Source organism: Salvelinus namaycush, chromosome 13, assembly GCF_016432855.1.
Source record: "Salvelinus namaycush isolate Seneca chromosome 13, SaNama_1.0, whole genome shotgun sequence".
NCBI classification, from domain to species: Eukaryota; Metazoa; Chordata; class Actinopteri; order Salmoniformes; family Salmonidae; genus Salvelinus; species Salvelinus namaycush.
Window position 1 is genome coordinate 8,129,398 of NC_052319.1, and position 72,089 is coordinate 8,201,486.

The 72,089-nt window shown below is 43.0% G+C and overlaps 3 protein-coding genes across 3 annotated transcripts in view; all 3 read right to left on the reverse strand.

The window, feature by feature from the left end:
- Window positions 1-8,987: 8,987 nt before the first annotated feature.
- On the reverse strand, window positions 8,988-26,878 carry LOC120057744 (lactase-phlorizin hydrolase-like). Its single transcript, XM_039006224.1, has 17 exons — window positions 26,275-26,878; window positions 24,762-24,832; window positions 24,526-24,609; window positions 24,073-24,166; window positions 23,273-23,357; window positions 20,428-21,097; window positions 19,662-20,313; window positions 17,970-19,523; window positions 17,455-17,723; window positions 17,073-17,363; window positions 16,711-16,909; window positions 16,243-16,445; window positions 15,860-15,966; window positions 15,544-15,675; window positions 15,077-15,300; window positions 14,676-14,912; window positions 8,988-9,371 (listed from the first exon to the last, which is right to left on the reverse strand). Exons 1-17 carry the CDS (start codon window positions 26,876-26,878, stop codon window positions 9,160-9,162), a joined length of 5,688 nt encoding a protein of 1,895 aa, XP_038862152.1. The 3' UTR covers window positions 8,988-9,159.
- A 923-nt stretch (window positions 26,879-27,801) lies between these two features.
- LOC120058198 (gap junction gamma-1 protein-like) lies at window positions 27,802-50,128 on the reverse strand. Its single transcript, XM_039006687.1, has 3 exons — window positions 49,978-50,128; window positions 29,667-30,834; window positions 27,802-29,499 (listed from the first exon to the last, which is right to left on the reverse strand). The coding sequence occupies exons 2-3, from the start codon at window positions 30,796-30,798 to the stop codon at window positions 29,486-29,488; spliced, it is 1,146 nt and encodes a 381-aa protein (XP_038862615.1). The 5' UTR covers window positions 30,799-30,834; window positions 49,978-50,128; the 3' UTR covers window positions 27,802-29,485.
- An 11,930-nt stretch (window positions 50,129-62,058) lies between these two features.
- LOC120058199 (ATP-dependent RNA helicase DDX18-like) overlaps window positions 62,059-72,089 on the reverse strand; it is a 14,521-nt gene continuing 4,490 nt past the window's right edge. The window contains exons 2-14 of the mRNA XM_039006688.1: window positions 71,257-71,442; window positions 70,845-71,096; window positions 68,128-68,263; window positions 66,156-66,256; window positions 65,837-66,036; window positions 65,532-65,646; window positions 65,270-65,409; window positions 64,658-64,819; window positions 63,935-64,087; window positions 63,682-63,795; window positions 63,432-63,488; window positions 63,031-63,208; window positions 62,059-62,807 (exon numbers count right to left, since the gene is read on the reverse strand). Coding sequence (XP_038862616.1) covers window positions 62,662-62,807; window positions 63,031-63,208; window positions 63,432-63,488; window positions 63,682-63,795; window positions 63,935-64,087; window positions 64,658-64,819; window positions 65,270-65,409; window positions 65,532-65,646; window positions 65,837-66,036; window positions 66,156-66,256; window positions 68,128-68,263; window positions 70,845-71,096; window positions 71,257-71,442 — 1,940 coding nt within the window. The 3' untranslated portion in view covers window positions 62,059-62,661. The remainder of the gene's footprint in view (window positions 62,808-63,030; window positions 63,209-63,431; window positions 63,489-63,681; window positions 63,796-63,934; window positions 64,088-64,657; window positions 64,820-65,269; window positions 65,410-65,531; window positions 65,647-65,836; window positions 66,037-66,155; window positions 66,257-68,127; window positions 68,264-70,844; window positions 71,097-71,256; window positions 71,443-72,089) is intronic.

A 72,089-nucleotide genomic window follows, 5' to 3' on the forward strand; every position in this document is an offset into this window, starting at 1 on the left:
GTAGTGCAGTTCATCCAGGATGGCACATCAATGCGAGCTGTGGCAAAAAGGTTTGCTGTGTGCCAATTGTGCGTCGCCCCACGGACCTCCCGGTCGCGGCCGGCTGCGACAGAGCCTGGGCGCGAACCCAGAGACTCTGGTGGCGCAGTTAGCACTGCGATGCAGTGCCCTAGACCACTGCGCCACCCGGGAGGCCCTATACTTTAAGTATTTTTATTAAACTCAAGCGATAAATGGTAAATGCAATTTTCGTATATACGGGTTCACTGTACCACCCCGCAGGGTAGAACAGGGAACTGGCAGGATGTAAGTAAACAGCTGTTCTTATACTGTGACAGACTAGTTCCAACCCGTCTGTTGGCCTGTCACAGTAGAGGCTGAGCGTGGTTTAAACTTTGCTCAGCCTATTGCCGGCGCTCAGGCTAGTCCCAGCCTCTTGGCGCTCTTTGGTGTCCCGGCGCTGTTGCTGTGTAGATTACGCTCCCTCACCCCAGAGACTGAGGTCAGACAGCTCTGCAACATTGTCTGAGCTATTTGCACCTGCATACAAAGCACACTGTTCTCGCTCAAGGCTAACCACAGCTTCCCAGCACACTTATCTGGGGCTAACTGTTACTTCCAGCACACACAAACAGACGCCCAGGCTAACAGTTGCTAACACTCTCAAACAGAGAAATGCACATGAAACGTTAGCTAGCCGCCAATGCAAAATGTAAGTAGGTTCTAAATGATCATTATACTCAAAAACACATGCATTATGTCAATATCCTGACTGGTTTTACATTCCATTCACAAACATCACAGATAACATTAGCTAGCTACTGTAGCTGGCGCAACGTCTTGGTAATGTTACCTGTCGAGCAGAAAACAGGCCATCTCTGCATCAGACTTCAGCCCTTTTATTGCCATAACTTCTCTCCAGTGATTAAAATTGTTACCCATATTTACTCATTTTTTCCCACAAGCCTTATCATTTAGTCGCTTTGCTAAACTTCTTTTTTTGGCCCCTGTATCCGCAACAAGTGGGGCTGGACGCTTGCCTAAAATCTGACATTGTTGATTGCGCTCGGAAGAAGATGACCACGCCTCCGAGTGACGCTGCTCAAAGAGGGAGGCTGCAGCCCTCCAATTTCGAAAGCAAGAGACGCACCGACTTTTGTTGACCAATAGGAAAACTGAAAATCTGAATGCAATTTTGTAAGGGCCCAAAGCATAAAAAATATAATAATAGTGAAACACTATCATTCCACTATTAATGCAGATATATTATGGACATTATAATGCAAAAATTCTACATAATGCTCCTTTAAGGTCCATGAGTAGGACACAGCCCTAGCCAGAGCCATAAACTGAACAAAAATATAAACACATGCAACAATTTCATTGATTTTACGGAGTTACAGTTCCTATGAGGAAATCAGTCAATTGAAATAAATTAATTAGGCCCTAACCTATGGATTTCACATGACTGGAAATGCAGATACACATCTGTTGGTTACAGATACCTTAAAAAAGATGGGCCTCACTGCATTTTTGTGCATTCAAATTGCCATCGATAAAATGCAATTGTGTTTGTTGTCCGTAGCTTATGCCTGGACATACCATAACCCCACCGCCACCTGGGGCACTGTTCACAACGCCACCATGGGGCACTCTGTTCACAACGCTGACATCAGCAAGCCGCTCGCCCACACGACGCCGTACACGTGGTCTGCGGTTGTGAGGCCGGTTAGACTACTACCAAATTCTCTAAAACGACGTTGGTAGAGAAATGAAGATTAAATTCTCTGGCAACAGCTCTGGTGGGCATTCCTGCAGTCAGCATGCCAATTGCACGCTCCCGCAACTACTTGAGACACAGATGCACCTGTGTAATGATCATGCTGTTTAATCAGCGTCTTGATATGCCACACCTGTCAGATGGATGACTTATCTTGGCAAAGGATAAATGCTCACTAACAGGGATATAAACAAATTTGTGCACAAATGTTTTTTTTTTGTGGGTATAGAACATTTCTGGGATCTCTTATTGCAGCTCATGAAACATGGGACCAACACCTTGCATGTTGCGTTTATAGTTTTGTTCAGTGTACTTTGCACCTTGCAAATAAATAGCATTATAAATGTTCATATTATGCACTGTTAACATCCTGAGTATGACACATCAGTCATCTCTATTAATTCTAATATGTGATCAAAGAACATAGGCAATACATGTTGGCCCCATACACTCTTTAAATATTCAGCTCTTACCTTTGTAGCAGGACAATGCAGACTGACTGGGCTGGCTGGGGTCACATGTGGGCAAAAGTAGCCTAGGCCGCCGATAGTGGGCGCTAGATCTGCAATATTGTCTAGGATTGATGTGCCCAACCGGTAATACACTCATGTCCCCTGTGGACCGTCTCGTACATAAAGCATCCTCCATTCAGGCTGAAAAAGCATGGTGGTGGTGGAAAATTGGGTTTTAAGAAGACAGTACACATTTTTCCAGTTGTTTTTCAGACGGCCCGCCATTAAAGCTAGTTGAGGGAAGTTATGCCTTCGCAGCCTAATGGCAAATGCTTTATGTATGAGCCACTCCAAGGGGGACACAAGTGTATTACCAGCGGGGCACATCAATCCTAGACGATGGTGCAGATCTAGCACCCACCATCAGCTGCCTAGGCTAGGGCAAAAGGTGTTCCTAGGATAGGGACACTTTAACTTCTACTTCATCACAATCCCGGATCCGGGAGCACCCCCATCAGTAAAAAAGCTGACTAGCATAGCCTAGCATAGCGTCACAAGTAAATACTAGCATCTAAATATCATTAAATCACAAGTCCAAGACACCAGATGAAAGATACACATCTTGTGAATCCAGCCATCATTTCTGATTTTTAAAATGTTTTACAGGGAAGACACAATATGTATTTCTATTAGCTAACCACGATAGCAAAATACTTTTTTTTCCCACCATTTTTTTCCTGCATAGGTAGCTATCACAATTTCGACCAAATAAAGATATAAATAGTCACTAACCAAGAAACAACTTCCTCAGATGACAGTCTGATAACATATTTATTGTATAGCATATGTTTTGTTAGAAAAATTTGCATATTTCAGGTATAAATCATAGTTTTACATTGCAGCCACCATCACAACTCTCACCAAAGCAACTAGAATAACTACAGAGACCAACGTGAATTACCTAAATACTCATCATAAAACATTTATGAAAAATACACAGCGTACAGCAAATGAAAGACAAAGATCTTGTGAATCCAGCCAATATTTCAGATTTTTTAAGTGTTTTACAGCGAAAACACAATATAGCATTATATTAGCTTACTACAATAGCCAACCACACAACAGCATTGATTCAAGCCAACAATAGCGATAACGAATAAACCAGCAAAAGATATACATTTTTTCACTAACCTTCTCAAACTTCTTCAGATGACAGTCCTATAACATCATATTACACAATACATATAGAGTTTGTTCGAAAATGTGCATATTTAGCGGCACAAATTGTGGTTATACAATGAGAATAGTAGCCAAGCTGCCAACAAAATGTCGGGAGAAATCTTGGGAGAGGCACCTAATCTAATCAGTAACTAATCATAAACTTGACTAAAAAATACAGGTTGGACAGCAAATGAAAGATACATTAGTTCTTAATGCAACCGCTGTGTTAGATTTTTAAAATTAACGTTACTACGACATACAGCGTGCGTTAAAGCGAGACCGCACCGAAATTAATGGCGGAATAGTAGTTTGACATTTTTCAACAGAACAACGAATTAACATCATAAATACTTCTTACTTTTTGATGAGCTCCCATCAGAATCTTGGGCAAGTTGTCCTTTGTCCAGAGGAATCGTTGCTCGGTTGTAGATTGTCGCCTTCAACTTTGGAATTAGCAGTAAACATTAGCCATGTGGCGAAGACGTGCCCAACTCACTATAACGCAGCACAAAGAAATATCCGAAAATCGCAATATACTGATATAAACTGATATAACTCGGTTTAAAATAACAACATTATGATGTCTTTAACACCTATATCGAATAAAATCAGAGCCGGATATATCTAAGGCCTATAACGGGAGCTTTCCAGAACGCCATCCTGAGGTCTGTCTTGCGTCATGGCGAATGTTGAAAAGACTGCACCCCACGTTCCAAGACCCTTTATATGGCCTCAGATCTGCCTAGCAACTCCATTCCAATTCTCACTATTTGCTGACATCTAGGGGAAGGCGTATGCAGTGCATGTCGACCAATAGAAGACATGCAAATTAATAAACTGACCCTAGAACAGCCTGCCTTATTTCAGATTTCTCACTTCCTCACAGGAAGTTTGCTCCAACTTGAGTTCTGTTTTACTCACAGATATAATTCAAACGGTTTTAGAAACTAGAGAGTGTTTTCTATCCAATAGTAATAATAATATGCATATTGTACGAGCAAGAATTGAGTACGAGGCAGTTTAATTTGGGAACGAAATTTTTACAAAGTGAAAACAGCACCCCCTATTGAGAAAAGGTTTTAAAGTGAGTTACCCAGGTACTGGAAGTAGGCCCTGGAGCCCACAGGAAGGGGATGACTGCAGTCAAAGGCATCAATCCCTAGTTGAATGGCTAAAGGCTTGGTGCTCAGGTCCCTTACTAAGTGATTGGTCAGGGGTCCTGCAAGAAGCATGAAGTCTTGTTGGTCATCTTCCACTTGACATTGGCAGCCATAGAGACACAGCAGGTACAGAGACGGAATCCTCCCTAGGGATCTCATCTTGGTTATAGTGGAAGTCCACACAGTGCTAGCCTTTTATAATGGTGTTTTTTTACTAACTTGAACTCTGACACACACACGGATGGCTACATAATCATTACATGTAGCAGTTCTCCACTGACGCAATGGTTTATGGTGCTTGTAATGATAGTTGCAACCTTGAGTGGCTCTGAAGGGCCTCAGAAGTAAATATCTTTGTGTAGGGCAACCCAACCCCTGAAGTGACTCTTCTTATCAAATGTATGCAATCATTTCCTCTGTGTTGTCTTAGGAATTCAGCATTCTCTGTGTTGATTTTACCAACCTCCATTGTCTCACCTCTGAGAAGCAGAGGTTACATCATATAACTCTAATATCTGATTGGAGGTTAACTTTACAGTGATACTATTGGTCAACAACTCAGATTTTGAATCCAAACAACCCAGATGCTTATGCCCTAGGCCGTCATTGTAAATAAGAATTTCTTCTTAACTGACTTGCCTAGTTAAATAAAATAAAAATTGAAAAAGGGTATTGGATTCATTGTTGTTTCTTATTTTTCTTCCTGAACTGTTATGGTGAGAGACTCTTTCTCTCTCTCTTTCTCTCTTTCTTTCTTTCTTTCTTTCTCTACCCCTTTCTTTTGGTGCATGGCCTTTCAGGTTATGATTTCTCTCTTTCTCTCTCTGATCATGCCTTGCTTTGTTATTGTAATTATTGCCTTGTATCTTAAGCTTCATGTCTTTTTATGTGAATCCATTCATTTTACAAAGTAATTAAATACATGTATTTACAATTCCATTCTCAGATATTTATTGATTGCCTATTACTGTAGCTCAACTTTATGGCGTCAGATACAAATTTGAATAGGCCTTGTGTCTTATTACGAGCATATGAGGTATTTATAATATCATATATACTGATAATATCATATATACATGTCAAATATTACTGCGCACTACATTTGCAGAGGTCGAAATAATAGACTTGCAGCACTGCTACAGTGTAAACACACATTCTGTATGCATGTGCGCACGTACACAACTGGAACTCTGACCCCAATTAACAGGAGGGATAAACACAGTTTAGGTAGGAAATATCCCAAAACATGGGTATGCCAAGTACAGGTATCAGTGACAAAATTGATAATGAGCTTAATAGCACCAGTCACTTTGGTAACACTTTGGCAACAAACATTAATAAACTTTTAATAATAAGTATTTCATTATTTTTGAACATTTATACAATTAATTTGAACTTTTAGCATTGATAATAATGTCTTAAGCATTTAAACATTTATACGCATTTATAATGGTTTATTCATGAAATGTATTTTTAGTGTTACAGATTATTTTAAAAGACACATTATTCTAGATGCTTTCTTTAATGCGCCCAATTTCAAGACAGTACCCTCGGTTTTACAATCGTCATTATTTACATCATGTATAACTTCTATACCATTTTCAAGTATGGAAATGTTTAATACATCTTCTTAAGGCTAGGGGGCAGTATTTTGACATACGGATTAAAAGCGTGCCCAAAGTAAACTGCCTACTACTCGGGCCCAGAAGCTAGGATATGCATATTATTAGTAGATTTGGATAGAAAACACTCGGAAGTTTCTAAAACTGTTTGAATAATGTCTGTGAGTATAACAGAACTGATTTGGCAGGTGAAACCCCGAGCACAATCCATCCAGGGAAACATTTTTTTGAGGTCAATGTGTTTTCCATTTGTTTTCTATTGGAAGCTCTTTTTAATAGGAATTTGCTTGCAGTTCCTATGGCTTCCACTAGATGTCAACAGTCTTTAGAAATTGGTTGATGTTTTTCTTTTGAGAAATGAAGAAGTAGTCCTGTTATTTCCATGTGGGACTCAAGTCTTTTGTTGCGCGAGACCTGGAACGCGCTTCACTTTGTTTTCATCCCGGTATTGAACACAGTTTATCCCGTCTTAAATTTGATCGATTATTTACATTTTAAGGTACCTAAGGTTGGATTAGGAAAGTTATTTGACATGTTTGGACCAAGTTTACATGTAACTTATTAGATACTTTGTAGGCATGTTGGGCGAGTTGGAACCGGTGTATTTCTGAATCAAACGCGCCAAATAAATTGACATTTTAGGGATATAAAGAAGGAATTTATCGAACAAAAGGACCATTTGTGATGTTTCTGGGACATTTTGGAGTGCCAACAGAAGAAGATCTTCAAAGGTGAGGCATGAATTATATCGTTATTTCTGACTTGTGTAGCACCTGCCTGGTTGAAATATGATTTTCATGTGTTGGTATGCGGGGCGCTGTCCTCAAATAATCGCATGGTCTGCTTTCGCCGTAAAGCCTTTTTGAAATCTGTCACTGATTCTTAAAAAGTTAAGCTGTATTTTGATGTATAACACTTGTATGTTTTATGAATTCTTATTATGAGTATTTCTGTTTTTGAATTTGGCGCGCTGCAATTTCACTGGATGTTGTCAAATCAATCCCGTTAACGGGATTCAAGCGGGAATGGGGGTGAAGGGATCCCTTAATATCCTCCCTAGGGATCTCATAAATACAGATTTTTTTGTTCCTACGCATAGTACAGAACCAGAGCTTATCACTCTCTTTCCCCAAGATATTGTGGTTATTTAGTACATTTACAGACATATTCATACCCTTTACTCAGTACTTTGTTGAAGCACAATACTTTATTACAGCCTCGAGTCTTCTTGGGTATGATGCTACAAGCTTGGCAAACCTTTATTTGGGGAGTTTCTCCCATTCTTCTCTGCAGATCCTCTTAAGCTCTGTCAGGTTGGATGGGGAGCATCGCTGCACAGCTATTTTCAGGTCTCTCCAGAGATGTTTGATTGGGTTCAAGTCCGGGCTCTGGCTGGGCCACTCAAGGATATTCAGAGACTTGTTCCAAAGTCACTCCTGCGTTGTCTTGGCTGTATGCTTAGGGTTGTTGTCCTGTTGGAAGGTGAACCTTCGCCCCAGTCTGAGTTCTTGAGTGATCTGGAGCAAGTTTTTATCACGGATCTCTTTGTACTTTGCTCCGTTCATCATTACCTCTATCCTGACTAGTCTCCCAGTCCCTGCTGTTGAAAAACATCCCCACAGCATGATGCTGCCACCACCATGCTTCACAGGGGTGGTTGCAGGTTTCCTCCAGACGCGACGCTTGGCATTCAAGCGCAGTGGGTGGCGCAGTGGTCTAGGGCACTGCATCGCAGTGCTAGCTGCGCCACCAGAGTCTCTGGGTTCACGCCCAGGCTCTGTCGCAGCCGGCCGCAACCGGGAGGTCCGTGGGGCGACGCACAATTGGCATAGCGTCGTCCGGGTTAGGGAAGGTTTGGCCGGTAGGGATATCCTTGTCTCAGTATGTAATAAAATGTATGCACTCTACTGTAAGTCGCTCTGGATAAGAGCGTCTGCTAAATGACTAAAATGTAATGTAAATGTAATTCAGGCCAAAGAGTTCAATCTTGGTTTCATCAGACGAGAGAATCTTGTTTCTCATGGTCTGAGAGTCCTTTGGGTGCCTTTTGGCAAACTCCAAGCGGGCAGTCATGTGTCTTTTACTGAGGAGTGGCTTCCGTCTGGCCACTCTACCACCTGGTGGAGGGCTGCAGAGATTGTTGTCCTTCTGGAAGGCCCTCCCGTCTCCACAGAGGAACTCTGGAGCTCTGTCAGAGGTGACCATCGGGTTCTTGGTCACTTCCCTGATTGGCCCTTCTCCCCCGATTGCTCAGTTTGGCTGGGCGGCCAGCTCTAGGAAGAGTCTTGGTGGTTCCAAACTTCTTCTATTTAAGAATGATGGAGACCACTGTGTTCTTGGGAAACCTTCAATGCTGCAGAAATGTTTGGGTACCCTTCCCTAGATCTGTGCATCGACGACACAATCCTGTCTGACCTTTAAATTATGGTTTGGCTGTTTAGTTGCTTGACTAATAAAGATATTTTGTAGACATCAATGACTACATTATTTGCATTGCACCTTTATTGGTGCTGGGAGGGGGACCTGGGACTTTGTAGAATGTTACTGACTAAAATGCCTTCTGATTGCGTTGATGAAATCGAGTATACACTGTGACATTAAAGGAGGAACAACTATATTGTAAACACCCAATCTAATCTAAAGACCAGAGGATCTGATGCAACAGCGTCCTCTATTGGACAACTGATTATAATGACCATAGACTGGAAATACTTCAAAAGTTAGTCCTTTATTTCTTAAAATAAGAAGGTAATGTTTGGTGCAGACACAAATGATTCATCAGATATATAAGCAACAACTCATTTTCCTCTACCACAAATAGACAGGCACTTTTCAGGTTGAGTATTGACAGATTATTTTAGAAACAGAGACAATGAGACATTTATGTTGGATGGGGGCAGAGGCTTCTCGCACTCTTTATGTGTTCAGAGTTTCTCCATCCTCACAGATTCCACAGAGGATCTGTCTGACTTCCGGTACAGATAGGTTACAGCGATGACTGAGAGGACACCCGTAATGGAGAGAGCAAAGACGCTGTAGAGGGCTACCTCAGCACTGCCAGATGACAGCTCCATACCGAGGAAGCTCACGTTCTTGACTGGTAAGATAGGCGAGGAGGTGGAGGGTGCACTCGTTCCTGGGGTAAGAGAATAAATTCATTGAAATTAATCAGACAACGTGTTCAGATGTATCGGTAAGCTTGAAAATCAAGTGCATTTCCCCATTCTGAACTTCCTTGTAAACAACAAAAGGGTGTCATTACTTTTATGAAAACGCATCACAACACGACAAGGAAACATTTAAGGAGATAGTCCTTTTGTTGCAAAACAAATACATGATTTATTGTCGCATACACAGGATAGGTGCTGTCAAATGTGTTGTTTTACAGGGTCAGCCATAGTAGTACAGCACCCCTGGAGCAAATTTAGGGTTAAGAAAATAAAAATAAAATGAAATTGTATATGTCACATGCGCCAAATACAACAGACCTTATCGTGAAATGCTTACATAAGGTCTACTACACCTGTTGTATTCAGGGGTGCTGTACTACTATGGCTGACCCTGTAAAACAATGTGTTCAAGGGCATATTTGACAGATTTTTCACCTTGTCAGCCTGTGTATTTGAACAAGTGACCTTTCGGTTACTGGCCCAACACTGTTAGGCTACCTGCTGCCCCTGACATCAGTGCATACATTGCCTTGCAAAAGTATTCATCCCCCTTGTCGTTTTTCCTATTTTGTTGCATTTCAACCTGTAATTTAAATAGATTTTTATTTGGATTTCATGTAATGGACATTCACAAAATAGTCCAAATTGGTGAAGTGAAATGAAAGAAATAACTTGTTTCAAAAAAACAAACACAAAAAAATGGAAAAGTGGTGCGTGCTTATGTATTCACCCCCTTTGCTATGAAGCCCCATAATAAGATCTGGTGCAACCAATTACCTTCAAAAGTCACATAATTCGTTAAATACAGTCCACCTGTGTGCAATCTAAGTGTCACATGATCTGTCACATGAGCTCAGTATATTTGCACCTGTTCTGAAAGGCACCAAGCAAGCGGCACCATGAAGACCAAGGAGCTCTCCAAACAGGTCAGGGACAAAGTTGTGGAGAAGTACAGATCAGGGTTGGGTTACAAAAATATCCGAAACTTTGAACATCCCACGGAGCACCATTAAATCCATTATTAAGAAATGGAAAGAATATGGCACCACAACAAACCTGCCAAGAGAGGGCCGCCCACCAAAACTCATGGACCAGGCAAGGAGGGCATCAATCAGAGAGGCAACAAAGAGAGCAAAGATAACCCAGAAGGAGCTGCAAAGCTCCACAGCGGAGATTGAAGTATCTGTCCATAGGACCACTTTAAGCCGTACACTCCACAGCGCTGGGCTTTATGGAAGAGTGGCCAGAAAAAAAGCAATTGATTAAAGAAAAAAATAAGCAAACTCATTTGGTGTTCGCCAAAAGGCATGTGGGAGACTCCCCAAACATATGGAAGATGGTACTCTGGTCAGATGAGACTAAAATTGAGCTTTTTGGCCATCAAGGAAAAAGCTACAGTTGAAGTCAAAAGTTGACATACACTTAGGTTGGAGTCATTAAAACTAGTTTTTCAACCACTCCACAAATTTCTTGTTAACAAACTGTAGTTTTGGCAAGTCGGCCAGGACATCTACTTTGTGCATGACAAGTAATTTCTCCAACAATTGTTTGAAGACAGATTATTTCACTTAATTCACAGTATCACAATTCAAGTGGGTCAGAAGTTTACATACACTAAGTTGACTGTGACTTTAAACAGCTTGGAAAATTCCAGAAAATGTCATGGCTTTAGAAGCTTCTGATAGGCTAATTGACATCATTTGAGTCAATTAAGGTCACAGTTATGAATACTTAGGACACTAAAGAGGCCTTTCTACTGACTGAAAAAACACCAAAAGAAAGTTGTCCAGGGTCCCTGCTCATCTGCGTGAACGTGCCTTAGGCATGCTGCAAGGAGGCATGAGGACTGCAGATGCGGCCAGGGCCTAAGACAGTGCTACAGGGAGACAGGACGAACAGCTGATCGTCCTTGCAGTGACAGACCATGTGCAACAACACCTGCACAGGATCGGTACATCTGAACATCACACCTGCGGGACTGGTACAGGATGGCAACAACAACTGCCCGAGTTACACCAGCTACGCACAATCCCTCCATCAGTGCTCAGACTGTCCGAAATAGGCTGAGAGAGGCTGGACTGAGGGCTTGTAGGCCTGTTGTAAGGCAGGTCCTCACCAGACATCACCGGCAACAACTTCACCTATGGGCACAAACCCACCGTCATTGGACCAGACAAGACTAGCAAAAAGTGCGCTTCACTGACGAGTCGCGGTTTTGTCTCACCAGGGGTGATGGTCGGATTCACGTTTATCGACGAAGGAATGAGGGTTACACAGAGACCTGTACTCTGGAGCGGGATAGATTTGGAGGTGGAGGGTCCGTCATGGTCTGGGGCAGTGTGTGACAGCATCATCGGACTGAGCTTGTTGTCATTGCAGGCAATATCAACGCTGTGCGTTACAGGGAAGACATTCTCCTCCCTCATGTGGTACCCTTCCTGCAGGCTCATCCTGACATGACCCTCCAGCATGACAACGCCACCAGCCATACTGCTCGTTTTGTGCGTGATTTCCTGCAAGACAGGAATGTCAGTGTTCTGCCATGCCCAGCGAAGAGGTCGGATCTCAATCCTGTGGAGCACATCTGGGACCTGTTGGATCGGAGGATGAGGGCTGGGGCCATTCCGTCTAGAAATGTCTGGGAACTTGCAGGTGCCTTGGTGGAAGAGTGGGGTAACATCTCACAGCAAGAACTGGCAAATCTGGTGCAGTCCATGAGAAGGAGATGCACTGCAGTACTTAATGCAGCTGGTGGCCACACCAGATACTGACCGCTACTTTTAATTTTGTCCTCCCCTTTGTTCAGGGACACATTATTCCATTTCTGTTAGTCACATGTCTGTGGAACTTGTTCAGTTTATGTCTCAGTTGTTGAATCTTATGTTCATACAAATATTTACACATGAAAATACGCAGTTGACATTGAGAGGACGTTTCTTTTTTTGCTGAGCTTACAATTACTAATCACTGGGAATAGGGGCCAGGTGTGCATAATGAAAGTTCCGGAGGGATCCGTGACAGTACTGCACCAACAGTGAAGCACCACCGGCCTCAAGGGTGATCACAGGGGGCCTCCCGGGTGGCGTAGTGGTCTAGGGCACTGCATCGCACTCTGGGTTCGCGCCCAGGCTCTGTCGCAGCCGGCTGCGACCGGGAGGTCCGTGGGGCGACGCACAATTGGCCTAGCGTCGTCCGGGGTTAGGGAGGGTTTGGCCGGTAGGGATATCCTTGTCTCATCGTGCACTAGCGACTCCTGTGGCGGGCCGGGCGCAGTGCGCGCTAACCAGGTCGCCTGGTGCACGGTGTTTCCTCCGACACATTGGTGCGGCTGGCTTCCGGGTTGGATGCGCGCTGTGTTAAGAAGTAGTGCGGCTTGGTTGGAGGACGCATGGCTTTCGACCTTCGTCTCTCCCGAGCCCGTACGGGAGTTGTAGCGATGAGACAGTAACTACTAACAATTGGATACCACGAAATTGGGGAGAAAGGGGGGGGAAGGTGATCACAGGAACGCAGTGCGGGTCGATCAGGACCCAATGCAGCTGCCGAAGTTACGTCATCGTCGGATGGGCCAGTTGTCGCTGCTGAAGTTGCGTTGTCGGACCGACCCGTTGTGGCGAAGTCGGACGGGTCTTCTTGCAGCTACCGAAGTTGCAGCGGCGGTGGACGGACCAGTCGCAGCGTCGTCGGACGGGCCATTCCGCTGTCTCCCTTAATGGTTGATTATTCTGTCACGTTGGTATGAATAATTTGGGAGACAGGCGCAGGAATGCATAATAGGGTTTTTAAATTTACCCAAATTACGGCGTGCCGTGTAAAGACACGCATCGAAGACCAAACAAACACGATACAAAAACACAGGGTTGAAACACAAACAAAAGAGCGAGGAGTACCTTGAATAAATAACACACGCGCACAATGATTAACACACGGGACAAGACCCGGAATCATCTGCGCAATCCACAATGGTACGAAAGCCAAAACACACAGCACAGGTACTCACACGCACTAACGGACAAAGTAACTATAATCGACCGGACACTGGTAAACCAAGGGCACACTTATACAATTACTAATCACTGGGAATAGGGGCCATGTGTGCATAATGACAAGATTGCTGTACACCAGCGCAACCCATCCAACTTGAAAGAGCTGGAGCAGTTTTGCCTTGATGAATGGGCAGAGACTTGCAGCCGTAATTGCTGCAAAAGGTGGCTCTACCAAGTATTGACTTTGGGGGGTGAATAGTTATGCACGCACAAGTTTTCCATTTTTTTTGTCTTATTTCTTATTTGTTTCACAAGAAAAAATATTTTGCATCTTCAAAGTGGTAGGCATGTTGTGTAAATCAAATGATACAACCCCTCCAAAAATCTATTTTAATTCCAGGTCGTAAGGCAACAAAATAGGAAAAATGCCAAGGGGGTTGAATACTTTCGCAAGCCACTGTTTATCTATAAATCTCAGGACACCTACTTTCTCTATGGGAATAGAGTAGTAAATACTTTAGGTTTTCTGACACACAAAAAAAATAAGCCAGATATGAACATAAAATTGTGTTTGTGTCACGCCCTAATCTGTTTCACCTGTTCCTGTGATTGTCTCCGCTCCCTCCAGGCGTCACTTATTTTCCCCAGTGTATTTATCCCTCTGTTTCCTGTCTCTCTGTGCCAGTTCGTCTTGTATGTTAAGTCAAGTCAACCAGCGTGTTTTTCCCGTACTCCTTTTTGCTATTCTCCTTTTTCTTGTCCTCCCGGTTTTGACCCTTGCCTGTTTCTGGACTCTGTACCTGCCTGCCTGACCATTCTGCCTGCCTTGAACACGAGCCTGTCTGCCACTCTGTACCTCCTGGACTCTGATCTGTTTTTGACCTTTTGTCTGTCCACAACGATTCTCTTGCCAACCCCTTTGGATTATTAAACATTGTAAGACTCCAACCATCTGACTCCTGTGTCTGCATCTGGGTCCCACCTTGTGCCTTGATAACATAATGACATCCTTTTGTTTACAATGACCACTGCACTTAAGCAGTGCAAAGTTCAAAATGTGTAAACTCCTCTTTAAAAAATCTTGAAGGAGTTTATAAAAACCCTTCCAATAAATTTCTGTCTTTTTTAAGTTTGTGTGATAACTTTTATGGTTCGCAGGTGTGATATGGTGTGTGTGTAAAACATACAGAATTATCAATCACTTTAAACATGTTTTTTCCCATCTGAAATGCACTGTGTGCAACAGTGTTGCATCCACTGAGATTGACAATGTTGTCACTCTACCTTCGGGCTCAGGATTCAAACACTCGTGAGGCCCCAGAGTGGGGTCAGGGAATCCATTGCAGGTGATGATGGTGGCATAGCGGGCAACAGAGTTCTTGGCTACTCGTGGAAGTTTGGAGTCAGAACGGTTCACATAGAACAGGCCGAATCTCTCTGAGAAGCCAGTGGCCCACTCTAGATTGTCCATCAGAGACCAGGCTGTGTAGCCTCGAATATCCACCCCATCCAGCAAATATGCTGAAAAGAGAGGAGAAAACCAAATGTGTCTCTATAAAGGTTCACAGAACATTTCATTAGGTTGTGGGAATGTTTTCCAAAACATTAAAGATGGTGTTTCACTTGTAAATTATATTTCATACTGTCAAATATAGAAATACTTCCTTGTTATTGTGGCATATTACCTTTGAGGAGCTGATTGATGTAATTCTCATAGTAGTGAATCCTGTGGACATCGTTCAGATCCACTGGCCCTCGCGCCGAGATCCCATTCTCTGTGATGATGATGGGTGGGTTGCCGTACTCCTCCTTGATGAAGTTGAGGATCTTGCGGAATCCAAATGGGGAAACCTTCAGCCAGCCAGAGCCAGAGTCCAGCCAGGTGCGATCAGCAATCGTTCCAGCGCCCCTAATACACACAGTAAAATTACAGAATATTTAATTTAATTAAATATGGGTTTGGAAATGGAACAGGACATCAATTTGAAACAAGGACGTACAGAAGAACTATAATACATTCATAAACTATAAATAGCACTTACAGGTTGACTTCATGTAGTTATATACACATCTCCAGTTTTTGATCTAACTATGAGATAAATATTTTCAGTTATGTCCTGTATAGTGTAGGCTCTTATGGCTGATTTCTTACCTGTCTGCATCGTAGTGCTGTAGGTTCCCATACTCAACAGGGAATGCCAGGACAGTTGTGTAGTGGTTGAACCCAAAGTAATCATATGTACCTTTGACCCTCTGGATCTCTGCAGGGGAAAACTCAGGAAGCCTGTAAAAAAGTTCATAGCCAGTTGACCAAATGTGTATCATATAGCCAGTTCAGAGCGTTTTATCTGTGAATCACTAATTATTTATTTTATATTTAGGGTTTGAGTCATATCATTTCCTCAGAATGAATGCAAATTCTTCTATGGCTTTTTAAAATTAGCACTACGAATAAATATTTATCTTACCGTGATTTAGATAGGCCTGCTGCTAGGCTCCTCTCTCGAATGATTGTCTTCATTGTGTCACTGTAGTCTCCATTGAATATAGGGTGGGCAAACCAGCCGATATAGAACTGCAACAGGAGAAAGGAACCAATAGTGTCACTGAATAAGCTGGGAAACGACAGAAAAATAACGTAGTCACACTTCATGTAACTCTTTAGTACGATGTTTGTTTGGACCATCATTGAGGCCTTTTGTGTACTGTGCCAAATATGGGAAATGTGGTACATGCTATACAGGAACTCTACATACATGGTTATGTTTTACACAGGATACTACACTATAGTTTCACTGATGTAGTGGAGAGAATTTTGATGACTGATGCAATGCGAGGCATTAGACTGTACCTGAACAATGCGCCGTGCAGCTTCTACGTCCTCCTGCTTGTAGGGGTTCCGTGGCTCTGACCAGTCTGAGTTGATGGTGATGGAGATAATGCCACCCTGCTTGGTGCGGTAGTTATCGTTGTACAGGTGCCAGGCTTCGGCATGGGCTTTGATGAGGTTGTGGCCCACTATGTAGGGCAGTGTGCCAGGTCTGAAGCTAATGCCTGGCCATAGAAGGATTAATATTTTAACTGCATCTTGAAGACACTTAAATAAATACGATCTCTTTCTACAGTTCTTTTAAGGGGTCGAAATGATTTTTTTTGCTTTAGATTCTCTTTTTAAAGCTATTGTATTTAGAAGCTATTTAGCATATCAACGATACGATTGTTTCCTGTTACTACAGACACACACTGAAAACGGTCAACAATTGTTTGGCAAATACAAGCCAAATGCATATTTGTTTAGTCTGAATTAAAGAGGTAGTACCTGGGGCGGCAGCTCCATAGCCGTGGCCAATATTGGCTATATTGTAAGGCTCATTGATGGTGATCCAGAACTTCACTTTGTCTCCAAGGTGAGTGAAGATAAAATCAGCATATTCTCTGAATCGGTCAATGATGCTGTCGTTCTCCCAGCCCCCCACATCCTGCAGAGCCTGAGGGAGGTCCCAGTGGTAGAGGGTAATCTGGAGAGAGGAACATTCATGAAGAGAGGAAACAATTATTTACCTCAGGGGTTTAATGTATCAATTCAGGTTTTTCAAAGTGCATGTGTAATTAACTCCCTTTGATATAGTAAATTACATATTATCCCAGTCATGAGCATGTCTTCATGGCCACTAAACTCACATGAGGCTGTATGTTGGCAATGAGAAGTGCGTCAACCAGTCTACGGTAGTAGTTGAGGCCAGCCTCGTTGATGTTTTTGGTGGTGCCATCGGGGAGCACCCTGGACCAGGATATAGAGAAGCGGTAGTGGGTCACCTTCAGCCTCCTCAGCATAGCCACATCCTCCTCCACCTTATTATAACTATCACAGGCAATATCTCCTGTGTCATCATTGAACACTCTAAGAGGAGTGTGGGCAAACTTATCCCAGATACTGAGGCCCTTTCCATCTGCTCTCCAGCCCCCCTCAATCTGGACAAGAGATATAAAATGACAAGGTAAACATATTGTGGTGCTTTTATTGGCATTTGACTTTTCAAAATTGTTTTCAGTGAGCAGTCACCTGGTAAGATGCTGTTGCTGTGCTCCAGATGAAATCTTTACGGAAGTTTCCATAAATGGGTGTACCATCCTCGGATTGAGGGAAACCGTTGTCCCTCATGACTTGATAGTAGTAGTGGGCTGAACGTTTGGGCGTCCTGGGTCGGCTTGGGTGAGTAAAGTCCACATGGTGGAGACCAAAGCCCACTGTGTACCCATTGAGCCACTCAAAAGAGTCCATAAGAGATGAGACACTGTAACCCCTCACCTTCACACCATCCAGGTCATGGGCTAAGGGGACATGAGAGAAGATTTACTTTTGGAAGATTACTTTTTTTTTTACAGCAAATGTTGGAAATTCCTAGCAAAGTAAGTTGCATTTGCTTGCCCCTTGGTATTCTGCTCAGTCTGTACTCATTCATCGATGCAATTAGAAGGCATTATAGTCAGTGACATAGTACAAAGTCCCCCCAACCTCCCACCACCTCTTGAAGGTGAAATTAGCAACTTGTAGGGAAATATATCATTATATCTTACCTTTCAAAGCCTCATCGATGTAGGTTTTGTAGTAGAATATTCTGTCAGTGTCATCCACTGTGGTCTTTGGAGCCGAAGGAACTCCATTCTCTGTGACATAAATCTCTGGATCTCCATACTCCTCCTTGATCCAGTTGAGGAGTCTCCGTAAGCCCCATGCTACAGCCCTCTGCCCTTTGATGGCAGTTGTGGGGGAATCACCCTCCTCCTCCTCTCCAACATCCTGGTCGTTATAATAGGACTGAGGACTAAGCCTGGCAGTTACTTGACGTATCACCTTAGTGGTATAAGCATTTATACAGAAGACATCAGCAGTACCTCTGATGTAGGCCTTATCCTCATTGGTGAACGTGGGGAGCCTGGAATCTGGCAGGCCTTGGAGCTCACTCTTGTTGCCCACCTGCCACTTCATGGCGTCGGGGTAATCACCGGTTTTGAAGATTGGGTGAGCGAACCAGCCAAGCTGAAACTGCAGGGCACGGTCTGCAGCCATGACTTCCCGGGGGATGTTGACATCTTTGGGCTCAGCCCAGTTTGCGTTGAGGGCAATGGAGACCAGACCGCCTTGGGATTTGCGGTATTTCTTGTCATAGGTGTGGTACACCGTGGCATGTGCCTTTAGAAGGTTATGAGCGACTCTATATGGTGCATCCCCAGGCTTCCTGACATTTGGTGGGATCTGCCCCAGACCGTATCCTGACCATGCAATGGTATAGGGTTGGTTGAAGGTCAACCAAAACTTTACGCGCTTCCCAAAGGTGGAAAAACAGAAGTCACAGAAGTCGTTAAAGATCTCAACCATCTGGATGTTGTCCCAGCCATCAAGGTCCTGCAGGGCCTGAGGGAGGTCCCAGTGGTAGAGTGTCACCATGGGGGTTATGTTATAAGCTAGTAGGCCGTTAATGAGCCTGTTGTAGTAGTTAACACCCTTCTGGTTCAAGGAATTGCGCCGACCATCGGGAAAGATCCTGGACCAGGACAGGGAGAATCGGTAGGTCTTAACCCTTAGGGCCCTTAGCATGTACAGGTCTTCCTCTAGTCGGTGGTAACTGTCACAGGCTATGTCACCATTGGCATCTTCGGTAATACTGCCAGGCTTGTGGGTGAAGGTATCCCATACACTTGCACCCTTTCCGTCAACATTCCAGCCACCTTCTATCTGATAGGCTGAGGACGTCACTCCCCATTGAAAGCCCATTGGAAAGGTGCCGTAGTGGTAGAGCTTCCTCTGGAAATTGGACTGACTGGAGAACTTCTCCCAGACAACCTTGGAACTGGAGGGAACCTCGGACGGGGGCAGAGTGGGTTGCCGCATAACGGTTTGAAACTTTGGTTCTTGTTGTGGACTTCTTTCTCTTGTATCAGCAAACCCATTTCTCTTGATAATATCAGAGTAGAAATAGGCTGACTGCTTTGGGGTTCTGGGCCTGTTAGGGTCTTCAAAGTTGACATAGTGCAAACCAAACCTTTGGCTGTAGCCCTTTGGCCCCTCAAACCCGTCCATCAGTGACTGCACAGTGAACCGCTGCACATCCACTCCATCCAGATGGATTGCTGTTGAAAGTCAACCAAAGTCATCCTGGTAAACAATCCTTGTAAACAATCCTTATAAACAATCATTCTTACAGTCTCAAAACACTCCTTCTGTACAGGGCTAGGTGACCCCTGGTCTAACACATTCCAGAGACTTACCTTTCAGTGCTTCGTTGATGTAGCCCTTTAAGTACTCTGTACGCTCCGTGTCATTGATAGTGTCCCCGCTGTACCCTGTGGGTATCCCATTTCCAGTTATGTAGACGGGCACCTTAGTGACATTCAGATACTCTGCAGAAACATAGTTGAGCAGCCTACGGAGACCCCAGGGTGCAGAGTGTATCCAGTCAGACTCCGTAGAAGGCCAGGCGTTGTCCACATGAGCTTTGAAGTCTCCCACCCCCTCTGGTCCAGGCATGCAGCCACCATCACTGGCGTTGACCAGGCGAGAGGTGTAGTGGTTGAGCCCCAGGAAATCTGCCGTTCCGCGAATTCGCTTACTCTCTGCTGCAGTGAAGAAAGGGAGTATGGCAGGCACAGAGAGGGAACAATCCCACCTTTTCTGCTCAATCTGAGACTTTAGCAAGGGTGGGTAGTCCCCATCCACAAAAATGGGATGGGCGAACCATCCCAGCATGAACTGCAGGTAGCGGTCTGCAGCCACTACATCTTCAGGCTTGGAAGAGGAGCTTGGAGGCTCAGCCCAGTTGGAGTCCAGGGCAATGCCTACTTTGCCTCCCTGGTCCTTCCGGTACTTGTCGTTGTAAACATGCCAGGCTTCAGCGTGGGACTTGAGCATGTTGTGAGTCACCTTTTTTTTGGGGGGGGGGGCACACAAAGGATCAAAATCATCAAAGAAATAATAATTACAATCCACAAAGTTAACAAAGGGCTATAGGGAAAGGAGTGATGCTAGTTCTCTCACCTGGTAGGAGGCAACAACATAGTCCTTTATTCCAGGGGGATGCTGACCGGTACCGTACCCAGCATGGCTAATCACCCAGGGGCTACTGAAAGTGTTCCAGGTCCTAACCCTATCTCCAAACCTGAAGAAGCAGAAGTCGGCATAGTCTCTAAAGGCTTCTGCAATGGAAACATTGGTCCAGCCTCCATAGTCCTGGAGTGCCTGGGGAAGATCCCAGTGGTGCAGGGTCACAGCAGGTTCTATACCCGCCTCTATCAGCGCGTTGATCAGGCTGTCATAGTAAAGCGCACCTTTCTCAGAGTGGCTCCCCCAGTGGCCAGAGGGGAAAATGCGGGCCCAGGAGATAGAGAACTGGTAGGTTTTGACAAGTAGACCTCTCAGGAGGTAGACGTCATAGTCCACTTTATGGTAACTGTCACAAGCCAGGTCTGCAGTCTGATTCTCAAAGGCTTGGTGCTCATGGCCAAAGCGGTCCCAAAGGGTCTCACCCTTCCCATGCTCAGACCAGCCACCCTCGACTTTAAAGGACTCACTGGAAGTGGCCCACTGGAAGCCATCAGGAAAAGACTCATTCAGGAAGATGTCCCGCTCGGAAATGGTCTGAGTTCCAAACTTATCCCACACTCTCTGGTAGTTTACTGACAGTGCATCCCCAGTATGCCCTGAAAGACTAGCCGAGCAAGAGAGGTGAAGAGCAACATTAAATACAGTGCCGTTAAGAAAGTATTCACACCCCTTGACTTTTTCCACATTTTGTTTTGTTACAAAGTGGGATTAAAATGGTTTTGCCATTTTTTTGTCAACAATCTACACAAAATAGTCTTATGTCAAAGTGGTAAATAAAATACTAATATATCTTGATGAGATAAGTATTCAACCCCTGAGTCAATACATGTTAGAATCGCCTTTGGCAGCAATTACAGTTGTGAGTCTTTCTTTGTCAGCAATTACAGTTGTGAGTCTTTCTGGGAAATCTATAAGAGCTGGATTGTACAATATTTGCCCATTTAGTCTTTAAAACATTCTTCAAGCTCTGTCAAGTTGGTTGTTGATCGTTACTAGACAGCTATTTTCAAGTCTTGCCATAGATTTTCAAGCCAATTTAAGTCAAATCCATAACTCGGCCCCTCTAACATTCAATGTCATCTTGGTAAGCAACTCCAGTGTATATTTGGCCTTGTGTTTAAGGTAATTGTCCTGCTGAAAGGTGAATTTGTCTCCCAGTGTCTGTTGGAAAAGAGACTGAACCAAGTTTTCCTCTAGGATTTTTCCTGTGCTTAGCTCAAACTCCTTAGTCCTTGCCAATGACAAGCATGCCCATAACATGATGCAGCCACCACCATGCTTGAAAATTTGCCCCAAATGTAACGTTTTGTATTCATGACCAAAAATGACTTTCTTTGCCACATTTTTTGCCGTATTACTTTAGTGCCTTATTGAAAAAAGGATGCATGTTGTGGAATATTTTATAGTCTGTACAGGCTTCCTTCAATTCGCTCTCTCATTTATGTTAATATTGTGGAGTAACTCCAGTGTTGTTGATCCATTCTCAGTTATCTCTGTCATTCTGCCCCTGAGCAAGACATTTAACACACTGTTCCCTGGGCGCCAAAGACGTGGATGTCTATTAAGGCAGCCCCCGCACCTCTCTGATTCAGAGGGGTTGGGTTAAATGCGGAAGACACATTTCAGTTGAAGGCATTCAGTTGTACAACTGACTAGGTATCCCCTTTCCCTTTCCTTTTACCACAGCCATTAAACTCTGTAACTGTTTTAAAATCACCATTGGCCTCACGGTGAAATCCCTGAGCGGGTTCCTTCCTCTTCGGCAACTGAGTTAGGAAGGGCGCCTGTATCTTTGTAGTGACTGGGTCTATTGATACACCATCCAAAGTGTAATTCTACCAATAGGTGCCCTTCTTTGCTAACCATTTGAAAACCTCCCTGGTCCTTGTGGTTGAATCTGTGCTTCAAATTCATTGATCAACTGTATACTGGAGCCTCAGAATGGAGTTGCCTCTGCCTATAAAACAACGTTCTCTCTGGACAGCTTTAAAAATAAAGTAAAAATATGTTTGATGTCTTCTGTGCCCATATGAATAACCCCTATGATGTAACTGGAATGATGAGATAGATGTTCTTCTTCTTTGTTTTTGTTTTATTATTTCACTGCCATACTGGGTTCGATCTTGTCTAGCCATCTTGTCTCAAGAGGACCACAATGGAAATAAGTCCCAGACTTTATTGTGTGTTATCCTCAATGATTTTATTCATGTGCATGTATGGCTTTTAAGTTTTATGTGTGCTTGTTTTTTTAAATGTTCGAATTAATAAACTAAACTAAACTGAGGGACCTTACAGATAATTTTATGTGTGGGGTTCGGAGATGGGGTACTCATTTAAAAAATCATATTAAGCAATATTATTGCACAACAGAGTGATTCCATGCAATTTATTATGTGACTTGTTCAGCACATTTTTACTCCTGAACGTAACTTGCCATAATTAAAGGGTTGAATGCTTATTGACTCAAGCCATTTCAACTATTCATGTTTTATTCATTTGTAAGCATTTCCACTTTGACATTATGAGGTATTGTGTGTAGATCAGTGACACAAAATCTCAATTTAATACATTTTAAATTCCGGCTGTAACACAAAACAAATTGGAAAAAGTCAAGGGGCGTGAATACTTTCTGAAGGCACTGTAGATACTGTACATACAGAGGTACAAAAAAGACAAAAGGTTAATTCAGACTTTTTATATTCCATTATGCTAATAGTAGACTATTTTATCTATTACTACATTTCCAAATAGTGCATGTAAACAACAAGTGTATTTGTACCTGTTCAGAGTGTCCACCAAATCCAGCTCCTCAAACAAGTCAACCATGTCACATCCCAGAATTTGCAGGTCCCCATTCCGCAGAACTGTAATGATTTTAGACCACAATCACAGGGGGTTGTTCTTGATATGAACATCGGGTTACATTTTATATGATCTATATTTGCAAAATCCATAAAGGATATATTAATTATAAAGGGTATACTCACAGTTTTTAAGTGAGTTGGTAATTGAGACAGCTAGGCTGGAGGTGGAGGGTTTGAACACTGTATAGCTTCAAACATTAAACTGAACTATAATTTAATCTCATCGTCATATACCAGAGCTGTTTACCAAAGAAGTGGTGGGAAAACCACTTTGTTGTTGTTCCAATACCAGATTGCCCTTTTAACTAGCTAGATAAGCACTTTGCAGCGTACTCCGGACCATGATAACAACAAGTCAGAATTTCATAATGCCTTTACAATCAAATTGGACTATGACATTTTATATTGGATAAAATCTTTGTGGAGATAACATCAATAAAATGATGGTCTCTGGCACTGTGACTACTACAAATCCCTCTCTTGATAGGAATCCACAATCTGGTTTTTGAGATGTCATCACCACCACGTTTATTTGACAGTGTAGAGACGTCTATAACGTGACACTAGACTTGAGTATGGGTGAACTGTCTGTAAGCAAATACAATTTTAACCATTGTACTGAGGTTGAATGGTACGATCATACAAGACACCAGTGATTAATCTGATGGTCTACAAAGCATGCGTGTGTACATTTGTGCAGCTTCACATGATTTACCTTGCAGGATGTTACCGAGTGGCTGGAATTGACTGAAGGAACAGCCTTTGATATTCATCTTGTAAATCACAATGGGTATCTGCCCATTGGCCTTCTAAAACATGACAAAGGGATCGTCATTCAGGGGCTGGCTTTTATGAGACAATTATGAGTTGCAGATTAATGGTTGTGTGTTTTCATCGAAATTAGAGAAATCATATTAGGACATTCTATATTCAGCCCCTTCAACCTTCAAACTGTATATACAAAATCTCCCATTATTCACAGTTTTCCATTTTGGGGTAAAACATGAGTTTCACACACACGGTTTACAATAACTTACAAGGATATTGGCAATTAGACATGTAATAATTGATGGTAAGATAAGACAGTAATAAAATACACTTTTGTGTGGAGGCTCTGTTCTTCCTTTCATTAAGACACACTTTATCAGAACATGGAAGAGTAGACTACCTGTAATCTTCTCAGCTCCTCTGCCAGGTTTGATTTAGAGGTGCAGTTGTATTCAATTTGCACTGACAGGAAATCAAGGGACTCCTGAATGGGAAATATGTTATCACCATCACAGCAATACGGTGGGTGCCTTGGGAAAAGTATAAACCCTGTGCAGGTTTCACATTTTGTTGCTTTGGAGTCTGACATTGTGACACATTCAATTGTCCAAAATGTCAAAGGTACTGTACCCATACCTTAATGGCAGCCTCGCTTTGGTAAAGGATGGGAACATCACTGGCCCTTACGCCAATCGACACATGGCCCCCTGAGAGGAGAGCACAGAATGGAGAGGGCTGATGTGTTATAAAAACAGTGACAATGTTAGCAATCCAGGTCCATAGGAGGACCATCCTCCTCAGTGAAATGTCATAAAAATTCAAATAGTGAAATATTTAAAAAGTCACCAAAAAAATGATTAAAATACACTGTTTTGCAATGAAGGCCTACAGTAATTTCAACCACACTGTCCGGGGTAGCACCATGGTTTAGCCGGAGGACAGCTATCTTCCGTCCTCTGGCTACATTGACCTTTCATAGACATACATGGTAATTATGACCACTTCCGGAGGACGTCCTCCAACCAATCAAAACTTTTGCAGTATGAACTGACATGTTGTCCATCCAATCATAGAATTAGGATCAGAGAATTAACCTTGTGAATTGTATTGGGATTGTGCCACAGAGCATTATGGGGGGGGGGTTCTATGTGTTGAGAAGCTTGGTGACATTGTTGGATAGAGATTAAACACATTTTGACATCTCTGTGCGTTCAGCGCCTATACCTTGGGTCTCCCTTTTTCAGGTCACCACCCTCCATTGGGGGTGTGTCCGTGTGTGTGCGCACACGTGCGTGTGAGTGTGTGACCATGCAGTGTTTCACTTTTCCCCAGATCCTAACCTTTGCTATCTAATGGCATTCACAACACTTGGCCAGAAATAATCTCTTCTGATAAGGAAAACAATATACATGCAACCATGAATGATAGTACTAGAAAAGTCAAGGATGGGACATAATTGAGGCACAGTCACTGACCTCTTTCACATCCGGTTGACTGATATTTTGTGAAACAATTTTGACAAAATCTGTCTAAATCTAAAGCCGCTTTGCTATGAAAACGTGTCGGTTCCAAACAATTCAGAACACCTTGTAGCACTAAAGATCTTCATAAGAACCCACATACTGTCGGAGTATTTCTTGCGGGCGACAGGTGCAACACATCACTGCATTCTTTACCAGAAAGTAGGCTGGCTCTTTTATTTATAAATCTCTTTAAAAAAAACTCCCACTACCTAACAGCATTAATAACCTTTAGATTTATGAGTTACCATACCCTGTCTAAGGGATGGCTATCTCTGGAAATCCATTCGGTCTCCTCAGAGTTAGGTAATTCAGCTTTTAGTTTCTTTGCACCCCATTGTTCCATACATCTACAGAGTTTAGTACAACTGGATGTACTAATGCCCCTCGGGCAGTTCAAAATGTTGATTGGGGACCTCTTTGCCGAGGAATGTGATCGTTTTTCTTAACTGTGTTTGTGATTTTGTGTCTTTGTATGTTATTGTATTTTGTCAATTTTGTGCATGCAGGGCTCCCTTGCAATTGGACTCTTTTAAAATAAAGGTACATGTATTGTTAAATCTGTATACTGTTCCCCAAAACCCTGTGAATAATGTATATCTTCTACCACATGCTAATTAAGGGTTTACCTTGGCCAGGAAACAGTTGATGGTAGAGGTGGTACACGTTGGCGTGGGCATGGAGAGCGTGTTTTAGCTGCAGATTCACCTCATCCCTCAGCTCTTCAAGGTGGCTCAGTGTCACCCAAGAGTGTGCCAGTTCTCCATACGCCAGAAAAACAAATTCAGCATATTGCTGAAATACATCTGGCAGCTCTGCGCTTTCCCAGCCCCCGTATCTGGATCGAAGGGCCTCTGGTAAAGCAGAGCGATGCAAGACAACAAGTGGTTTGAGGCCTACTTCCACTAGCTGTTCCATGAAGGTCCGGTAGCAAGACAATGCAGGCTGACTGGGCTGGCTGGGGTCACCTGTGGGCAAAAGTTGAGCCCAGGACAGGGGAACTTTGAAGTGAGTTACTCCCCGACTCTGGAGATACTGGAAGTAGAGTCTGGAGCCCAAGGGAAGGGGATGACTGCAGTCAAAGGCATCAATGGGTTTGGTGCTCAAGTCCATCCTCAAGTGGTTGGTGAGAGGGCCTGCTAGAAGCATAAAATCCTGTGGGTCATCTTCATGACACAGACAGCCATAGAGGCACATCAGGTATAGAGAGAGAGCCTGCACCAGGTTCTTCATCTTGGTGGTGGAAGGTGAACTGCACAGTAAGCCTTTTATAGCACTGCTGTTTACTGTATTGAACTCTTGTATCGTTTATGTAATCATGCTAGATAACGCATGTCAGAGATATATTGCAGTTGTGTTTATAACTTGTACACAGTGGACATGCTGAAAATGTGTTTTATTTCTGGGGCTATGGCTCAATTGCAAAAAAAATCTGTACTCTTTTTGTTTCCTCCCCTTCATCTGCACTATTTGACAGATATTGTCACGATCGTCGTAATAACTGGACCAAGGCGCAGCGTACGTCGAGTTCCACATGTTTAATCAGATGAAACTCACAAAAAAAACAATAAACAGCAAAACAAAACGTGACGCAAATGCAGTGCTCGCAGGCAACTACACACAAACAAGATCCCACAAAAACCAGTGATAAACAGCTGCCTCTGATTGGGAACCATACCAGACCAACATAGAAATAGACAACCTAGACTAGAACACACCCCCCCCCCCCCAGTCACATCCCGACCAGACCAAAATAGAGAATAAAAATGCTCTCTATGGTCAGGGCCTGACAGATATACAATATACTGGAAGCTCAGACAATCTGGATCAAACCCTCATAGGGTGTCATTTGCAAACATCCCCAAAACTTTTGCTTCATTCATGTGACCGACCAATACTGGGTCATGCATGTGACAGACCAATACCTCACGAGGCTTCTTCTCTCTAAGCTGAAACCTTGAAACAGATATCCCTTTCTCAAAACCAGGTTCTGGCCATACTGCCAAATTCCAGATACTGATGATTCGTTCAGTCGCTTGCATGAACACAGAAATTGGTTATTAGAAAAGTACATGAATAGAACACAGAAATGTGTTAAAGGAAAAGCACAAACAATACAATTTTCCATCACAGGAGACATGAATTTATTAGAAAAAGTTTATTTAAGAAATTGAGCACAAAAATACTATTCATACAAAAGTATTTAAACAAATTGTTTGAGCTGACAGTTGACACTTAATGGCACTGCTGATATAATGTGTGCACTGATGGCATCGTAAGATCACATTCAAGGCATTGGGTCGTTTCAACCGTAAAAAGATAACAATGATAACATTTACAACAGTCACTGAGACTGCAGCACGGGGGTCATTATTAACGGCTTGAAAGCTTTTGAATGTTACTTGCGTCAATGCCTCAATAATGAACATGGAACCGAGCATAGATGTTGAATTGCATAGAGAAGTAACACAGAGCCACAAATCTACATGTCCCAATTTCAGGAGAAAACACTGAACAAAACAATATAGAAAAATAACCCTGAATTGTGGGGGTCTTGAATTACTTCTGAAAATGCTATTCGACAGAGTAAATGCTTAGTTTGTATAATTTTTTTTCTTCAAAAAAAATCTTGGGTCTCTGGTTCATGTTCAGTAGGCACAAAACAGGACGGGAGAGGTACTACCGGAACTTATCCTATAGGAAGGATTAATTACATTTTCCCTTTCAAAACATTGCTATGTTGTGACCTACTGAACAAGACCCAGAGTTCAACTGGTGTATGGCATAGATGCGTTACCCTCAAATCGTGGATGGTCCTCAATATGTAAAATAACTCCCAATCTGTTGAGTCCCTCAGTTTATGTAGAAATCCAAAAAGACAACAAACTTCATAGTTGTTACAATTTGGCCATCCTGACCTTAAAGGTTTAATCTTGCAATGTCGTCCAAACACTTTCCATATTAAACTAACAAAACGGAAGAAATCAGTATCAAAAGCATGTTTAACATTACCAGACAAGATAACAATTTACATGAATTCAAGCATTACCCAGTTTTTTTTTTTTATCCTTTGGACAAAGGTGCCAAAATAGGCTTCCAGTTCCCAGACTTGGCAACAGTCAGATTTATGGGAGGGGGTTCATGATGAAAGTAGGTTAGTTCTCTTTCTGCAAACCACATATTGCTGTGCTTCAACTCAAATGTAACTGTTGTTTCTGGTGGTTGACCCAAAATAGTTTGAACCATTTGCTCATTGTAAGCTGTTGCACATGGAAGACAGTTATCCACTCCATAATATCACTTCTAACACCAACTATTACCATACCAGTTAACATCCCCAAACACTGACTCACCGTGGTTCCCTATTCCTCACAAAACACACACACAAAAAAATGACACTTTGACATGGTTTTGCGACAGTTGGGTTGCCCATACCTTCTTAGAATGGCTGAAATGTAAACTCCAGTTTTAGGTTGAAGGCAAACATAAGATTGACCTCTAAACTCCAGCAAAGAGGGAAAAACTACAAACAAGAGGAGACACTAGTATTCCCCCCACAGAAACAGCACAGCTACCCTGAGACAAATAGGAATGTTCTGAAAACAGTTTGTGGACACTTTGGATCTTCAGATGTGCTCAAGTATAGCTGGGTAGGAAGGCGCTGCTCGTTAAGTTTGGCATGTTTCCCTTGAACGTTCACTGGCCTCAACACTGAAAGACAGACGGATTCATCCTCCTCAAGTCACATACACACCTGCCCCCACACAATGCTCCCTGGTACCCCTACTGTCCCAGATGCAAGAATCTATCCTGAGAGGGCCAGGTGGACCAATGACGAAGTTATGCTTGTAAACCTGAAGGCAAGGGGAAAAATGTTTAACGTCAGTTTGAAGTCGACAATTTTACTCTATACACAACATCCGTTCATTGATTCCATCCACTATAAAATTAAAACATAGATATACCATGCAAATTACTACTGAAGACGTACTTCTTGTGACACATGGCACAGCCTACTCACCTTTCTCGCTGGTGCTGCTTTGCTTCTCCTGGGCAAAGTTGAGGCGGTTCTGCTCCACGGCCGTCCCGTTGGACTCGGGGCTGTTGCTCCTCGAGGTGCTGCTGTTGTCCTCATTCTGGTAGGCCAGGTCCAGGTGCTGCTGGGCCAGCTTTAGGTGCCTTCTTAGCCTCTCCAGCTCCCGCTGCGACGCCTCATCCCCAAACGACTCACGGCCCGAGTCGCCCAGGTTGTAATCCAATCGCATACCTTTTGGGTCCTTCTTCGGCACTGTGTTGTAGCCTGGAGGAGCTGTGGGCACCTGGCGGCCACATAGTGAGGGATGCTGGCTGGCCAGTTGGTGGGGGGTTGGGGGGCGAGGACGAGGGAGGCAGAAACAGTCCCGTATGCCACTATAACCCAGGTGGAGGATCTCCAGCACAGTGAAAAGCAGACAGAGGGCACTCACCGCATACATAATGAACAGGAAGATGGTTTTCTCCGTGGGACGCGACACGAAGCAGTCCACTGTGTGTGGGCAGGGCGAGCGCATGCACACGTACGAGGGAGACACCTCCAGGCCGTAGAGAATGTACTGGCCGAACAGAAAGGAGACCTCGAAAGCAGCACGCGACAGCAGCTGGAACACGTACACCTTCATGAGGCCGTCGCGCTTGATGCGCCGGCGCCCGTCATGCTTCTTGCTAGGCTTCTCCTTCTTCTCCAACTCGATCTCCTCGGAGATCATGGGGTCCTCCTCGCCATTGTCCTCCGCCGCCTCGTAGTTCCGGTTGGTCCCTAGGCTCACCATGGGCATCCTCTTCCCGCGGGGCCTGTACTCATCGTCGTCCATGCGGGCGATTTTGTGCATGGCGAAGCCCAGGTACAGAATAGTGGGGGTGGTGATCATGATCACCTGGAACACCCAGAAGCGGATGTGCGAGAGCGGTGCAAAGGCGTCGTAGCACACATTCTCGCAACCGGGTTGGTGGGTATTGCACACAAACTTGCTCTGTTCATCGTAGTAGATGGACTCGCCTCCCACAGCAGTCAACACAATGCGGAAGACGATGAGCAGTGTGAGCCAGATCTTGCCCACAAAGGTAGAGTGGTTGGAGATCTCGTCCAGGAGACGCGTCAGGAAACTCCAGCTCATGGTGCCTCCGGAGTGAGGGGAGAGAGACTTTCAGATCTATATGAGGGAAAGAGGGAGGAAAAATTAGCAAAATAGACTATTGTATAGGAGCGCCTGAAAGTGAGGCAGTATCTAGAATCAATATTCAAATATTAGATTTCTCAAGAAATGTCTAACCAGGCTCTATAATGACATCAGCCTCAACTGCCAGAAGCGTACAGCTCATTGCTGAAGAATGACGAGGGATTCCTCCTCAGTACGAGAGTTTGCAACAGTGTGAGAGCCAAAGATAAACTCAGATTCAGTGCCCACAAATATTACAATATGGAAACTGCCTAAATAATATGAAGATAAGACCTTTTGCCTGTAGAGGAGCAGTACATTGACTACACCAACCAACTGAAGTGTGTAGATGTGTTGTACACCTGCATGTACCAATAAAATGATAAAAATGTGTCTCCGGTGATGAAGGCCTTTTTCTGTTTGACAGTGTAGGCCTCTTTCTATGCAAGAGGACAAAAATGTGGTGATCCACCAGCAAGACATCAGTAATGTCCACCAGATGGCAGTAACGGCAGTGTGTCTCAAAGGCCGCTCGGTGTGGATAACAGAAGTTCCCTCTTGAGAAGGCACATGTTCGGGCAAGGACCTCATGCAATAGGCCTATATCACTAGGCCCAACTGGAATGTCTTATCTCATTAAAACAGCTGTAAGACTAAATCATGTACCAGCTTCCAAGCCATCTAGGGCTACAAACGCAAATCAAGTTTTATGTCACACGCGCTGAATGGAACAGATGTAGACCTTACCGTGAAATGGTAATACTTACAAGCCCTTAACCAACAACGCAATTAAGACAAGATTTACTAAATAAAGTTTAAAAAATAAATAAGATACGTATGTAAAAACAATAATGAGGCTATATACAGGGGGTACTGGTACCGAGTCAATGTTTGGGGGTACAGGTTAGTCAAGGTAATTTGTACATGTAGGTAGGGGTAAAGTGACTATGCATAGATAATAAGAAGAGTGCAACAGCAGTGTTAAGTTAATTGTTCAGCAGTCTTATGGCTTTGGGGTAGATGCTTTTAAAGAACCTTTTGAACCTAGACTTGGCGCTCACTCCCTTGTTGTCAAAGGCAGCGCAGCACAGTTCTGATCTTTTTTTTTTTAGAACAATCCCATCGGATATTTTCACCACAGATATTTTCCAGAGCTGATCGTTTGATTTATTAGGATCCCCATTAGCCAAAGCTAATGGCGAACGCTGGTCTTACTGGGGTCCGACACAATTATATTATTATTTTTTTTACAAAAGACTTTACATACATTAACATGTACTGTGTGTGCATTAATCAGTTACACATACATGTCAGTACATACACACCAGTAGGTCACATGGGGGAGAGGTGTTGTGCCGTAAGGTGTTGCTTTATTTGTTTTTTTTAAACCAGGTTTGCTGTTCACTTGCGCTATAAAAGATGGGAGTTCCATGCACTCATGGCTCTGTATAATACTGTACGTTTCCTAGAAACGTCTTTACAACCATTGAATCTACACTGAACAAAAATAAACACAACATGTAAGGTTTTGGTCCCATGTTTCATGTGCTGAAAAACATTCCAGAAATGTTTCATACAGACAAAAGGCTTATTTTGCTCAAATTTTGGGCCCAATTTTTTTTGCGGCCCTGTAGGTGAGCATTTCTCCTTTGCCAAGATAATCCATCCACAAAGCCCTTTTGTTGGGAAAAACTCATTCTGACTGGCTGGGCTTGGCTCCCCAGTGGGTGGGCCTATACCCTCCAAGGCACCCCTGCCCAGTCATGTGAAATCCATAGATTAGGGCCTAATGAATTTTGACTGATTTCCTTATATGAACTGTAACTCAGTAAAATCTTTGAATTGTTGCACTTATATTTTTATTCAGTGTATGTATTTGAAAAATGTTAAAAGGTATACTTCACCCAAATTACATTTGGTTTCCTTACCCTGTAAGCAGTCTATGAACAAGGTATGACAGTAGGCAGGTTTCCATTGACCCAGGTTTATTTGACAAAAGCAGAATCATTGCGACATGTACAGAGCATGCGAAAAGTATTCAGACCACTTGACTTTTCCCACAGTTTGTTACGTTACAGCCTTATTCTAAAATGGAGACGCAAAAGAGCTCAGGTGAGCTCAGGTGCATCCTGTTTCCATTGATCATCCTTGATGTTTCTACAGTCGTGGCCAAAAGTTGAGAATGACACAAATATTAATTTTCAGTCTGCTGCCTCAGTTTGTATGATGCCAATTTGCATATACTCCAGAATGTTATGAAGAATGATCAGATGAATTGCAATTAATTGCAAAGTCCCTCTTTGCCATGCAAATGAACTGAATCCCCCAAAAACATTTCCACTGCATTTCAGCCCTGCCACAAAAGGACCAGCTGACATGTCAGTGGTTCTCTGGTTAACACAGGTGTGAGTGTTGACGGGGACAAGGATGGAGATCACTCTGTCATGCTGATTGAGTTCAAATAACAGACTGGAAGCTTCAAAAGGAGGGTGGTGCTTGGAATCATTGTTCTTCCTCTGTCAACCATTGTTACCTGCAAGGAAACACGTGCCGTCATCATTGCTTTGCACAAAAAGGGCTTCACAGGAAAGGATATTGCTGCCAGTAAGATTGCACCAAAATCAACCATTTATCAGATCATCAAGAACTTCAAGGAGAGCGGTTCAATTGTTGTGAAGAAGGCTTCAGGGCGCCCAAGAAAGTCCAGCAAGCGCCAGGACCGCCTCCTAAAGTTGATTCAGCTGCGGGATCGGGGCACCACCGGTACAGAGCTTTCTCAGGAATGGCAGCAGGCAGGTGTGAGTGCATCTGCACGCACCGTGAGGAGAAGACTTTTGGAGGATGGCCTGGTGTCAAGAAGGGCAGCAAAAGAAGCAATTTCTCTCCAGGAAAAACATCAGTGACAGACTGATATTCTGCAAGAGGTACAGGGTTGAACTGCTGAGGACTGGGGTAAAGTAATTTTCTCTGATGAATCCCCTTTCCGATTGTTTGGGGCATCCGGAAAAAAACTTGTCCGGAGAAGACAAGGTGAGCGCTACCATCAGTCCTGTGTCATGCCAACAGTAAAGCATTCTGAGACCATTCATGTGTGGGGCTGCTTCTCAGCCAAGGAAGTGGGCTCACTCACAATTTTGCCTAAGAACACAGCCATGAATAAAGAATGGTACCAACACATCCTCCGAGAGCAACTTCTCCCAACCATCCAGGTAGTTTGGTCACTGAGCACCTTGCCATAAGGCAAAATTGATAACTAAGTGGCTCGGGGAACAAAACATTGATATTTTGGGTCCATGGCCAGGAAACTCCCCAGACCTTAATCCCATTGAGAACTTGTGGTCAATCCTCAAGTGGAGGGTGGGCAAATAAAAACCCACAAATTCTGACAAACTCCAAGCATTGATTATGGGCTGCCATCAGTCAGGATGTGGCCCCGAAGTTAATTGACAGCATGCCAAGGTGGATTGCAGAGGTCTTAAAAAACAATGGTCAACACTGCAAATATTGACTCTGCGTCAACTTCATGTAATTGTCAATAATAGCCTTCGACACTTATGAAATGCTTGTAGTTATACTTCAGTATTCCATAGTAACATCTGACATAAATATCTAAAGACACTGAAGCAGCAAACTTTGTGAAAATTAATTTGTGTCATTCTCGAAACTTTTGGCCACGACTGTACAACTTGACTGGAGTCCATCTGTGGTAAATTCAATTTGGGATCATTTGGAAAGGCACACACCTGTCTATATAAGGTCCCACAGTTGACAGTGCATGTCAGAGCAAACGCCAAGCAATGAGGTCAAAGGAATGGTCTGTAGAGCTCAGGGACAGGATTGTGTCGAGGCACAGATTTGGGGAAGGGTGCCAAAACATTTCTGCAGCATTGAATGTCCCCAAGAACACAGTGGGAACACATCATTCTTAAAAGGAAAACGTTTTGAACCACCGAGACTCTTCCTGGAGTTGGCCACCCAGCCAAATTGAGCAATAAATTTGCAAGAATTTCTCAAAGCAAGTTTTTTGCTTTGTCATTATGTGGTATTGAGTGTAGATTGATGGGGGGGATATATTTCTAAATTAGATTATTTTACTTTTTAGATGCATGTGTATTGTTAGATATTACTCCACTGTTGGAGTTAGGAACACAAGCATTTTGCAACAACCGTAATAACATATGCTAAATATGTGACCCATACAATTTGATTGGACTTTCGCCACACTGCTCATAAAGACCGAAACATGTTCACCTGACACACCATCTACTACTTTTTCCTTCACGTGAATACACCTCAATATTCCCTTCCAATCTTCCGTGTATTGCACTTGCAGTTTGTGGGCTATTAGCATTAGCTGCAGCGTTCTCCTCTACCCTAGCTGTCTCTCTGTCGCAGTCTCATTTGCAGATGGGTTAAAGAACCCTAGCAGTGTTCATTGTGTTAATTGACTGGTCATTGTTTATTTTGGCTAGCCATTCCATTCAGTCAAGCTTTTCCCTTTTAAAATTCCTGTGGATTAAAACGTAACCCAGCAACGAAAATGCCACTGACAGCTACTCCTGCCACACACACACCCTCCCCGCACTGTCTGCAGACAGGCAGAGAGAAAGCTTATGGTTTGGACAGTTTGGAGGATGGATGAGATGTTTCTGATAATCACAGTGAGTCTATTTAAATTTGGAACTTAAAATTGAATGCCATGTCAGTACTCTCTCACTCTTTTTTTTCTTCTTGCGTTTTAATGTTTCTTTCAGCGCGAAAAACACAGAATGCTGCGCTAACGCAACATCTGAAATGAAAATAATTACCCAGCAATAAATAAATAAATAACCCACTTCTGGGACAAAAATACCTGCAAAACAGAAACGCAGCAAAAGAGTAAAAAGTAGGGGTGTACTGGTACATGTAATCCGACCGAACCGCTCCGGTCCGCACTGTGAACCCGAATGAATACATAAAAATAAACTACGCTGCGCTGTAGGCCTGCCTCTAAAGTAAATCTCTGACTATTCCGTTTAACTTCTACTTGCACACAATCCCGGATCCGGGAGCACCCTCATCAGTAAAAAAGCTGACTAGCATAGCCTAGCATAGCGCCACAAGTAAATACTAGCATCTAAATATCATGAAATCACAAGTCCAAGACACCAGATGAAAGATACACATCTTTGTGAATCCAGCCATCATTTCTGATTTTTAAAATGTTTTACAGGGAAGACACAATATGTATTTCTATTAGCTAACCACGATAGCAAAAGACACAACTTTTTTTTCTCCACCATTTTTTTACTGCATAGGTAGCTATCACAAATTCGACCAAATAAAGATATAAATAGTCACTAACCAAGAAACAACTTCATCAGATGACAGTCTGATACAATAAATATGTTATAGCATATGTTTTGTTAGAAAAATGTGCATATTTCAGGTATAAATCATAGTTTTACATTGCAGCCACCATCACAACTCTCACCAAAGCAACTAGAATAACTACAGAGACCAACGTGAATTACCCAAATACTCATCATAAAACATTTATGAAAAATACACAGCATACAGCAAATGAAAGACAAAGATCTTGTGAATCCAGCCAATATTTCAGATTTTTTAAGTGTTTTACAGCGAAAACACAATATAGCATTATATTAGCTTACTACAATAGCCAACCACACAACAGCATTGATTCAAGCCAACAATAGCGATAACGAATAAACCAGCAAAAGATATTAATTTTTTCACTAACCTTCTCAAACTTCTTCAGATGACAGTCCTATAACATCATATTACACAATACATATAGAGTTTGTTCGAAAATGTGCATATTTAGCGGCACAAATCGTGGTTATACAATGAGAATAGTAGCCAAGCTGCCAACAAAATGTCGGGAGAAATCTTGGGAGAGGCATCTAATCAATATCTAATCATAAACTTGACAAAAAAACACAGGTTGGACAGCAAATGAAAGATACATTAGTTCTTAATGCAACCGCTGTGTTAGATTTTTAAAATTAACGTTACTACGACATACAGCGTGCGTTAAAGCGAGACCGCACCGAAATTAATGGCGGAATAGTAGTTTTACATTTTTCAACAGAACAACGAATTAACTTCATAAATAGTTCTTACTTTTTGATGAGCTTCCATCAGAATCTTGGGCAAGTTGTCCTTTGTCCAGAATCATCGTTGCTCGGTTGTAGATTGCCGTCTTCAACTTAGGAATTAGCAGCAAACATTAGCTATGTGGCCCAGACGTGCCCAACTCACTATAACGCAGCACAAAGAAATATCCGAAAATCGCAATATACTGATATAAACTGATATAACTCGGTTTAAAATAACTACATTAGGATGTCTTTAACACCTATATCGAATAAAATCAGAGCCGGATATATCTAACTCCTATAACGAGAGCTTTTCAGAATGCATTCCTGAGGTCTGTCTTGCGTCATGGCGAAAGTTGAAAAGAGTGCACCCCACGTTCCAAAACCCTTTATATGGCCTCAGATCTGCCTAGCAACACCATTCCAATTCTCACTGCTTGCTGACATCCAGGGGAAGGCGTATGCAGTGCATGTCGACCAATAGAATACATGCAAATTAATAAACTGACCCTAGAACAGATTGCCTGATTTCAGATTTCTCACTTCCCGACAGGAAGTTTGCTCCAACTTGAGTTCTGTTTTACTCACAGATATAATTCAAACGGTTTTAGAAACTAGAGTGTTTTCTATCCAATAGTAATAATAATATGCATATTGTACGAGCAAGAATTGAGTACGAGGCAGTTTAATTTGGGAATGAATTTTTTACAAAGTGAAAACAGCACCCCCTATTGAGAAAAGGTTAAACAACTACAACCTATGTGCACATTGTAATACAAATTATATATCTATTAGTTCATTTCAAAATGTGATTGTGTGAGGCGCAGCAGAGAACTACACTGCTCAAAAAAATAAAGGGAACACTTAAACAACACAATGTAACTCCAAGTCAATCACACTTCTGTGAAATCAAACTGTCCACTTAGGAAGCAACACTGATTGACAATAAATTCCACATGCTGTTGTGCAAATGGAAGACACAACAGGTGGAAATTATAGGCAATTAGCAAGACACCCCCAATAAAGGAGTGGTTCTGCAGGTGGTGACCACAGACCACTTCTCAGTTCCTATGCTTCCTGGCTGATGTTTTGGTCACTTTTGAATGCTGGCGGTGCTTTCACTCTAGTGGTAGCATGAGACGGAGTCTACAACCCACACAAGTGGCTCAGGTAGTGCAGCTCATCCAGGATGGCACATCAATGCGAGCTGTGGCAAGAAGGTTTGCTGTGTCTGTCAGCGTAGTGTCCAGAGCATGGAGGCGCTACCAGGAGACAGCCCAGTACATCAGGAGACGTGGAGGAGGCCGTAGGAGGGCAACAACCCAGCAGCAGGACCGCTACCTCCGCCTTTGTGCAAGGAGGAGCACTGCCAGAGCCCTGCAAAATGACCTCCAGCAGGCTACAAATGTGCATGTGTCTGCTCAAACGGTCAGAAACAGACTCCATGAGGGTGGTATGAGGGCCCGACGTCCACAGGTGGGGGTTGTGCTTACAGCCCAACACCGTGCAGGACGTTTGGCATTTGCCAGAGAACACCAAGATTGGCAAATTCGCCACTGGCGCCCTGTGCTCTTCACAGATGAAAGCAGGTTCACACTGAGCACGTGACAGACGTGACAGAGTCTGGAGACGCCGTGGAGAACGTTCTGCTGCCTGCAACATCCTCCAGCATGACCGGTTTGGCGGTGGGTCAGTCATGGTGTGGGGTGGCATTTCTTTGGGGGGGCCGCACAGCCCTCCATGTGCTCGCCAGAGGTAGCCTGACTGCCATTAGGTACCGAGATGAGATCCTCAGACCCCTTGTGAGACCATATGCTGGTGCGGTTGGCCCTGGGTTCCTCCTAATGCAAGACAATGCTAGACCTCATGTGGCTGGAGTGTGTCAGCAGTTCCTGCAAGAGGAAGGCATTGATGCTATGGACTGGCCCGCCCGTTCCCCAGACCTGAATCCAAATTGTGCACATCTGGGACATCATGTCTCGCTCCATCCACCAACGCCACGTTGCACCACAGACTGTCCAGGAGTTGCCGGATGCTTTAGTCCAGGTCTGGGAGGAGATCCCTCAGGAGACCATCCGCCACCTCATCAGGAGCATGCCCAGGCGTTGTAGGGAGGTCATACAGGCACGTGGAGGCCACACACACTACTGAGCCTCATTTTGACTTGTTTTAAGGACATTACAACAAAGTTGGATCAGCCTGTAGTGTGGTTATCCACTTTAATTTTGAGTGTGACTCCAAATCCAGACCTCCATGGGTTGATAAATTTGATTTCCATTGATAATTTGTGTGTGATTTTGTTGTCAGCACATTCAACTATGTAAAGGAAAAGTATTTAATAAGAATATTTCATTCATTCAGATCTAGGATGTGTTATTTTAGTGTTCCCTTTATTTTTTTGAGCAGTGTAGTTCTTTACCATGGCGAGTGGTGGGGTCGATAGAATTGGAGGAAACCCCATTGTTTAAATCTCAAATTTTGGAACATTTTGCCTTCCCAGTAGATTACAACGGCGATGGACAGAGAGTTGTGGTTATAACTTTAACAGTATTTATCCACACTCAACGAGAATAGGCTATGCAGCTGTCAACACCTCAAATATGTTAACACATGTACGCCGACGTCACACCCAGTACACCGGCGCAAGACTGAAACAAAGAAAAAACAGATTCTCCCTTCAAGCTGATTCTGACCGGGCCAAAGAAATTACAAGACTGATAGGTAGGCTGTTTATATTTGTTTACAGTCTTTGATTTATAGCCGCCCGTTCTAGGTGGTTAAGAATAGGGGATTCAGCACCTCGTAAGAAAACTCCTCGAAATTCCCTCTTGCATAATTATTTTTAGCACACCGGTAGTACCCGCTCTTTATAAGCAAACCAAAGCTTCCAATGAATTGGCCACTGCATCCTGTGATGCGCTTACTTCTTAGTGATAGCCCCCCTTTTTTTTCTTTTTTTTTCACCTAAAATGACATACACAAATCTAACTGCCTGTAGCTCAGGCCCTGAAGCAAGGATATGCATATTCTTGGTACCATTTGAAAATAAACATTTTGAAGTTTGTGGAAATGTTAATTGAATGTAGGAGAATATAACACAATAGATCTGGTAGAAGAAAATACGAGGGGGAAAAAACGTTTATTTTGTATTTCTTTTCTACCACCATCTTTGAAATGCATCAGAAAGGTCCCAAATCTAGCCATCACTTTGGTTGTAATTCCGATGGTGTCCACAAGAGGGCAGCAGTGTATGTGCAACGTTTCAGACTGATAACTTGGAAGTATGAGCAAGCTACATGACAATTAGAGTGAAGTCACCCAGGTGTCCTTCACGATTTGCCAAAATGTATATTTACATTACATTTTTCTGCAAGAATATCGTAAATCTGTATACTTGGACTTTGATTTAGCTTTTCCAGTATTAGTAGCCATATTGTAAGTATTGTAACTTCATAACTCTCCAGGTTTGCTGCCGCACAAGGTTAGCAGCAAAATTGTGCGACAGATACGGGGTTTCCACACTCCCGTAAAGCCCAGCTCATTGGCTATCTAGCTAGCTTTGTTTGTTTGACCCCGATTGGTGCTTATTTGACAAAGTAACAGTCAAATCAAGTGAAGACCGCCCGTGTCATCGGCGCGCCATGAAGGCGTCGCTCTCTGACCAAATTTGGTGTCCTGTAGGATATACTGCACTCCTAATGATATAGTTAAGTCTGGTTACGTTCTAGGATCTCTGAGGAATACATACGAACGTAATTTGACTGGTTGAAACAACGTTTAGGGATAGATTTTCACAGATTCCTTTCTTTGCAAATTGAACAAGTGGAAATACAAAATCGATCGTGCATGCTATATGGACCCTTTTTAGGATATGAAAAATGATTTTATCTTAACAAAGAGACACTTCATGTCATCTCTGGGACCCTTGGGATGATAAATCAGAGCAAAATTTCAGAATGTAAGTACACATTTCAGAGGTGAATTTATCAAACCTGTCGCTGTGAAAAACGTGTTTAGTTGTTTTGAGCTCTCCTCAAACAGTAGCATTGTATTTTTTCACAGTAAAGGCTACTGTAAAATTGAACAGTGCAGTTATATGAACAAGAATTTAAAGCATTCAGCCGATATAAGACACTTATATATACCGACATTTATTGTTTCTCTAAAATCTGCGATCGACACATGGCGCTACATGATTTACAATTGTCCCGTTGACGGGACACCTATCTCTAATTAAGGCAAGTCGAAGTTTGGTAGCCGAAGTCTACACCCCTTCGTCGGTGATTGGTCAACAGTACTACTCCTAGTAGGAGTGGAAACTATGGACAGTGTTTTCATTCAACGAGACGACTAGTTTTCATGCTATTTTTTTCTCTTGAGAAATACTGCACCAAACATCTTAGATGTAAAATGACGTGACTAACACCTTGGCAAAAACGTCAAAATTATAGATTTATTTATTCAAATGTACACTTTTGAGGAAGTGTACACAGTATACAAAACAGTAGGAACACCTGCTCTTTCCATGACATAGGCTGACCAGGTGAAAGCTCTGATCCCTTATTGACGTCACTAGTTAATTCCAGCTAGAGCAAACCAAACCTAATATGCGGGCGCCTTTAGAAGATTCCCCTGGGGGTAGCTCCCCCCCAGATAGGATATGAACAGGGCATGGCAAAAATGTGTAGAATAGCAGGATATTAACTTTTAAAGTTCTCTCAGCCTCATTGCAAAATGTGTAATATAGCATGACATTTGCTATGAAACTGCAAATGTGTCTCTGCCATATGGCAATGTGTGTAGAATTGCAGGAAATTAGCTTTAAAAACGGCAGAAACTGCGGTACACCACTGCCTCCAGTGGCACAAAGTCAATTTCTGCAGCATGAGTCGAGCTGAATTAAAAGCTTGCGGTTCGCTCAATGCTCTGTTGACATGTCACACTTCGAAAAAGAAAAGGAACTTCCCATTAATATGAACAGCGTATACTAAAACAGTGCTGCCAACTCAAGGATAGGGCATGAGACAGGCATTTGATCCACTTCACACGCCACACCACTTATTTCTCACGCATTGAAAAACGTATTGCTTTCATTTTCTAATTAATCCAGTTTATAAACCGGGTAGTTTGCATACTGGATGCTGATATGCTGTTTTAGCCATTAGCCGTGCGTATGTGAGACCATATACCATGACGTTTAGCCTTTTCACCTTGATAGTGTGCATTTTCAGCTCAATAAAATGGCTACATCAACAATAATTCGACATAGCAATGTAGAAAAGAAGCGTTCAGATGAATTGAGAGAAACCGAAAAGAACATTGTTTGTTTCACAAAGTGGGCACTTACCTGCGTCACTGACCTGGTGTGCAGGAAAAGGATACATTGTGAGTTTGAGAATACAAAAAAAAAAATCGAGCTGAATGCCATTCTACGGGACTTTTATGGTTCAGTGAGAAATATGAAGGGCGAAGAATATAGGATTAGCAGCAGCGCTGGACCCAGAGCTGCTTTGAACCGACATATCAACGACCCCCCCCCTCTCAGTTTGACATGGAGTATACAGAAGGACACCGAATTCCCAATGAGCGAACAATGTGTCTTTCGGCGTAATTAAAAAGTTGAGTAAAGAGGGGTGCGACAAAGCTGCTCACCAGTGAATGGATACATATGGTATGTAATAGGGATGCACGATATGGGTAAGCATATTGGAATCGGACGATATTAGCTAAAAATTCCAACATCACAAAAAATAAAGCGATTCATGTGCAACACAGCATTCCTAACCTAGCTCACAATGTCTGCTGTGTGGATCGAGCAGTCAACAAGTCGAGCAGTCTTTTGAAAGAGTAAGAACATTTCTGCGAGACAACTCAAAAGGCGAAATTCATTAAAACGCCAAGATAATGGAATTCATTGGCCTTGACAATCAACCGTTCTCTCGTGGATGATGTTGGCTTTCACCGACTGGTCGAGTACTGGTACACACTACCAAGTAGGCGCTATTTTTCAGATGTTGCCCTACCGGAGTTACACGGTATTGTTAAAACAAATCCATGGGCTACTTGCTATGGGCGTCACTGCTATTAACTTCACGACTGACATTTGGACCAGCGATGTCAGCCCTATGAGCATTATGGAGTCTGACAGCACAGTGGGTCGATGAGGATTTCGTACTGAGGAAAGCCGTATTGCATGTTCAAGAATGTGCTGGTTCTCATACCGCTGCTGCCATTTCAATGGATTTGAGAACGTGTTTGAAACTTGGAAACATGAACAAACATTTAACATGAATTCCTGTGGTTACATTTAAACCACAGGAAAATGTTTTGCATACATTTAATGTAAGCTTGCTAGCTAGCCTGTGGTTGTTGTCTAGCAATGAGACTTTTTCCCAGACTACTTTTCTGGCAGAATGTATTCACTAATTTAATTATGAAAGCAACATTTTCAATTTAGATGTGTTGTTTCTTGCCTTAGTTGGCAACCGGTTTTTAAAAGCAATAAGGCACCTCAGGGGTTAATGATATATGACCTAAATACCACGGCTAAGGGCTGTATCCAGGAACTCCACATTGCGTCGTGCATAAGAACAACCCTTAGCTGTGGTATATAGGCCATATACCACACCACACCACCTTGGGCCTTATTGCTTAAGTATATTGAGTGAGTTACAATATAACTCCAACCGGGACATCCATAATCTTTCTGCCACAGCACTGTGAACCGCAGCAGATTGAAGCTTGTGATTGGTTTAATAAGGGACCAGGACCAAGGCGATTGGATGCGTTCGTAAAGAAACGCCCCTTATGATTAGAGTGGACTGCAGCCACGCCAGACTGGACAGGCACGTTCATTCTAAGCTCTGATCAAACTCTATGAACTCAATTGTCAAAATATCAGCATGGCAACTTGAAAGCTGTTTTGTAAACATAAACGTCTAGAAATAAATATGTATTCACACCTGTCCCAGAATGCTTCTTTATGACAGCATGTGATAATAGGCTGTCACATACTACTACTCATTTAATATAGGGTTGGGCGGTATCCAGATGTTCATATCGTCCTTGTCTCATGCCGGGATTTATGGTATTATTGGCTTTGTACACAAGGGGGCGTCCCCCAAAAAAGGGATATTGAGTGTCTACCAGAATGCTACCAGATTTAGCACAAGTAATAGCAAATTTCCATTGAGCCTGCTAGCAAAATATGTTAAAGAACTAAAACGATTTAACGAATTGCATAGACAGACAATCCAGCTTACGAATGTAATTTTTGGTGAGTTACAAGCAAATGTGAACGAGAGACATTGTGCAAATGAACAAGGTTTTGACACATGCTTGTCTGAAGGAAGAACAGTACCTGCTCTGGAGCAGCATATGTACAAAGCTGTGTCTGTGTGGAGTCTAGAGTTGCTAGGGCAACTGGCCTGCCTGCTCTGCATGGAGAAGATGGGGGAGGAGCCGACCAGCCAAGAACTGAGAGGAGAATATGGGGGAGGAGCAGACAGGGCAAGAACTGAGAAAGAAAAAAAAACGCTAGGAAATCAAAAGATAGCAGTGGCAGCTGTAAAGATAACTCATCCAAAGGGCTTTGACTTCGAAAACATGGCAGAAAGCTAACATAATATGATGCCCCATCACCTTATTAATTCAGCCACTTACTTAGATAATGCTACCCCTAAGTTTAACTTGCTAGTTAAATTGAAGAATTCTGCGTTTTCACGTAGGACAACATATCTTGCTGTGTTTTGTAAACGGCGATCTAAAATGCTTCTATTGTAATTTCATCAGACTCATTTTGTGCTTCAGTTGCACTTCTCCACTCGGATGAGAATTCCAGACGATGCTCTGACTGATGTGCTTTTCTCCCGTGCTTTTCTCAGGGTAGCCAACGTACATTTCTCTGATAAAATGCTAGATTAACTTTAAGAAAAACATTAGGAAATGTAGCTTGCTACATTCTTTCTATGAAGTATGATGGCCACGCATCGTTTTTGCAACAACAAAAAATACATTGCATGCTCACTTGTGTGGCTGCCAGCCAAATAGCGGTGCACTTCTGTTGTCATCTGATAGTAGAAAGCCATTTTCTACCAAATGTGTTGCACTAATGTATTTTCTGTGAACGGAAACTATAGTTGCACGTCCCCGATCACCATTTAACCAACAACAACAAAAACGTGACCCCTGTCAATACACCGCTAGACTCACCTGCTCCCGCTTTCTCCCTTTGTCCAATTTACAAACAAACATGTGACCTGCTGAACTGTTCTGGGGAACTACGGTAAACTTCATAATACAAAATATTGTGACAGGAGAAATTTAGAACGCGATCTGCAGGTATTAAACTTAAAGTAGCTACAAATATGAAATGTATTGAAAAACCATCACGTGGCCATTTCCAAATACCCTGGTATATAAAGGTATACCCTGGTATATAAAAGGTATACCACCCAAGTCTAATTGAATCCACCACTTTCATTAGCCCAGATCGATAAGCTACATTAAATTCACCTTGTTTGGACATTGATAATTTAGCACTAGGTTAATTAGGCTGTAACAATGAAAAGGCACGTTTAGCATGAATTTTGGAAGGGTGACCTGATAACTGTATTATCAACATTATTTTGCCCAAACAGATTGTAAACCCAAATGTGTAACTGATTCTAGTGTTTTATTTATTTCACTGTTATCTTAACAGGTAAGTTGACTGAGAACACATTCTCATTTACAGCAACAACCTAGAGAATAGTTACAGGGGAGAGGAGGGGGATGAATGAGCCGATTGTAAGCTGGGGATGATTAGGTGACCAGTGTGGGGACAATACATTGAGAGAGATATACACACACACAGTTGATGTCGGAAGTTTACATACACCTTAGCCAAATACACTCAGTGTTTCACAGTGTTTCACAATTCCTGACATTTAATCCCAGTAAAAATCCCCTGTTTTAGGTCAGTTAGGATCACCAATTTATTTTCAGAATGTGAAATGTCAAAATAATAGTAGAGAGAATGATTTATTTCAGTTTTTTTTTCTTTCATCACATTCCCAGTGGGTCAGAAGTTTACATACTTATTATTTGGTAACATTGCCTTAAAATTGTTTAACTTGGGTCAAACGTTTTGGGTAGCCTTCCACAAGCTTCCCACAATAAGTTGGGTGAATTTTGGCCCATTCCTTCTGACAGAGCTGGTGTAACTGAGTCAGGTTTGTAGGCCTCTTTGCTCGCACACGCTTTTTCAGTTCTGCCCACAAATTTTCTATGGGATTGAAGTCAGGGCTTTGTGATGGCCACTCCAATACCTTGACTTTGTTGTCCTTAAGCCATTTTGCCACAACTTTGTAAGTATGCTTGGGTCATTGTCCATTTGGAAGACCCACTTGCAACCAAGCTTTAACTTCCTGACTGATGTCTTGAGATGTTGCTTCAATATATCCACATAATTTCCCTTCCACATGATGCCATCTATTTAGTGAAGTGCACCAGTCCCCCCTGCAGCAAAGCACCCCCACAACATGATGCTGCCACCCCAGTGCTTCACGGTTGGGATGGTGTTCTTCGGCTTGCAAGCATCCCCCTTTTTCCCCCAAACAGAACGATGGTCATTATGGCCAAACAGTTCTATTTTTGTTTCATCAGACCAGAGGACATTTTTCCAAAAAGTACAATCTTTGTCCCCATCTGCAGTTGCAAACCATAGTCTGGCTTTTTTATGGCGGTTTTGGAGCAGTGGCTTCTTCCTTGCTGAGCGGCCTTTCAGTTTATGTCGATATAGGACTTGTTTTACTGTGGATATAGATACTTTATACCTGTTTCCTCCAGCATCTTCACAAGTTCCTTTGCTGTTGTTCTGGGATGGATTTGCACTTTTCACACAAGTAAGTTCATCTCTAGGAGACAGAATGCATCTCCTTCCTGAGCGGTATGACGGCTGCGTGGTCCCATGGTGTTTATACTTGTGTACTTTTTTTGTACAGGTGAACGTGGTACCTTCAGGCGTTTGAAAATTGCTCCCAAGGATGAACCAGACTCGTGGAAGTCTACAATTTTCTGTCTGAGGTCTTGGCTGATTTCGTTTGATTTTCCCATGATGTCAAGCAAAGAGGCACTGAGTTTGAAGGTAGGCCTTGAAATATATCCACAGGTACACCTCCAATTGACTAAAACTATGTCAATTAGCCTATCAGAAGCCATGATATCATTTTCTGGAATTTCCCAAGCTGTTTAAAGGCACAGTCAACTTAGTGCATGTAAACTTCTGACCCACTGGAATTGTGATACATTGAATTATAAGTGAAGTAATCTTTCTGTAAATAATTGTTGGGGAAATTAATTTTGTCATGCAAAGTAGATGTCCTAACCAACTTGCCAAAACTATAGCTTGTTAACAAGACATTTGTGGAATGGTTGAAAAATGAGTTAATGACTCCAACCACACACCCCTTCAAATTTGTGTATTTGGCTATTTCAGACACACCCGTTGCTGACAGCTGTATAAAATTGAGCACACAGCCATGCAATCTCCATAGACAAACAGTGGCAGTAGACCGCTCTTACTGAAGAGCTCAGTGACTCAATGTGGCACCGTCATAGGATGCCACCTTTCCAACAAGTCAGTTTGTCAAATTTCTGCTCTGCTAGAGCTGCCCTGGTCAACTGTTAGTGCTGTTATTGTGAAGTGGAAATGTTAAGGAGCAACAACAGCTCAGCCGCAGTTTGTTTCAGCACCCTTCAGATAAGGGGGGGGGGGTTGATCTTGACAAAACATTTATGTATGGATCTCGGTTTGTGCACGGGGGCATTGTCATGCTGAAACAGGAAAGTGCCTTCCCCAAACTGTTGCCACAAAGTTGGAAGCACAGAATCGTAGCATTAAGATTTCCCTTCACTGGAACTAAGTTGCCTAGCCAGAACCATGAAAAACACCCTCATACCATTATTCTTCCCCCATACAATTTTACAGTTGATATCATGTATTCGGGCAGGTAGTGTTTTTCTGGCATGCACTTAACCCAGATTCGTCCATCGAACTACCATATGATGAAGCATGATTCATCACTCCAGAAAACACGTCTCCACTGCTCCAAAGTCCAATGGCGGTGAGCTTTACACCACTCCAGCCAACGCTTGGCATTGCATATGTTGATCTTAGGCTTGTGTGCGGCTCCTCGGCCATGGAAACCAATTTCACGAAGCTCCCAACAAACAGTTTTTGTGCTGACGTTGCGTCCAGAGGCAGTTTGGAACTCAGTAGTGAGTGTTGCAACAGAAGACAGACGATTTTTACGCGCTACAGCACTCGGTGGTCCTGGTCTGTAAGCTTGTGTGGCCGTTGTTGCTCCTAGGCTTTCCACTTCAACGGTTCCACGTTGAAAGTCACTGAGCTCTTCAGTAAGGCCATTCTCCTGCCAATGTTTGACTATGGAGGTGGCATGGCTGTGTGCTCGATTTTATTCACCTGTCAGCCAGGGGTGTGGCTGAAATAGCCAAATCCACTAATTCGAAGGGGTGTCTACAAAATTTTCTATATATTGTGTACCTCTAGGTGGAATTCCCAACCGTCCTATTTTAAAGGGATAGTTCACCCAAATGAATTCCATATTTCCATGTTGGTGTCTTATTAAAAAAAAACATTCCGTGGCTCCCGAGTAGCACAGCGGTCTAAGGCACTGCACCTCAGTGCTAGAGACGTCACTACAGACCCTGGATCGATTCCAGGTTGTATCACAACCAGCCGTGATTGGGAGGCCCATAAGGCGGCGCGCAATTGGCCCAGCGTCATCTGGGTTAGGGTTTGGCCGGAGTAGCCTGTCATTGTAAATAAGAATTTGTTCTTAACTGACTTGCCTAGTTAAATAACGTTTTTTTTTATGAACAAGGAGAGATTAATATTGGCATTTTCTAACTATTTCATTTTCCCCAGTTGCCATTCTCTAAATTTCATGCACAAAAAAATCTCATAGTAACTTCAAACCAAGTTGTTGAGTTGTGTTTATTCAATTTAAAAATAATCTTAAATACACCTGACCTGTGAATTCTAAACATTTCTATTCCACCCTTGTCATGTGCTTAAAACCCCCGCTAGGGGTGACAGCATTGACATTCACGATAGGAAACCTCAGTTATCTTCAAAGGTTGGCAACCCTGCTAAAATATGAAAATAGTAGATGTTATGTCTCAAAATCGATATCTATCTTACCTCATATTGTTTTATTTGATATGAAAGATGACGAGTTCAATGGTAGGTTAAACCTGTGTGAAGCCTTAATTCTCGCACAGTATCCAGACTATGCGACTTTCCAGATTTTTCGACCACCTTTTTCTGGTCTCCATTGATTTAGTCTCCCTAATTTTGACCATCCTACAAGGGTAAAAACCCCAATAAATGTTTAACGTATTATGAAGTGAGATTTTGACCATTGGTTTTCTTAGAGGATTATCACAATTAACATGATTTTTACACCTTGTTCAAAAGATGCGTTTCTGATTGGACACCGCCTGGGTTCCTCAAACGCAACTCTGGACCTCGATGCCAGTTCCATTGCATTTTTTTGTATTGTTCCCCTATAAATCAGTGATTGATTTAGACATGGGATACCAGGCGTATGTAATTCAGATAGATCTGAAAACCAGCAGGCTCCGGACCTCGGAGGGTAAGAGCTGAGTACCCCTGCCCTAGATGATGAAATCCGCGGTCTACTGTGCAGCGTTCAGTTGCTTCCATCACTTTCACACAATGAAGGAACAAAGTACTGTCCATTCAAGACAATATAAATTGGTTAGCTAGCTATTTAGCTAGATACCTCTAGTAGCACCAATCAAACAATATACCGATGTACTAGCTAGCTACTTATCTATATCAAATGTTAAACGCAGTACAATTGGAGAAGAACAAATTGCTTCAAGCAGCCAGCAAACAAGGGAAATGTATACAACTAACCTAGTTTGCGCACAACATTCGTAAAATGAAAAACAGCCTGGACACATTAATGTTCCGTTTTGTTGCTTGATAAACGTGTATTAATCTTACCTTGAAGCCAACTGCGTTTCTCAATTCTTTGAATCCAGCCTGTAGTCGAACTCCCCCAAAAAATTCGGAGCACTTTTCCCTCTTTCTCACCACAATATACAAAAGTCTCACTAGTTACACCATGGGATTGGATATAGCATGTGACTTTCTCTCCTCCGTCGCGGTAAAAAAAAATTATACGGGACACACAAAGAACATCCTCAAATCCACCTCCCTCCGTGCGCACCCCACCCCCTATTCAGGGCCTTCTCGTGAAATCTGAGACAAGGATGATCGACACTCTTCATTCATCATAACCTTAGTCATATGTTCGAGTTTTTCATATACACTTTGATACATAGTGCCACAACAGTCAGCCACCGAAACAGATTTAGCCGTGTGAGTAGCCGTTTACTTTGCAACTAAAAAGACAGCAGTGCAATTTCTCAATAAATAATGTTCCTCTCCAGAGTTCATAGCCTGTGGCTAGCCTGGAAGAAAGTGAATGATTTATGATCTCAAACTATGTACAATATCAATAAGAATCTTCTAACTATCATATATCCAAAATGTAGAATTTGTACACATTGGTCATAATGAAATGTAGGCACCCCTATGATAGCGATAAAAAAAAAAAAAAAAAAAGGCTATTTATTTTTGTGAGTTTTCCGTTAGACGTGCTGTGACAACTGCCTAGTCATGCTTTAATAAATTCCTAATGATTAAAGTCTGCTGAGGTTTGCATGCATGCTGGTGATGTGGGCATTTGAAATGGGCTACAATCCTCATTGTTGTGGGATGTACAGCAACAAGCCCTCAGCTGTTATGTTGCACATAGCCTTCCTGTTGGAGTGGGCATTCGGGAGTTGTTATTTGAGACCTTTCCTCCTTCACACTGTCTTTGGCAAGACAGGGGAGGGAATACTTCCATACAACCTTTAATCCCCCAGTGTCATCAGTTGGCACACTCAGGAAGTAAATCATATGCATTTCACAGTCTTCTGTGAGGTGGAGATGCTGATTCCTGGGTATTTTCATCCACGCAATGACATCATCAACTAGACAGAAATTCCTTAGAATTCTTCTAGATTGGGAACATTCTGTATATGTCCCTCTTAAATGATTTCAGCAATTTAACAGGGAAGCCTACCATTTGGTCGCCAACCAGTCAGTCAAGTATCATGGTCTTTGTTCTTCCTCTATTCACAGAATGCAAGCCAACAAGGCACAGTATTGCACAACGTCGCTTTGTAGGCAATGGTAAAGTAAGCAGATGTATTGTGTTCAACAAATTGCTTGCCGAAAGGACTTCATGATTGTGGATGTCAGTTTTGATGTCTGGCCAAGGCGGTTTGACGCTCAAAGCCCATCATAATGGTCTTCATTGTTTCATATGTGCTGCAAACAGGTCAGAGATGGAATGTGTCCCCCTTAGGGAGATTTCACAAGTGTGCTTTCATTCATGGACTTCAATGTGAGGTCCCCTCTTTAACTATAGTACAAGCCCCCTTTTCACCACAGAGGCAGAAACTGGACAGCAGGAACAAAGAACTTTGAGGTTTTCAAGTTGCTTGCCGATAATGTGTAGACCCTGGATTGCAGCTCGCTCTGAGTTTACTCTCGTGCATTTCTCCAGATCGGAGTGTCCGACTGCAAATGTTAAATTACTTAAGTATAGCACTAGGTAAAAGTGCTTTGACCAACAGTTGCTTGTTCCATGTGTGCCACTGTGCATAACCTGTGTAGGCTAGTCGTTGAATCATCCCCTCGTGATGTGTGTCTTCCTCAATGCCACACACACCCTGCTTTTGTGAAAGACTATAACTGGCTTGTGCCTGAGCACTTGTGCAATTTCTGCCATGAGTTTCCCCATTAGGGAGCTGTAGATAGCTATTTTGTCAATGTAATCGGCTGAGAATGAAGGAATTGGGGAGTGAGTGGCAGATAATAAGAAATGAGTCCCAAGGATAACATAACACTTTGGAGCTGCGAAAATAATATTATAGAGAACAAGCTTCCTTTTGGAGAAAATGCCCCTGAGAATTAAGCTACATTGCAAACCGATTTTCACGATTTTCCCAGGTGTTTCCCACCAATTCCACCCCTGATTACTTAAAAATTTTAACTACTCACTGTCACTGAATTGACTAGATATACACTTTAAGTATTCTGGTCAAGGGAGATAAAACTCACACCTACTTGTGTTCCAACAGCATTAATACAAAATCCATCCCTGCCATTTTCTCAAGAAAAGGTGCTCTAAACCTGTTTTAGTCACTGGGCAACACATCTGTGGAATTGGAATTGCACTACACTCCCCTCAGCACAGCAACTCTATAGCCTTTCTCTGTCCAAGCCCTTAGTCATGCTGTGGTGCTTTGAGGCAGTTGAATTATTAGAGCCTGGCACACTCCCCTGCTGGATGTAATGTGCCCCTCACATTCTTGAGGTGATCTCCATACCAACACACTAGCTGACGTTATACCATACAATTTGCAAGACGTTGGATCTTGTTGTGCAATATCAATGGTTAGCGAGACTCCTTACACGTACAGATTCAGCAATAATGGACATACACTTGACGCTACTGTGTCCGGTCCAGATTTGGAGGCTGCTGAGGGGAGAATGGCTCATAATAATTGCTGGAACGGAGCGCGGATGGAATGGCATCAAACCATGTTTTTGATGTATTTGATACCATTCCACTTATTCCGCTCCAGCCATTACCACAAGCCCATCCTCTCCAAATATGATGCCACCAACCACCGGTGTTTGGCATGCATGGTTCAGGTCTCCGGTCCAAAACAAACACGTTTTAGGTTGAGTTCCGGTTGAATAATGATATGAATATAATCAATTACAACCTTTTGTGTTTGCCTTGTGTAACTAATTCTTTGGAAGAATGAGTTACATGTCAGAGCGGCACAAGACAGACTGTTCGCGTTGCAAGATCAAGGCATGATTCAGCAAAAGCTTTGTGGTGCCCTTCACCATCACCACACAGAGTGTACCGCTGACTCACGCTTGCAACTACCGTCCATGTGGTTTTTGATCATGTCTGTTTGCTGTGTTGTTCTTTGATGTTGTGATGATGGGCTGTGAAAATCATTTGCCTATTTGAGGACAATAAAAAGGCAGTGTTGACGTTTCACGGTTCCAGCACACCTATTAGCGTTGCTTTCAATAAACATATTTTTCAACCTCATGGCCAAGGAAGCCATGTGTTTAATACTGTTCATAACAATTCCGCTCCAGCTATTACGACGAGCCCCGTCCTCCCCAATTAATGTGCCACCAACCTTCTGTGCCGGGGAGTGATGATTTATTTTAACTTTATTTAACTAGGCAAGTCAGTTAAGAACAAATTCTTATTTACAATGACGGCCTACCGCAGCCAAACCCGGACGATGCTGGGCCAATTGTGCGCCGCCCTATGGGACTCCCAATCACGGCCAGATGTGATTCAGCCTGGATTCTAACCAGGGAACCAGTGTTGCCTCTTGCAGTGAGATGCAGTGCCTTAGACCGCTGCGCCACTCGGGAGGCCAGATATCAGTTGCAACTTCTGGTTTTTGGCAGTTGCATCACTGAACATCCTACAGTAATTAAGTTCAGCATTCAACTTTCCCAGCATAATTACTCTTTCATTCACAGTGAAGTGAAGCCAGGTGCCTGTGTTTGTGGGTCAATGTAGTCTACCGTAGTACCTCGGAGTTCAGTTTCAAAGAGCTGCATTTGGTTTATAACTGATTGAAGCAAATGGACTCTTAAAGACACACTCCAGCTATTTTTTTTGAACCTTTCCTTTTGAAAAACACTTTCCCACATATAAATACAGTAATGTACACATACCTAAGGCTAAAAAAATATGTTTTGAACAACAAACATTTTGGGACACAAGTGCAAACTTCATGAAGTAGGCCTTACAAGGAGTTGGTCTGATGGTTCCCTCTGTCATCATCCTCCCCCTTGCTTGAGGAGCAATAGAGAAAAAATAGGAAAGCCTCCCCCTTGCTTGAGGATCAATAGAGAAAAAATAGGAAAGCCTCCCCCTTGCTTGAGGAGCAATAGAGAAAAAAACTAAAGCCTCCCCCTTGCTTGAGGATCAATAGAGAAAAAATAGGAAAGGCCCCCCCACTTGTGCCATGTCATGAGGATACATGGACGACCTATTGAGATGTGCTTTAATAAGTAAATCAGGTGATAAATGAGCTAAAACGGAGACTACGGTATGACCTTAAAACAGGTCATCCATGTGTGGCAAATTAACATATGTAAAACACAATGTTTGGGAGGAACAGTTGCTTAAGGCAATGTCATAGAAATGCAAACTGCCATCCTGCACTGAAGTTATTTTGGGGAGGATATTTTACATTTTGCATGTTTAGTTTAATCTTCTTTTTGACATATGTATTTTCTCTTTGGTTGTTGTATGGTTATGAATGGAACAGTACAGTTTGTTTTGGAGGGCTCTTCTAAGGTAAAAAAAACTTTAGGATACAATCGGATGTGTTCAAATGGGAACATATGTCCTCACTGCCCTGCAATCATGCACGCACCACTGCTCGGGGGATAAGGCAACAGATTCCCGCCTAGTAGCACCTCAGCTTAGTGTATTGGGTCAAGGAGGGGACGACACACATTGCCCTGGCGGGCTGTTGGGTGTTAAGGGGGATGGGTGTGTGCCTGGGCGGGCTTTGTGAGGGGGGATGGGGGCGTTGGTGGTAGTCAGCAGGGCGGTTGATGATTCTCCTATTTCAGTCCAGGTCCCTTTGCATCGTCACCTTGCGCACGCAGGCACGCACGCACGCACAAACCAAATATGGTCGGGTTACAGTTGCAATTGTGCATGGTGGGGCACACAAAAGAGCCCACAACCCATTAAGGGAAGAGGGGTACTGGGTTGCCATGGAAACAGAGAGCTCTATCCCTAGAACAGATGGTAGGGGGTTAGGGTGATCAGGCTGGTTTAAGTGGCGGCAGCCAAAGATGATTATCACTTAAGTTTCCCTCCTAAACTAGAGCTTCTATGCTGGCCTTTTTTTTTTACAGTGTGCCCTTCAAAAACATACACTAGTCATAAGCCCTATTCGCACGGGACTGGTATTACTATAGAACTGGTTATGTAATTATTACCCCCAGCATGTCGATCTGGACCAGATTAGTTTTACCAAACTGCCCCCTGTCATTCTTTGTTTTTCTCATTCAATATTGATCGTTATGACGAAGCCTGGACGCTGTCCTAGGCGTGAAGATATTTACATTTGTCTAGGGATTGCCTAATATTGGCTTTCAGTTCAAAAAAAAGTCTAAATAATATCAATAAGAACCATGAACTGTATGCAGACATTTAATTAACTGACATATTTGACAATTGATCAATTCATTGGCACAATATCATCCGTTTAAAGAGAAATAGGCACTGGGAAAGATGATATATGACAAAACAGATCATTCATCTGTGGGCTACGTGCATAGCACTTTGTTTTAAGCATCAATTTGTTCCCATGTTCTTAACCAAACTGTGTGCCGCACCTGTTAAACTGTAATATCTCTCAAAACACAGGGGTGTCGATTCGCATGGGATGTATTATCAGAGGACCTGGGAGTTTGCCGAAAAACAGTATGTTTTTGGGGCTGGAATAATAACCAAATAAAAATGACAAAAATTACGGATGTGGTGTTTTGTGCTCGTGCACGTAATTACGTTACCCGACCTTCCCAGTAAAACTAATCCCGTCCGAATAGGGCTATAGTTACACTCAAATGACAAGATGATGTTGTTAATCCATGACAATCCTAATTGCCAATTGTTGATTGACACATGCAGCTTTTCAGGGCATATGTCACTTGAGAATGAAGTGTCTTGACTCCTGACCCTAATACGGAAGTATTGCAGGTGACATGGACACTTGGCAATTCCATATTGGCTAGAATGCTAGATACTCTACCTGCACAGTGGAGCGTCAGTTTGTGGAGAAGATACCGTTATTGAACGCAGCACGGAAGACTAGCCATACTGAAAGGGACTTATTCCCTGTCTGCATATTAGGCTTGGGTGTGTTACTTTTTTGTGTGCGTCTTACCTACCCGACTTCTTGTTGCTCCTCCTTGACTGCCCCTGCGCTGTCCTGTTGTTACTGAGGACAGGACAGTTGATACAGTGTATCTGTCCCCAACCCACTCCGACGACAGACCACCATGAATCGCTGACCGTCTCCATTGCCCTATCAACTGTAGCTGCCACCTGCCTGACAATGCTCTCTAGTCCTGTAAAAAAAGTGAAGACAAAATACAATTTTTGTGGGTACATATTACTTCTTAAACTTTGCATGAGCATCTTCTCTGCTGCTTGACCTTGATTGGAACTTGGGGTTGCAAATGTATTTAACCGGGATGCCCTATAACATATCAGTATGTCAATCTCACTTTCAAACATGACTGTTTTTGTTTGATCTACCCTATGCCCTGACAAACTGTATAGGCCCCCCTAAAGACTGTACATTATTTTTGGGATGTAATAAAGGTTATTTGTTCTCCCATCAACCTATTGTATGTCTTTATTTCAACTCACCATCAAAACAAACGAGGACAGCTGTTAATCAAATCAAATCAAATGTATTTTTAGAGCCCTTATAGCATCCGCAGATGTCACAAAGTGCTTATACAGAAACCCAGCATAAAACACCAAACAGCAAGCAATACAGATCTAGAAGCACAGTGGCTAGGAAAAACTCTTGAGAAAGGCAGGAACGTAGGAAGAAATCTAGAGAGAAATCAAGCTGAGGGGTGAGCAGTCCTCTTCTGGCTGTGCCGGGTGGAGATTATAATAGTATATGGCCATTAAGGCCAGATACTATTGGAATGGATTAGACTACACTTCAAGGCTCAGGAAACTTGGGGCAATAAAAGATGGCCTGGTGCCCCCCCCTATATCCCATCTGGGCTTAGCTGAGTAGATTCACTGTTCTCCCAGTAACTACTCCCACAGAAACCACACTGAACAAAAACATAAACGCAACATGTAAAGTGTTGGTCCCATGTTTCATCAGCTGAAATAAATCATTCCAGAAATGTTCCATACGCACAAAAAGCTTATTTCTCTAAAAAGTTGTGCACAAATTTGTTTACATCCTGTTAGTGAGCATTTCTCCTTTGCCAAGATAATCCATCCACCTGACAGGTGTGGCATATCAAGAAGCTGATTAAACAGCATGATCATTACACAGTTGCAGGGGCTGGGAACAATAAAAGGCCACGCTGAAATGCCAGATTTGTCACACAACACAATGCCGCAGATGTCTTAAGTTTTGAGGGAGCGTGCAGTTGGCATGCTGACCGCAGGAATGTCCACCAGAGCGGTTGCCAGAGAATTTAATGTTCATTTCTCTACCGTATGCCACCTCCAACGTCATTTTAGAGAATTTGGCAGTACGTCCAACAGGCCTCACAACCGCAGACCACGTGTATGGTGTCATGTGGGCGAGCGGTTTGCTGATGTCAACATTATGAAGAGAGTGCCCCATGGTGGTGGTGGGGTTATGGTATGGGCAGGCATAAGCTACAGACAACAAACACGATTGCATTTTATCAATGGCAATTTGAATGCACAAAAATACCGTAACGAGATCCTCAATCCCATCGTGAGGCCCATTTCTTTTAAGGTATCTGCGACCAACAGATGCATATCTGTATTCCCAGTCATGTGATTAGGGCTTAATTTATTTATTTCAATCATCTGATTTCCTCATTTGAACTGTAACTCATTCAAATCAATAAAATTGTTGCATTTATATTTATGTTCAGTATAGTTTGGGTACTTTCTAATGTTTGCTTCCTCCTCTTTCGAGTCAGTCATTTCTTCATTGGGCGGAAACCTAACTTTAGACCTGTGTTTAATTTATACTTTTCACATACACTTAGTCTACAAAACATAAAGAACACCTTGCTAATATTGAGTTGCACCCCCCTTCAACTAGAAAAGGTGTATGTCTGCTTTGCTTAATACAAGGAATTTTTAAATGATTTTACTTGTACTTTTGATACTTATGTTGTGAAATTAAGAATATTACTTATTGGATATTGCTGCACTGTCGGAGCTAGAAACACAAGCATTTTACTACACCTGCAATAACATCCGCTAAACACGTGTATGTGACCAATAAAATTTGATTTGAGTAATTGAGAGCATGGCAAACAAATTGTATCACAGTATCAAATATCAATTGGGGCTGGCTTGAGGGTAGTGTGTGTGTTAGTGATTCGAAGTGATGTTTTCTCTCCTGCAGCTGGCGTGTGTCTATTCCGGCTGGGCTGTCCCCTCATGCCTAGTCAGTGATATCAACAATTTAATCCCAGAGGAGTGGCTGGTTGGAGGGGCCCCGAGAAGGTTCTCATTACGCCATGGTGCATATGTGTAAACCTTTGACCCAGAAGCTCCAAAAACACAATCCTCAAATCAAAACAGTTTAAAAGCATTTTGTTTTGTGTGTGTGTGTTAACTTAGAGGGGTAGCAATGTCCTCTAAAACAAATGAGATGGAAGTCTTAGTCGTGTTTTTCATATGTACTTCGGAGTGGCAATTGTCTCAGGATGCCTTGGAGAGAGAGTGCATGACTGGGTGTGTTTGTGTGGAAACATTGATGGTTTCCATCTGGCCCATGGCGGGTGGGAGAGGGCTTTTGGGCTGGGGTTGGATACTACTCGTGTGGTTTTAAACGAGTGGTTTACCAGTGCAAGTACGAATGACGACTGAGACAACCAGAAGCAACTGTATCGATTTGTTTTATATTTTAAAACATAATAATAAAACTGGGCATACATTTTTTTTTGCTATACTATTTGGGTGCAATTAATTACCAAACAATACTGTATTGCTTATTCTTACAAGTTGCTTGATTTCTCATCTCATCAGCGGACATACCGTAGATGTGCATCACCTACAGGTCCTGGGTCTTGTTTTGCAATAAAAAAACGAAATTGTTGATAAAGGTACTGTGGAGTTAAAACCAGCACACCTGGACCCCAGAAATATTGTAATGCGAAATCAAATACAGCGTTCGTTAACATTATATGGGAACCTGTAGTGTGGTTTTATCTGCCTTTTATGAGTCAAATCATGAAAGAGTGAACAAACAGATAGCAGCTTATCATTAAATGGTTTGAAAGTGAAATGCACTCAGATTTAAGAGGTTGCTTGTGCACTGCGGTTGCAGAGTACCAATTGTTTATTATGTTAAACGTTCAGCCGTTCTCGAACTGGTCGCGTTGTGCAAAAGTCCTCCCTTTTCAGTGTGCTCATCTGGCAGAAGACAGCCATCCGGTCATTTCTGAGAAGACCCAAATGCTCTCCCTGACATTAGATATGAAAAAAAAACATGTCAGTACAATAGGGCTGTAACGGTCCTGGAATTTTGGGTGACGGTTAATGGTCATCTAAATGACTGCGGTCATTATAATAACCGTTAACAAGAATTCAACATGCACATTTCCTTCTCTCCTCCACTCCTGACTGCATGTGCTTCTGCTGCAGGGGGAGGGGTCATTGTCTAGGCAACCAAAGACTTACAACACCGTGCTTGTAAAACAAAACAAAGTTTCTCCACATTGTAGAGCCCATGTTACCGTAGAGTCCATGTTACAGCAGTGCAGAAACAGACTCAATGCCCGGCTGTCCCGTCTTCAGTCAGCTGTTCTTGCCCCACAAAAATGTTTCATACAATTTTACAGCCTTCATCCATAAACATTGGTTACATGGTTGTACAGTAATTGTGTCAGCCCTACGAGTACAGTGCTTTTGTGTACGAGGGTTCCCCCTCCCCCCCATAACCCCATCCCATTAGATAATGGTACTTTCACATGACAAGAGTGTAAGAGGGGAGGCCATTGGGGGGTGGGACTTGACCCCAACAAAGCCTTCTATGGAGGTCAACCCTGCCCTCCAGCTCCAAACCCCCATCTTCACCTGGACTTCACAGCACCATCTACAGCAGCACCAAGAGATACATCATTCGGTTGTCATACAACCAACAGGTCAACGATTTGAAATGGTTAACAGAATCTCATGAGACTGAACTACCTGATAGGGTCCTTAACACTGTCCTAAATCACGTTAAGGACAAATGTGTGGTCAGTGTCAAAGGCCATGGCAGGAGATACAATGCAAGCCGATGTGTAAAGTGTCTACTGCTTTGTTTAGATGGCGACTGCCAGGGATTTCAACTCATTGTGCTTCCCATATTGACATGGGAACCGCTCTAAAAACTGTTGAGTGAATACATTCCTTCAGACGCAACTCAAAGTTGTGTTGCTCAATCTGGGGACAACTGACGAACATATAGGTAAAAGCTAATGGAGCTGCTTGGCTGTGCCTCCTTAGTAGTGACAGTGTGGTTGTTCTCCATTGGCTGCCTCTGCAGAACTGGTGCAGCAACTGCAGATATGCCACCTGTCACAAAAAGAGGCCTGGGAACAAAACTGTCACAAAAGGACGAGGAACTTTACTCATCTCATTGTGGAACAGCCGATTACTTTAATTAGCTAAATAACACGATCATGCTTGGCGTTTGCAAATTTTGGGAGATTGGAAATGATACTATGTGCCAGGCAAACAAAAAAAATATTGCAATACAGTTATGTATTTGACCCAGGTATAGTATTGTACAATGACAGTTGTTAAAAGGTCTTACTTGTAATACTACCTCTCAACTCTTCCTTATTTGAATTTCTCAAACATTCAAATGACACAATGTTCTTCAATCTTTTGAGTGGGCATGAGCTGAACTTAGTGAGTGGTATCGTAATGGCTGAAGATAGTTGGTCCATACACGTCTTTGCCAGTATGAAAGAATTACGGCATGAAACTTAGGAAAACGAATCAAAACAGATGCCTGAACCGTGTCCATATGAGACATAGATTCCGCTCTGCATACATTTTTGGTAAGCCTTGTATGCCAGATAGTGACAGGCTGAACTTGCGTCTCATGATTTGGCTGGCAGCTGCATGAGGGAGAGAGTGTGCACTATTAGAACAGGATGCTTCCTGCCCAACGGCTTCCCTCGTGGTACTGTAATCTTAACTGCACAGACCAGTAGCACCCAACAGTAGTAGGCCTATTGCAACATTTCCTTATTGTTCCCACTTTAAAGAAAATTACAATTTATAAAGGCTTTACATAGCATGCAGTCTTCCTAAGTACTCCCCAATGGACATACTATTTACAGTAAGGTTCACTCCCAACTACTATTGTCAATGGAAACTCAGTCTGACTTGCAAGTCGTTACATTGTAGGTATAATATAAAACATGTATGCCACAGGCTCACTGTATCATGGATGTAACACCGTTGCATCAAACAGGAGTGATTTGATGGTTTATGACATTGATGAAGGCAAGCCATCATGTGACAAGGGCAACTATAAGAGGGAGACGGGAGGGTAAAAGTCAGACAAATGTAATGAAACTTGCTAAGAAACAGGAACCAGTTAGGGACGAGGGCATAAGCCATAACGGCCGCGCTCCTCTGCTCAGACATTGCCGACTCACGCCAGAACTTTCAATCCATGGATAGGCCATTTATGTATCAGCTTACCACGTTATAGCAACCTGGTGCCCGACAGCAGTCGATGTGGCACGCAACCATTGGTTGATGAATGCGACGTCCGAGCGTTCCAATGCAACCGTTATCTTATATTACTCACACGTTTGACCCTAAGCATGATGGGATGTTAAATGCTTACTTAACTCAGGAACCACACCAGTGGAAAAACCTGCTTTCAATACCTTGTATCCCTCATTTACTGAAGCGTTGTCATTATTTTGGCAGGTACCTGTACATCACACCAGTGCTTGAATACACCGCCCCCATGTGGAACTCCCCTGTCACTACAACCATTTGCTCAGCAGGCAGGACCAGCTCTTCAATGCTGTGATCTGTTACTGAAATTCAGAAAACAGTGTGCCATTACCTTTGTTATGGAAATTGGTTGCAATACCCTACCTGTAATTATTGAAGGTCACAAGTGCACTAAAACTTAGTCCTGTGTTAATACATTGTGCCTATAACTGAAAGGGCTCCATAAATAAAAAACGTAAACAAATGGGAAGGGTTTGCCAACAGTGTGGGTGTTATATTTCTTTTTTTTAATTGGCCAGTTGAGGAAAACAATGCAAATCAATGTATAGTTCTGCATACTCATATCAAAGAGAATCCACAGTAAAAATCCACATCTGCTGTGAGGAAAGGAATGCAAGGGCTGTCCTCAGAACAGTATGAGCGGTATGAGCCCACTACAAATACAAAATACCTGTTCAGAGAAAGACAGGCTGAGACATTGGAGCAAAACAATTGAACCCCTTACAAAAGACTAGTTGTCACTAGTTACCACAGCAACAAAGTCAAAATTGGCTATATTGTAAAAATGAATGAATACAAAAATTTGCTATTAGTCTTAATTTAAAGGTTAGGCATAAGGTTAGCAGTGTGGTTAAGGTTAGATTTAAAATCTGATTTTAAGAAAATAAATAAGCGAGGTTTATGTCTTTGTGGCTGTGGTAACTAGTGACGACCCAACAGGCCAGACTGGTCTATCACACACAAATAGGGAGCGAGACACGATGCCCAGTACAGGCTAATAGATCGGTCTCTAGATAGAGAGTGAGTCCAGGTCAGGAAGCCATTTTGTAGTGTCCCCCAAGGACCGCAGGCTAGCGAGAGAATTGCCTCTTGTCCCCCTTGCCTTTGTTGACGTGCTTGAAGATCTTGGCTTTGTGAGCGGGCTTGCCCTTCTGGTAGCCGAAGCCGCCGCCCCCACCCCTCTTCGTCATCTTCAGTCCTCCTTTGCTGTGGACGTCTGGAGCAGAGTGCTGGGTTAAAGGAAACACTGTACTGAACCGACCAATTAGGTAATGATAAATAAGTACACTATAATTACTATGTATCATTCTTTTAAAATCATAAATAGATGGGATAAGTTTGCAAAAGTCACGACCACAAATAGATAAACCAAGGCGACGCAACACTTTGAACGACATCGGTGAAAGTACGCCTAGGTTGTCGCCGCAGGAAAAGGATACTGAGGTCGACGTAGGGAGCCACTTTGAAGCCGAAGGAGAGCGCCACCATGGGGAGGTTGAGCGTGTTGACGCTGTAGATCGCTTTGAGCGAATGAGAGTCGTACGCCCGCACGTAGGACTTGTAGGCCTCCTGGGCCGACTTGTGCAGGTAGTAGTTCTTCTCAATCAATTTCTCCAACTTCAAAGAACAAAACGTGAAGACCTTTGTGTGAATTTGTCATTGGGATTTTAAGGCTTGTCAGATAATTGCCCTAAAGTCACAGAAGCTAACTCCTGTTCATAGCAGGATGTCTATCATTTGACCATATCAATTAATTAGCCGCTGTAGTCCACTATATCACAGACGTTACGTCATTTAGCTCTGGTTCACATGCAGAAATAAACGTGGACGCATGTCTTACCTGACCCTGGATATCGGAGATCTTCGCCCAAGAGAATTCAAACTCACTCAAAGGAACCTGAGGCAGGAGGGAAACAAAATGTAACATTTCCTTTTCAAAACATAATTCATCACTGCTGAAAGATGGCTAATCAGTTGCATTTTTTTCTTGTTTTGCTGTTAAGAGCTGGGTTGAGGTAAGGTTAGAGATGGTTGGGTTAGGGTTAGAGATGGTTGGGTTAAGGTTAAAAATGGTTGGGTTAGGGTCTTACCTTGGCCTGTTTGAGGAAACGCAGGAAGCCCAGCTCCTCTGGCCTTAGGATCAGGAGGGCGTGGCCTATGCCGTTGATCCCGCGAGCTGTTCTGCCGACCCTGTGGATGTATTCCTAGGATAAGGAAGAGGGAAGAACGAGGGAAACAAACGTTAATGCTTCACTGAGGCATTGGCTGGAGATGCTTATAGACTAGGGGTTATTACTCAATAGTGTCAAAGATGCATAATAAGTGTGTCTCAAACTTAGGTACCTTGGGGTCATCTGGGGGGTCATACTGTACGATCCAGTCCACCTCGGGGATGTCCAGGCCTCTGGCCGCCACATCTGTACACAGCAGGATGCCAGAGTCAGCATTACAGAACTGGAAGAAGGTGGTGGTACGCTTTGTCTGCTTCTGCTTCCCCTGAGAGATCAAAGAAAAATAGTTGATTAGACTTCAGCCACAGAGAGCATTGCCCACACGAACATATTACAGTACATGTTCGTGTTAGATCCTATAGCGCAAAATCTGGTCATATCATAAGATGTGTTATAGTGGTACAAGGCCTTAAGACCCAAGTGTGGATGTACCAGTTGTCTCCACAGCAGACCCATGAGAGAGAGAATGCCTTGTGGGGGCAGACTGGGGATCAATGTAGCAGAACTCAAATTGAGCCAGATAATCATCCGAAGACTACTGACACAGAGTGTAGCCTGCAATCTGCTGCTTGCCTTGGAACTACATTGTTGTTACTAGAGACACTGAGATTAATCATACTTTAGAGCAGGCGTAATTAATCACCAGTGATGTATACTGGTTGAGTGTCTCTGACTCAAAGGGCTCCAAATAACTTCCAGAAACAAGCTAATAAAGTGAGCCAGGTCAGTTTCAGCCGACACTAAAACACACGAACAGTCAGAAACGGGGAGGTACTGAGCCTTTCCTAGAGAACCCCAGTTTTTCTTTCCGCTAGACTGAAAGGTGACAACTCACGTGGATGGCCATGACGGGCAGGTCGATGTAGTTGAGCAGCTCGTAGTGGAACTTGACCGACATGCAGGAGGAGAAGAACACCATCAGCTTCTTCTTGCGGTTCTTCTTCAGGAAGGTGAAGAGCAGCATGAAGCGCTTCTCAGACGGACACACCACGTAGCCCTGGCAACCAAGACAATGTTTACACATCAGACCACGCATCCCTGATGCACCAGAGAAAAGCAGAGAACCACATACCTGTCAAGTGCATATTGTAATTGATGTGTGAGGTTGAACTATAACCTCGCCGTGGTGGAGACATGGCAGGGTCTCAAACCACCCCACTTCTATCTAGCAGACACTACAGGAAAGGACAGAGCCACTACAGGAAAGGACAGAGCCACTACAGGAAAGGACAGAGCCACTACAGGAAAGGACAGAGCCACTACAGGCCAAACCGCGCTGAACGGCATGCACGTCTGAATTTGAATTTCGGCTCGCCAAAACCAACTGTCAAGACCACTAACAAAAAAACATTAAAGCTTTGCTACTTTCGGTTAATGTCTTGGGGCAACTGAAGGCAATGCACTGAACTTATAGTCACACTCTGCAGCAGCGAGTCGTTTTCTTTACCTGTTCCAGGCCATCCACGGTGGCGTTGTCCTTGTTGTCGTCCACGCCCACGTAGAGGGGCTCCTTCTTCAGGGAGATACGGGCCAGGTCCTCCACCTTACGGGTCTGGGTGGCCGAGAACAGCATGGTCTGCCTCCGCTCTGAGGAACAACGCACGATGTTAGACATGGGGAGTTAGACATACACACAAGACAAATAGCAACATCAAACTCCATGGTACAGCATATGCAAGGTTGGTTATGGACATGGTGTGGGTACATACTCGGCAGGAGTTTGATGATCTGTTTCAGTTCCTCCTCGAAGCCGACTTCCAGGATACGGTCAGCTTCGTCAATGATTAGACACTGGAGGTTCTTATACATGAAGCCGGCAGTATTCTACAGAGAGCAAGGGGGGTGGGGAGAAACAAATGAAGAGAGCCAGGACTAAATGCAAAAATCCTTCTGTAAAATAAGTAACCTACACTGAAAAGTTATACAATCCAATGTCAAAATTACCCTGGTCCCCACTGACAGAAATGTATGAAAAGGATTTTCATAAATGTACTGTTCTCATCATCATCATTACCTGCAGGTGGTCCAGCAGTCTGCCGGGTGTGGCCACGATGATGTTGACACCGTTGGCCAGCCTCTGGGCCTCGGCCGTGCGGTTGCTGCCGCCCATGATCAGGCCAAAGGTGTGCACGTGGTGGGTCATCAGCTCTTTCATCACGCCATACGTCTGCATGGCCAACTCACGCGTTGGGGACAGGATCACCACGCCCGTGCCTGGGGATAGTGGGGAAGCAGGGTTGAGTCTTAGGCCAGGTCTAGACCCTATGCCTTTGATGTTAGCAGAGCTAAAAAGACTAGCTGTGGGGCAACATATTTATCTTTACTAATCTTACCGTTCCTGGGCATGAACTTGAGTTTGTAGATGAGCTCGATGGAGGGGATGAGGAAGGCCAGGGTTTTACCACTGCCAGTCTTAGCAGCAGCCAGGATATCTCTAGCAAAATTCAAAAGAGCAAAGGACGTCATTGATCAAGCCAAAAACAACATTACTCAGTTTATTATCAGTCCTGTAGGGCTGATTCTAGGATGCCATTTGGCAACTTTTGGTGGTCCACACCAGTAGTCACAAGTCATGAAAGTAGTTATTCTGTTGGTCACAGTAATCCCACCCAAATCTGCGCAAATAAAATGGCATTGATGGGTAGCCTACCAAACTTGCTAACGGCCCTCGCTAATGGCCTGGTTTTCAGTGCTCCATTATCCCTCTAAATCGCTCTCTAACTTCATGATTGAATTGGAATAACATGAATGAGGACAAATGGTAATGGGGGTTAGAGGCCCTGTTTCAAAATGTTCACGGGAAAGCACCGGACCCAATATGCATATATTTAAAATCCGTACCGAAATAACCTAAAGGACAACCAAACCTGTCCCCTTACGGTCTGTTCCGAGTGACTGAAGCAACAGAAAAGCCAATTGTTTGGCTACTTTATTAAACTGGACAAAGGGAGAGAGAGGCACAGAGCGAGCAGCTGTAGGCTACTTGGGAGCGGAGGTCGTGTGTGTGATGTGTAGGTAAGACACGGGAGGCTCAGAGCAGGCAAGGAGGGAGAGACCGCAACGACTTAACTTCTTGCTAGTTATTTATCATCCCATCCGTTTACATATTACCCGTCTTGACTGCATCAAACCGAGAGAAGCTAGCTAATTGAGGCTAAGTGCGCTTCTCACCGTCCTACAGTTAGTTTCACGTTTTATTAGTGGTACGTACAGGATACACATGGTATAGATCGTCCAACGAAACGCTTACTTGCAGATTCCTTCAACAATGTAACAATAAGAAATGATAATACAAACACAGTAGATGCCAGTAGAATAGAATTAAGCAATAACGCCCGAGGAGGTGTGGTTTATGGCCAATATACCACAGCTACGGGATGTTCTTTTGTGCAACGTGGAGTGTCTGGACACAGCCCTTAGCCGTGGTATATTGGCCATATACCACAAACCCCTGAGGAGCCTTATTGCTGTTATAAACTGGTTACCAACGTGATTAGAGCAGTAAAACGAAATGTTTTGTCCTACCCCTGGTATACTGTCTGACATACCATGGCTTTCAGCCAATCAGAATTCAGGGCTCAAACCACCCAGTTTATAATAGATATTTTAGCTTAAGTATAATACAGGAAGGCACAATTTATTGTCCAATATTAACACGTGTATTGTGGAAGGGTGGGATGGGGCCAAGTGTACAAGAGTCTGGTAGCAACGGTTGTGATGCGTTTAGCATGAATGTATGTGTATGTGTGTGTTCATGTACACATACACACAACTCCATTCAGATTACAGCCTAAATAGCAGCCTACCTGGTTGGCTTTTGATCATTGTAGCCCTTCTCGTTTTCTTTTTAATTCCATCTCCCATTGATTTCCCACACCAGCAGAGCCGCAATGCAATTGTCTCGTCCCCCCCCCCCGCAGGAAGCGCAGAGAGTCGAATCCTTCAGCCCATGTTTTGATTTCTAAGACATTCACACGTTTATAGGCCGATCATAATGAAATAATGGATTTTATCGTGAAGGTGTAGGCTATATTAAAATGGATTTATTAGACGTTCAGATGTTCCAAATGCACACATCAAATCAGCAGCTTGTATGCCTGGGAGCCCAGAGATGCTAAACATGTTCATGTTAATTAAACGGTCAATCACTAGGAGAACGGCAGTCATTTGCATTACAACGATGGGCTGACAAAATGTCATGACAGCCATGCCCCGAGTCTTAGAAGGATTTTACAGAGCCCAGTTTCAGTCAACCTTGTAGAGGACAATTAACAGGCGGAAATTCTGGCTAATTATTAGGCTTACCTTCCCTCCAGTAGGGGGCGGATGCTTTTGTGTTGGATCTCGGTCATGTGGTCAAAGCCCATCTCCTTCACAGCCTTCAGAGTGTTCTCACTCACCAGAGACGCTAAAGAGGCAAACGATGTGTCCTCAAACGCACCTGGGAAACAGAAAACAGAGTTCAAACCTGCATGGGTTTTGGCATAGAAGGGCTCTAATCTAGCACAGCAAGTAGACCCCCCCCCCCCCAAAAAAAGTGTAACTCAGTCGGGGTCTCAACTTACTGTTGGAAGTTAGATCAGCTTTAATATTGCAGATATATTGTGGCTTCCATTAATGTAAATGTCAAACATTTCCAATCCACCATATACATTTTTTTGTAAATTCAGAAGCCCTTGACTTTTCCCACATGTTGTTAGGTTACAGCCTTATTCTAAAATGTATGATTGATTTAATAAATCAATCTACACACAATACCCAATAAAGACAAAGCAAAAACAGTTTTTTTTAGGAATTGTTGCTAATTTCATTTAAAAAATACAATATCAAATTTACCAAAGTTCTCAGACCCTTTACTCAGTACAATGTTGAAGCACCTTCGGCAGCGATTACAGCATCGAATCTTAATGTGTATGACGCACCGGCTTGGCACACCGGTATTTGGGGAGTTTTCCCCCCATTCTTCTCTGCAGATCCTCTCAAACGCTGTCAGGTTGGATGGGGCGCATCGCTGCACAGCTATTTTCAGGTCTCCAGAGATGTTTGATCGGGTTCAAGTCCAGGCTCTGACTGGGCCATTCGGAGACTTGTCCCAAAGCCACTCCTGCGTTGTCTTGGCTATGTGCTAAGGGTTGTTGTCCTGTTGGAAGGTAAACCTTCACCCCAGTCTGAGGTCCTGAATGTTCTGGAGCAGGTTTTCAACAATGATTTCTCTGTACTTTGCCTCGATCCTGACTAGTCTCCCAGTCCCTGAAAAACACACCCACAGCATGATGCTGCCTCCACCATGCTTCACCATAGGGATGGTGCCAGGTTTCCTCCAGATGTGACGCTTGGCATTCAGGCCAAAGTGTTCAATCTTGGTTTCATCAGACCAGAGAATCTTGGTTCTCATGGTCTGAGAGTCCTTTAGATAACTTGTGGCAAATTCCAAGTGAGCTGTCATGCCACTTCTCAGTAAAAGGCACTTCTGTCTGGCCACTATACCATAAAGGCCTGATTGGTAGAGTGCTGCAGAGATGGTTGTCCTTCTGGACTGTGTTCTTGGGGACCTTCAATCCTGCAGAAATGTTTTGTTACCCGTGGCCAGATCTGTGCCTCGCCACAATCCTGTCTCTGAGCTCTACGGACACTTCCTTCGACCGCATGGCTTGGTTTTTGCTCTGACATTAACTGTCAACTGTGGGACCTTCTATAGACAGGTGTGCGCCTTTCCAAATCCTGTCCAATCAATTGAAATTACCACAGGTGGACTCCAATTAACTTGTAGAAACATCTCAAGGATGATCAATGGAAACAGGATGCACCTAAGCTCAATTCCGAGTCTCATAGCAAAGGGGCTGAATACTTACGTAAATATGGTATGTTTTTATTTTTTAACAAATGTGCAAAAATTTCTAACAAACCTGTTTTCCCTTTGTCATTATGGGGTATTGTATGTAGATTACTGAGTTTTTAAATGTATTTAATCAATTTTAGAAAAAGGCTGTAACATAACAAAATGTGGAAAAAGTAAAGGAGTGAATATTTCCCGAAGGCACTGTGATAGAGAGAAATAAATAAATATATTTATTTGATTATTTTCCCTTAACCCTACCACCCCTCAACTAATTGAAGGGAACTAATCGACAACACTTAGGCTTCTACTTCAAGCTTATAGATACTATACACATTTTACGGACAGTATATTTTACATTCGTTGTCTTGTTATTTTTAGTCCCACCCTTCAGCTCCACTCAACCCCTCCCATCTATCTCTGAACACCATCCAGTTGATTTATATTTGACATATATTTTTCAACTGTGCTGTTACAAAGTTCTGAACCTTTCTATTCTCGTACTTTCTACAGATTGTAAATTAAAGAAAATATTTTGCTGGTGTTAAGATATTATTGATTGATTGTGACTTTTTAAAAATCCCCCAGCAGTGCTATTTGCAGAAGAAGAATTGAAGAATTGCAACATTTACCTGGAGCTATCTAAACTTAGTAATCATGTTCAAATTACCCACTGATTTTGTAGGTCATAAAACTGCAAACATTTCTCTCCACCCCATGGCAAAATGAGTAGAACTGCATGAAATTAGTAATACAATTGTAATATCTTTGCTCTGCCCCATGGCAAAATGTGCAGAATTGCACTTCCTTCAAAACGATATATATTATTAATCTATCTCCACTGTTAAGAGGCGGGCTGCTAAAATGGTTTGCTCACAATGTGGTGGTGGGGTGCACATATGGTTACGCAGACTTGCGAGCAACTGCAGTCCCTCATGATCAATTCAGTTTATTTGTGGCCCCCACCCCCATCCTTGACCTAAAGTAAAAGACCATGGTTACCAAGCAGGTCATGGATAAAATACATATGTGTATGCTTGCAGAGGCTAAATTGTAAATAGTTCATGGCCCATATCTAATACTGAGAAATTACCGCTACAGATAACATTCACAGTTGACAAGGCTAACATTTTGTAGTGTAAAGGCCTCTGGTTGACCTATGTCTATGTCATTGAACATTGAATACCTGTCAAGCCAGTTGGGAGCTCTGGTCCATCTTCCTCCTCCTCCTCATCATCCCCAAACTTCTCTCCTTCCCCCCCATCTTCACTTCCCTCTTCATCCTCATCCTCCTCCTCTCCAGTCCCTGCCCCTTCAAGAGGCTGTGTGGGTTTGTCTGTGCCCTGATCAGCATCCTCCCCAGTCACAGTCAACCCCCTCTCCTCCTCCATATCCTCATCATCATCATCTGCCTCGTCCTTCTTGGCTTTTTTCACACCTACGTTAGAACCATATAAAAATACTTTGACAAGGAAAACATGAAATGAATTGGGAAACAAACACTTAGCCATTTACCCCAGCCTTCTTGAAAGGTGCATAATATTAGAATCTCAAATCCTAGCCACAACAATTAAGAAATTACTGAATAGTAACATTACCTGGCAAATCAGCAGTTTTGAGCTTCCTTTTCATCTTGACAGATTTTTTTTCTGTGTCCACCTTTGCAGACACATTCTTCTGTATTTGTGGCTTCTTTGTGGGTTTGGCATTCTGCGGCTTTGAAATTGATGTGGCCCCATGACTCGTTTCATCACAACGCTCCTCTGGAAGTCTGTTCGCGTCATCTGTGAATACGCAGAATAAAAAATAAATAAAAATCACATCAACCAGGCAAAGGAGGCCATCATTCAACAAGTAACATTGACTAGCTAGCGAGCAAGCACTACTACAAGCTAGCCCTTGACAATGACTCGGTTCCGTTACATAACAGTCATTGGATGAAGGCATCTTCTGTAGGGGAGTTTTGCTAAGAGGTGCGACGCTCGGTCTGAGCATTAACATGCATGTTATCGGCAATAAATCATTTTCAAAAAACAAAAAGGTTAAATTGATACACACCTTTATAGAGTTAGGGTTCCCGCACGGGGATATTTCCATATTATAGCACGCTTACGGGAAAAATATGTAAGAGAATGGACTACCTGTGCTAATTAGCTATATGCGTCTCCGAACACCTGTGTAAACGGAAGACAGATGCCACAAACACGTTGTCACTGAAAAATATGGTCTGCGGCAACTGTTAAAACAGTGTACAGTAAGTGTGAATTTGGCATTTGTTTCTAGAAACATACTGCAATTGATAATCAATTCACTTTCAGACAGTATTTGGCTATTTTGGTTTATTGTGATGGTAGTGACGATTGTTTATGACAATTAGGAAAAAGTTAAACATGTTTTATTATCACCTGAAACATATTTACCCTGTATTGAA

Bases quoted from the DNA above. Each gene is read 5' to 3' on its own strand.
- LOC120057744 (XM_039006224.1), bottom strand. From the start codon at position 26,878: ATGAAGAACCTGGTGCAGGCTCTCTCTCTATACCTGATGTGCCTCTAT. The intron at 24,610-24,761 runs GTATGGGTACAG...TTTCCCATTCAG, and splicing joins AAAGCGAGGCTGCCATTAAG to GAGTCCCTTGATTTCCTGTC. The intron at 23,358-24,072 runs GTAAATCATGTG...AAATCATTACAG, and splicing joins ACTCGGTAACATCCTGCAAG to TTCTGCGGAATGGGGACCTG.
- LOC120058198 (XM_039006687.1), bottom strand. From the start codon at position 30,798: ATGAGCTGGAGTTTCCTGACGCGTCTCCTGGACGAGATCTCCAACCAC.